The sequence below is a fragment of the Miscanthus floridulus genome, chromosome 6 (genome assembly GCF_019320115.1).
Source record: "Miscanthus floridulus cultivar M001 chromosome 6, ASM1932011v1, whole genome shotgun sequence".
NCBI lineage: Eukaryota > Viridiplantae > Streptophyta > Magnoliopsida > Poales > Poaceae > Miscanthus > Miscanthus floridulus.
This window is the reverse complement of record NC_089585.1, coordinates 90,233,618-90,305,115: the sequence shown is the minus strand read 5'-3', so window position 1 is coordinate 90,305,115 and position 71,498 is coordinate 90,233,618. Positions and strand designations below refer to the sequence as shown.

General features: G+C 47.1%; 4 protein-coding genes across 5 annotated transcripts; 1 reads left to right on the top strand and 3 right to left on the bottom strand.

Annotated features, from left to right (window-relative positions):
* Nucleotides 1–37,457: 37,457 nt before the first annotated feature.
* On the bottom strand, nt 37,458–47,932 carry LOC136458600 (probable sodium/metabolite cotransporter BASS2, chloroplastic). Its single transcript, XM_066458542.1, has 13 exons — nt 47,464–47,932; nt 47,265–47,379; nt 45,930–46,053; nt 45,767–45,808; nt 45,558–45,671; nt 45,374–45,436; nt 44,377–44,504; nt 39,561–39,642; nt 39,430–39,481; nt 39,236–39,333; nt 38,506–38,667; nt 37,883–37,972; nt 37,458–37,755 (listed from the first exon to the last, which is right to left on the bottom strand). Exons 1-13 carry the CDS (start codon nt 47,552–47,554, stop codon nt 37,678–37,680), a joined length of 1,239 nt encoding a protein of 412 aa, XP_066314639.1. The 5' UTR covers nt 47,555–47,932; the 3' UTR covers nt 37,458–37,677.
* Nucleotides 47,933–53,563: 5,631 nt separating this feature from the next.
* LOC136458599 (zinc finger CCCH domain-containing protein 9-like) lies at nt 53,564–55,440 on the top strand. Of its 2 annotated transcripts, none has more exons than XM_066458541.1 (3): nt 53,564–53,658; nt 54,096–54,862; nt 54,965–55,440. In XM_066458541.1, exons 2-3 carry the CDS (start codon nt 54,134–54,136, stop codon nt 55,301–55,303), a joined length of 1,068 nt encoding a protein of 355 aa, XP_066314638.1. In that variant the 5' UTR covers nt 53,564–53,658; nt 54,096–54,133; the 3' UTR covers nt 55,304–55,440. The 2 variants fall into 2 exon arrangements, with proteins under 2 accessions (XP_066314638.1, XP_066314637.1); XM_066458540.1 differs by having other exon boundaries at nt 54,962–55,440.
* Nucleotides 55,441–57,915: 2,475 nt separating this feature from the next.
* On the bottom strand, nt 57,916–58,422 carry LOC136458598 (uncharacterized). The gene has a single exon (XM_066458538.1). It carries the CDS (start codon nt 58,420–58,422, stop codon nt 57,916–57,918), a length of 507 nt encoding a protein of 168 aa, XP_066314635.1.
* A 4,579-nt stretch (nt 58,423–63,001) lies between these two features.
* Nucleotides 63,002–64,089, bottom strand: LOC136458597 (uncharacterized). Its single transcript, XM_066458537.1, has one exon. It carries the CDS (start codon nt 63,688–63,690, stop codon nt 63,304–63,306), a length of 387 nt encoding a protein of 128 aa, XP_066314634.1. The 5' UTR covers nt 63,691–64,089; the 3' UTR covers nt 63,002–63,303.
* Nucleotides 64,090–71,498: the final 7,409 nt, after the last annotated feature.

Below are 71,498 nucleotides of genomic sequence, written 5' to 3'. Positions count from 1 at the left end.
CAACTTAATTTCACTTGAAACTTTATTTAATTCTCTCTCTCTAATGGGAATTGAACTGGCCACAGAACTGGTTGCTTGTACTGGTACAAGCCATCCTAGTTAAGCAGCAAACAGAACAAAATATCCCAAGTACCAGCTCATAAGGTGCTAAAGTGCAGAAGTTCTCTAATGAAAACTTGATTAATCACAGCCACTCAAGAGTAGTACAAAACAAAAAAAAGTCACAAGGCATAGTTAGGCAAGGGGAGAGCAGCGCAGCACGAGACTGGGGTTCCATATCATCTCAACTCCGCAAATGTCACATATCAAAATGATTGATCAGGTTGATATATGCAAGATATTCAAGATACTGTTTTCATAGCATCTCACCTGAAAAGCAACCAGGGTAACAAAACAAACAAGTTAAAATTGTATTTTAACTTTGCAGTAAAATCTTCTTATTACATTGCTCCCTCAAATTCAAATATAATGACATTATTTGAGTGGTCCATCCATGTATATTTCTTACATTACAGTAAATTATGTTAGTATAGTTCTACTTGTGATTTTCAAAGATGTCAAGTTACTGATAAAAGACAATGAAGAGCTCCCATTTGGATCAAACTGACAACTCATTGCTCATATATGTTCAAGAAATATTTGATGCACTACTAATCATAAATTATGTTAGTATAGTTCTACTTGTGATTTTCATGAATCAAAATGGCAGTGCAGTTTCTTCATACAACAAATCAGAGGTGCTACTACTAATAAACCAGCTGGAACAACCCCAACAATACAACCAAGAGGTCATCTTACTGTTATTAAAACAAGAGCAGTGGAGGAAGCAGCTCCAGTAGTGAATACATACCCATGGTGGTAGTAGCTCCAACAGCTCCGGATCCGGGAGAGGGAGGGACGGCGCCGGGGAAGAAGGCCGGCGAGGGGTGGCGCCAGGGAAGAAGAAGGCCAGGGAGGGGTGGCGTCGGGGACCACCACCACCATGCCAGCACCACGAAGCCTACCGCCACGCCGCACGTCGCCTGACACCACCAGAGCCCAGATCTGGCCGCCACCGGCCTCCACCGGCTGGATCCGGGAGAGGGAGGGGCGGCACCGGGGAAGAAGACCGGGGAGGGGTGGAGCCGGGGACCACCACCACCATGCCAGCACCACGAAGCCCGCCGCCACGCCGTACGCTGCCCGCCACCGGTGGAATCCGGGAGAGGGAGGGCCAGATCCGGGAGAGGGAGGGATGGCCCCGGGGAAGAAGAAGGCCGGGGAGGGGCGGCGCCAGGGAAGAAGGGGAGAAGAAGGGGAGGGGCGGCGGTAGGGAGGGGAGGGGCACTGGGGGCCGGGTGCCGAGGAAGAAGAAGGGAGGGGCGCTGGGGTCCGGGTGCGGAGGAAGAAGAAGGGAGGGGGAGGGAGCGCTGGGGTTCGGGTGCGGAGGAAGATGAGTGCGGAGGAAGAAGAAGGGAGGGGGAGGGGGCGCTAGGGTTTGGGTGCAGAGGAAGACGGGACTTTCTTTGTTTTTTATTTATTTTTTCTGTGCGTGCATGTATTTTTTCTATGTTTTTAAAGAACCGACAGAATAAATTGTATTTTTCTGTGAGTGCTTATTTTTCCGTGTATGTATTGTCACACAGAGAAAAATCATACAATTATTTTGTGGGTTTTCGTATTTTTCTATCGGGATATTTTGAAACCGACAGAATAATCGTAATTTTTCTGTGCGTACCGACAAACGCACAGAAAAATTCATCACCCATAGAAACATTCGAGTTTCCAGTAGTGTTTCTTCTCTCTTCTGAAATATGGTGCCACATCATAAAAAATACCTACGTGATAGCTTATTAAATGCGGATGAACCTTGGATGAAACTTCCATTAAAAAAGAGAAAAGTTAGCTCTTAATAAAAAATTAGGCTCTTACACACGTTCTAAGAACATGTGAGAGTGTCATGTGGGCTTAATCATACTACGAGTTATTGGTAAAAGCTAACACTATTGGATACGGTGGCTTAGAGCTAGTATCTGACTCTTATTGTTGCGGATGTCTGACACATGGCAATTAACGTTGTCATACTACGAGCTATTGCTAAAAGTTAACATTATTAGAGAGGTTGCACCGTGCAAACATTATGTTCTTGGCATCCTGACACGTGGCAATTAACGTTGCTTTCGCAAACAACGTCCACCTGAAGTAAACTGGTCTTTGCTCTCGGCAAACTTGCGATGGAATAATCATCTGTTTTGTGCTCTATAGCCCGGCACCTAGGCATCCGTCGGTGGTCCAGGCGGTAGTGACAGGGAATCCCCAAATACGTATGCAATTTGGCCGTCTCCAAGTGATGGACTTTGTCATATGTAGTAGGACTACAACTACAACCAAGTAACGACATGTTATGGGGACAATAGCCACCACGATTGAGCAAAGCAACGCCGGCCGCCGTAGGTGTTGTGATCTATCCATGACAACAACAAAGAGACATGTGGGCGTTGGCCCGAGCCTCCCCTACGGATTCTTTCGGCGAGGCTTTATCTAGACTCTTATCCAGAGAGGATGATGATGCCCTCATTTGTCATCACATTAGAATATTGTTTGGTTTAGTCAAAAGAGTACAGTAATAGGATAATTTGTCGGTACTATCTATTACTCTCTTCGTCCTGAATAAATCAAGTTCTATAGTTCTCTTAACTCTTATGTCAAATATTCTTTTTGTTTGATCAGATTTATAGAAAAAGTGCCAAGATTTACGATACCAAACTATATCATTAGATGCACCATAGTAAATATATTTTCATAATATGCTCATTTGATGTCATAAATATTTATGCTATTTTCTATAAAATCGATCAAATAAAAAATAGTTTGACTTAAAATAACTAGAAAATAATTTATTCAGAGACAGAGAGAGTACGATCTAAAGGAAAAGCCCTATTTATTTGATTGTTGTGTACGACTGGGCTAACTGATACCGTCGAGAGGTGGTCGATACCGACTTTGCATGTGGGCATATCAGTTCCCTCGGCCATCGATTACATCAAAGCCAAACCAAACACGAAGCAATGTGATCTGCTATCGCTGCAAAATGTTACAGTGCAAAAAAGAAAAAAAGTTGAACCAAACTACATCTAAAATTCTAGCTAAGCTTGACAGGTGGAGTTGACTTTTCATGAGATAAACACACTACCGCCGTCTTCGAAAGAGTGTCATTTTAGGTTTGAACTAAGTCAAACTTTCTTAAGTCGGACTAGATATATAGAAAATATCATGGGCATTTATATCTCTAAATAGATTAATTATGAAAATATATTTCATAATTTACCCAATGATATTTATTACACCTTATAAATATTAGTACTTTTTATATATATTTAATCAAATTTGAGATTTATTGACTAGTCCCTCTGTCCGAGAAAGAATGTAATTCTAGCACAGTGTCATGGATTAATATTCTATGTTCGATCAATTATAGATAAAAAAGTATCAATATTTATGATATCAAATAAATATCATTAGATTGATTACGAAATATATTTTCATAATAAATTGTTTTGAAGCCGTAAATATGAATAGTATTTATTAGAAATTTGATCAAACATGAACCACTTTTGCTGGTACGCAACCCGTAGTTGCATTCGTTTCTAGACAGAGGGAGTAACATTCTTTCAATGACGGAGGTAGTATGTAAGCATATAAGGCTTTTGTTTTACTATCATATGGTACTAACGATCATTTGAAATTATGAATCGGTGATACTTTGGTTCTCCTCGGGCATGTATTATTGTGTTTGAAGGTGCTTATACATGAATGCTTGATAAAGTACAAAAGCTTAAACCTTTTTTAGTCAAGAGGCATTGATGTAGTGTCAGGTCCAAATCCGGAAGTAAAACAAGAAAAGAAAAATAACTAAACTGCTAACAAGACGATAAAAATACAATGAACTACAAAACCACGAAGCAGAAATACCTTGACACCGAACAAATGACCAGAGAAGGTGAATCGAAGTCTCAATATTTTCTCGTCGACTAGACGAGTGACTTGTAGGCTAGGGCGATGCGGAAGGTGTCCGTGTACACCTGTATGTGCGCCTAAGCCCTTCCCAAACGTACATCATGGCGTATTTCAAGAAATCAAAGAATTGTAATGGTTAGATTCAAAATATGTGAGTAGTAACGGTATTTGTCAAAATGTTCAGAATTGTAATTGTCGGTGTTTTGGACCGGCGGACCCTCAACCAACTAGTGAAAATGTACTGCGTGCCCCTAATCCCGGATGGTGATGCAAAGAGACACAAGGTTTATACTGGTTCAGGCAATAGGTGCCCTACGTCCAGTCTGAGAGATCGATCTTGTATTCCTTGCACCGAAGTACTTGTAGTAGAGGGTTACAAGCAGGGCGAGAGAGGGAGCGAGTCCCAGGTCTCTGCGTGGAGCGGTGTGAGTTGCTTAAGATGTTGATCTCAAGCAACGGGGAAGCGTGCGTGTTACAGAGTGTCGCTTGCGCGCGAGTGAGTCTGTCTATGTTTGTGCTTGTTCGTCTATCCGTGAGCTCGTCCCTAGAAACAACCCTGGTCTCTCCCTTTTATAGTTGAAGGGGGGACAGGGGTGATACATGAGGTCACTACGTAGCGTCGTGCGAACAGAGGCGACATGTCCGAGCCCTGTAGCCTGTTACTGCGGCGGCATGGTTGACGGAGTGGTCCTATCCTTAATGTGCTGGAGCAACGAGCCGGTCACATCCGATCCTGTGCGACGTGGGGGCTCCAATGTTAGCTTGATGCAGGGCATGGCGGGCGACGTGCCGGTTGCTGTGTGTTGACAGTGTGAAGAGCCGAGGCTCAGCTGGTGCCGAGGCCGATCCATCATGGGGGGCTCGGCGGGTGCGAATCCCGAGGCTGCCGAGACCCTGAAGTGGATTGCCAAGGCCCGGAGGGAGCAGTTGGTCATACACACTGATTCTGAGGCTACAGTGACCTGGACTTGACTCCCCACGCCGTGTTCTTCCTGGAGCAGGGGTTAGGTAGCACAGTGCAGTGTGGGCATTGGTCGTGGGCACAGTACCGAACACAGCGGTCGGTAACCCCTGCCCCGTCCCGTCCCAGACGGCCTGGTGTTGATGCGACTTCCCGTCTCGTCGGCCACTCCGTTGCGTCGAGCCGTCGTTTGACTGACATCGCGGGAGTGATTGGTCGCGTCCGTTGGGCATGACGTTTTGTCAGGGAAATCGGTCGAGGCGGAGGCGGCGGGGCTGTTGCCGAGCCGGCCTCGAGTGAGACGGAGAATTGATACCGCGTCCGAGGCCTTACGCGCGAGGCCTCGAGCGAGACGGAGAATCGGTTCCCTGTCCGAGGCCTTTCGTGCAAGGCCTCGGGCGAGGCGGAGAGTCAGTAGGCCGTCCGAGGCCTTTCGTGCGAGGCCTTGAGCGAGGCGGAGAGTCGGTGGCCTCGGACAAGGCCAGGGGTTAGCCCATAGTTGTCTTGTTGGCTTTGATTTTGACAGGGCCTAAGCGATTTTTTCGGTTTTCGCTTAGGGGACCCCTTTTTATGGTACCCGACAGTAGCCCCCGAGCCTTAGGGAGAGTGGGAGCGCTCTCCCTGAGGTTTTGATGAGACTCGGCTCGCGGCAGCTCCTGGCGGGATGGTGTTTCGTACTCGAGGCCTCGGTGGGTGCGCGCGAGTGCACCCGCCGGGTGTAGCCCCCGAGGCCCTGGAGGAGTGGATTTATTCCTCCAGGGGCTTTTCTTACGTCGTACGAGGGGTTTTATTACGTTTGCTGAGCCCATAAGTGCGAGCTCAGGTCGCTGAGTCTTCGGCTTGGTTGTAGGAAGAGCCCCCGAGCCTCTGCACGGAGCAAGAGGGCGATTAGGAGTTTCCCTGTCTTTTTTGTGCGGCCCTCACGCATCCTTTTCGTTTGGAAGGAGGGGTGGGGGATGCCATGCTACCCTCGATGGGCGCGAGCAATGACACCTCTGGTGAGCTGTTATCGGGTAAGTCCAAGTGGAGGCCCGTGCCCCATTCGATAGGGGTCGGCTAGCGGTCCAGAGACGCACTCCAAAAGTACCAGAGGGCATCTCTAGTGGGTCACAGGGCTGTTTGATGGGCCCCGGGGGCTCGATGCCTCCCTACGGTGGGATCCCATTTGGAGACCTCCCTGTCGATCTCGGACACGACTTAGGGCATCCCTAGCATTTGCTCGCTTGGGCCTTGGCCATGTACGGGCTCGCCCATAGTCATCCCAGACTCTGTTCATCCTGGGGTGGCTGTCGAAACCTTTGGTGGCCCAGCCTTCGAACCCCTAGACCGTAACAGGCTCGGTGTCCTTTATCGCGTTTTTCCCCTGTGAGTTCGGGTTGCTTGTCTTCGATCTGGTTGCAGGAAGAGCCCCCGAGCCTCTGAGAGGGCGGCCAGGGGTTCCCCTAGCTTTTCGTGCGACCCTCGCGCGTCCTTTTCATTCGGACAGAGGGGTTGTTTGCCGAGCCCTCGAGTGCGAGCCTAGGTCGCTGGGTCTCGGCAAGGTTGCAGGAAGAGCCCCCTAGCCTCTTCACGGAGCGAGAGGGCGGTCAGGAGTTCCCCTGGCTTTTTGTGTGACCCTCGTGCGTCCTTTTTGTTCGGATAGAGGGGTTGTTTGCCGAGCCCTCGAGTGCGAGCCTGGGTCACTGGGTCTCGGCAAGGTTGCAGGAAGAGCCCCCTAGCCTCTGCACAGAGCGAGAGGGCGGTTAGGAGTTCCCCTGGCTTTTTGTGCGACCCTCGCACATCCTTTTCGTTCGAAAGGAGGGGTTGTTTGCCGAGCCCTTGAGTGCGAGCCTAGGTCGCTGGGTCTTAGCAAGGTTGCAGGAAGAGCCCTCTAGCCTCTGCACGGAGTGAGAGAGCGGTCAGGAGTTCCCCTGGCTTTTTGTGTGACCCTCGCGCATCCTTTTCGTTCAGAAGGAGGGGTTGTTTGCTGAGCCCTCGAGTGCGAGTATAGGTCACTGGGTCTCAGCAAGGATGCAGGAAGAGCCCCTGAGCCTCTGCACGGAGCGAGAGGGTGATCAGGAGTTCCCCTGGCTTTTTGTGCGACCCTCGCGCATCCTTTTCGTTTGTAAGGAGGGGTGGAATATGCCAGGCTACCCTCGGTGGGCGCGAGTGGTGACTCTTCCGGTGAGTTGTTATTGGGTAAGTCCAAGTGGAGGCCCATGCCCCATTCAATAGGGGTTGGCTAGTGGTCCAGAGACGTACTCCAAAAGTACTAGAGGGCTTCTCTAGTGGGTCCTAGGGCCGTTCGATGGGCCCCGGTGGCTCGATGCCTCCCTACGGTGGGATCCCATTCAGAGACCTCCCTACCGGTCTCGAACACGACTTAGGGCATCTCGAGCGATCGCTTGCTCAGGCCTTGGCCATGTACGGGCTTGCCCATAGTTGTCCCTAACTCTGTTACCCTGGGGCGGCTATCGAAACCCTCGGGGGCCCAGCCTTCGAACCCTGGACCGTAACGGGCTCGGTGCCCAGTTCCTTCGTCTGAAAGGAATCGGGTGGGGGATATCCCCCCCATCGGCTGACAATGGCAGGCGCGCCTTTTGAGGCAGTTTTCTCGGGAAGGCGAAATGGCGCCTGCTGCTGCAGTGGTCGGACGCAACGCTGTGTCAGCGGATGGGACATAACTGTTCATGCGATTAATAAGGAAAAGGTGGGTACGTGGGCGGTAAAATCAGATCTGGATTAACTGTATCAGATTGGAGGGAAACTTCCTCGATTTCATCGCCCGCCTGCTTTGTCCCCTTCCTGCATAAATACGTAACGAGCCTCGCCCCTCCTTCTTACCTTGCCTGCATTCGCCTTCGCTGCCCTCGTGCCGTTGCTAGAAACAGAGAGCACCGGGGAGAAGAAGGGAGAAGGGCGAGGGAGAAAGGAAGAGAGAGAGAGAGAGGGAGATTTACCGCTGTAGCCGCATTCTCCACCGCGCAATGGCCAGCGGCCCTATCATCCTCCCGGCGGATCCTTGGGGTCCGTCCGATGTGTCTGTGGAGACACTGCAGTCGCTCATCGACGACGACCTTCTCCGCTCGGTTACCGACACCAATAGGCCAGAGTGGATTGCTCCGTCGGGCGAGCCGGAGCCGAGGCCACGCGATGGGTACATCGTGAGCTTCGTGTCCTTCCACGAGCGTGGTCTCGACCTCCCGACAGACCGGTTCATGCGGGCGCTCCCGCATTACTACGGCGTGGAGCTTCACAACTTCAACCCCAACTCCATCGCACAGGCGGCCATCTTCATCGCCGTCTACGAAGGATATTTGGGTATTGCCCCCCATTAGGAGCTGTGGCTCCACCTCTTCTGGGCGGGGCATACCACCAAGCCGACGGGCACAACAGGTACAAGGAAGGCGATGAGGGCCGGCGGCTGTACTCTCCAGGTGCACCAAGATCGGCAGCACCTTTACATCCTGGCCCAGCTTGCGTCAACCAATCACCGCTGGTACACCAGCTGGTTCTACCTCTACAACGACGACGGTGGACTTCCCCCCTACACCGGGCAGATCATGGAGAACTATCCGGAGAAGTGGAGGTACGGCATCGCGCTGGCCAACCAGCCCAAGCTACAGCCGCTCCTAGAGGGGCTGGAGAGGCTACGGAACTGCAGCCTTATGGAGGTTGTGGTCGTGGTTGCCTTTCACCGCCAAAGGGTGCTGCCGCTGATGGCTCGGCGACGGCGCCTGTTCGAGATGACACCGGGTGAGCCGATTGAGGGCATCCGGATGTCTGCCTTCACCCTCTCTGACGAGGAGATTCTGCGTTGGGTGAGGGAGACGGTGGAGAGGCAGCTGAAGATTGGTGGTCTGACCCCGTTCGCGATGCGCCTATCACGGGGGTACCTCTCTCTGGTAAGTCACACACCGCTGCGGCCCCTGAGGCCTCCTCGTTCCTCACCATTTCCCATTCCCTTATTTGTGTTCGCCATTCCTACAGGGGATGAGAGATGTGTGAGCCTCCCCGCCGCCCGTCCCTGAGGACGCAGAGCGGTGGGCGGTGAACCGGGCGCACGCTGAGGCGTAGAAGAAGCGAAAGGACGCTGAGGAGGCAAAGCGCAAGAGGAAGATCCTTGAGCACGAGGAACTGGAGAAGCGCCGCCGGTAGCAGAGGCAGGACGGTCTCCCGGTGGAGGCATCCCCATTGCCGTCGCTGTCGATGGATTCTTCGGGCGGACATGACGAGAGCGAGATGGGGCAAGGTCCCCTGGACCACCTCCCTGACATCGGGGGGACAATGCTCGGGGCGTCGGCGAGCAGCCTGGTGCTTCCAGGAGGAGGAGGAGGGGATGCCTCAGGGTCGGCGACCACCCGCCCCGAGGCCGAGGCCGACACACCTGAGGCAAGGGCGTTAGGGAAGCGCGTCGTTAGCCCGGTGGTCTCGACGGCAGAGGTGGAGCAGGCGGCGGTGGGGGCGACGCAATTGCCCCCATAGAGGGTCGAGGGGGCACCGGAGTTCGGCGAGGACCGGCCGGCACCGGCGCATACAGAGGCCGTGCCACCGCCGCCGCCACCGCCATTGCAGAGGAGGGTCGTAGTGCCGAAGCGGTTGCATCCCCACTCGAGGTGAGTGTTTTTTCAATGGAGTTCGTATCGTCTCCCGCTCGCTTTATGGTCATATGCTGACCAAGTGGGTGTTCCACCTTCAGCCAGAAGCGTCAGGCGGAGGTGCCTGCCCTAGCGTCGTGTAAGTCGCTCAAGGTGAGCACGGGCTCCACCACTCAACGGGTGGTGGAGGCGCATGCCACCGTACAGCGTGGCGTGGCGTTGGCGAGGGCCGACCCGAAGGAGTTGGTCACCCAGGGTGTGGCAGAACCTCCTAAGTTATAGGCCCCACATGCACCTGTCACTGTCCGACGACCTTTGACATCTATGCATATGTTTCCATGAACTTAAAAAGACTGTCGGGTGTCCTCGGGGAACCCTGAATCATCCACGATTTCCGAGTAGGATCACGTTACAGAGTCATTGCAGTATTACAACATTTATTCAATTAACGACACCAGAGTAAAAACAGCGGAAGTCTTACGGTAACATAGTTTACAAACCAGTTGTTTTAAACCTTACAAACTAAGTTTGATAATTATTACAAACCATAGTAGTAGTGGAGTGGCATAATTAACATATACATAACACACAAAATAAACATCTTGCCCAAGGATCACATAATTACTTCTCATCGTTAGAACGAACGATAGTCATGCAGCACGATCCAAAACAGATCTGCTCATGAGGCTCACCTGCAACAAGGGTCAACGAACCCTGAGTACAAAAGTACTCAACAAGACTTATCCGAAATATTAACTGATAAACTCAGTAATGCAGGCTCAGGGATTCAAGGTATAGCTTTAACAATGATCAAAGTTCTTTTGCGTAAAAGCTCTTTTAACAACATTCCTTTTTATAGAAAACTTCTTAAGAATTATATACAAAGCTAACACGATCCGCACTGAGATCATGAAACTTCATATCCAACACCTTCACAAGCCTTATTCAAGTTCCAGTTATTAATACTACGATGATGAACAGTGAGTTGAGTCTCCACAACCGAGGAGCAACGACGATTCGAACCGATTATAAACCCAGCTGGGAATTCCAGACCACACGACATATGCAGGTCCCTGACCTACATATACCAACCTACCCTCGGATCCTCTAAAACAAGAATGGATCCGCGCCACCCGAGAATACAGTACTCCACCATTCTAGCCCATGGCCACGTGGGTACACGCTATCCCCGCCATCTCTCCACTCCCAGTGCGCGAGTAGCCATTCTCATAATAGAATAGTCAAGTAAAGGCTTACCGGAGTATGTGGTTAGTACTACAAATTCTCACCTCATGCAATTCAACAACGGACGTGCCTTAATCGACACAGGCGGAAAGATCCCGCTCACAAGACCTCCATGTCTTGTGGCTCACGCTCACCGAGTCCGCCTGGTCTAGATTTATTACTCCACATTCCCATATCACATGCTAACATAGTTAACCAATGTTCCATTTAAAACTTGCAGGTGGCAGGTAGTCACCCGACTTTCATCGTTCTACGCATAGCTAAGCAAAACTAGGCATATACGAGTTTAAAACTGGTAATATGGTAAATATGGAATAACAAGGGTGGTAATGCACCAATTAGGCTCTTACTTAACTCCTAATCACTTAATGCAGTAACGGAAAGCAAAAGCGAAATTAATTTATAAAACACAAGGTAGGGTTGTATGCATCCGGGGCTTGCCTTCGTTGACGGAAAAGTCTAATTCCTACGACGTTACATAAGTATTCGATCCGACCTCAACAGACGGATTAACCTCCTCAACAACTTGATTAACTACCACGTGTTCACCTTCGTTCACTACACGTAATAACAATGCCATGTTTAACATGATGCGGAATACGAAACATGATGCTCGATGATGGATGCAAAAATTAACAATTTGAATACAACTTTCCTTCGCGGTACAGTTGCAAGTCAACAACTAAATCTTTTTCGTAACACATACATCAATTGCCAAGGATCATTATCAACAAATGACCCAAGGTCATCACTCAATCCAAAATTTCAAACAAAACCTAAATCATTAAAGGTTACTATTTACTTTTATGAATTAATTATTTAATTCAAAATTATGAAATAAATCAACTTATTCTAATTGAACTCAAAATTTTAGTACATGTTCATTACATGATAAGTAAATGGCAAAACAAATTTCATAATTTTTGGACAATTAAATAAGCCTAGAAAAATCATGGAAATCCATTGGTTAATAAATTGAGCAATTTTTATCACATTCAAAAATTACTGAAAAACATTATTTCATATTTTTCTTAAATATTATACATCACAGAGAAGTCACACAAAAATTTTCATAATTTTTGGAGCTTTAAATAATTCTACACAAAAATAACAAAAACAGACACTATTCATTCAAATATGAAAATAGAAAAATCCATTTGAACGCTGAGTCACTGACAAACCGACCCCACCTGTCATCCCTAACCTCGTGCGCTGACCACAACGGCGATGGCGCTGACCAGCGATTTCTCGCCGATGGTGAGTCCAACGGTGACGGAAAGAGTACTAACATGATCACTACGTCACAGCGCATCGATCTATGGCACTAACGCGACCAATTACGGACCGAACCGAGCACTACGCCGACCATGGCGGACGCGGTGGCACGACAGCGCTACGCCGGCGGCTACAGGCCGGTAGCGGTTAAACTAAAGGTCGAGGAAGCACTAGCAGCTTACCCTGAACACAACCGAGTAAAGCACAAAGCCGAAGGAGCAACGGAGAGGTGGGTCGACGTTCTGAGCAAGCACAGCGGAGCTGATCGTCGTCGGTGATGGTGTACCGGCGGCTGCAGTGGTCAAAATGAGCAACCAGCTATGGATTAAGTACTACAGCATCGAGACGAAACAGAATCAGCCAAAACCAGGGACGGAGATGCACCGTGGAGCTCTGGCCGCCGCGAATCGTGCTCGGCGGAGGAGTTGCTGGCCGCGAGGAAGAAGAGCGCGCACCGCGAGTTTTCGGTGAAGACAAGCCACAAGGACTGGTTTGCTGGACACACAAGGAACTAGCGGAGCTGGGACACGCTTTGCTGCGATAGCGTGGGTGCTGGTTCGACGGCAAAAGCTCGACAGAGCTACGGCGACGGTGACTGGAAAATAGAGGAAAGGGGCGGGGGCAAACGGCGATGGCTCTGGTTATAAAGGATGGCTAGGAAGCTCAAGGAAGCCACGGTGAAACCATTTCCCTCGCCAGCGCAACGCCCAGACGGCCACGCGCACGACTGGAAGCAAGCCGAAGCTCGCCGGCGGTGTAGCACAAGCGGTGAACACTGTTCATCGAAATTACAGAATTACCATTCGCCAAATTTCACAAATTACTCTCAAATTTTCATAACAACTCAAAAATCTCCAAAAACAAAAGTTGTTCAAAATCAAAAGTTCTACAACTTTGCTAACCAACCCCTAATTCAGTCTAGATTTTGAAATGAACTTTTGAATTTGAATAGGGAATTTTAACGAATTACGCCTTTTTGAATTACTCGAAATTTTTCTAAACAACTTGAAAAACTCCAAAGATAAACTTTGCTTAACTTGCCAAGCTCTACACTTTTTCTTTTGGGCCCAACCCCAAAATATGCTTAGATTTTGAAATGAATTTTTAGGGTAGGGTTTAAATGTTGAAAAGCGGGGTTTTCTCGAAAAATTCAAAACCCAGACAAACTTTGAACTTGAGTCAAACAATACAATTCAACACTCATTACACAAATATAAACTTGTTTTAATAAATGCATATCAAAGTTTTCACCAAATGCCAAATGCTTTGTAATGCATATGATGACATATCAGATTTTAATATTTAAACACCCGAGGTGTTACAATCCTTCCCCCTAAAAGAAATCTCGCCCCGAGATTCAAAGCCATAGAGTAAGTAATGGAAAAGGAAATATGTCAGTCCAAAAATATCCAAAACTTGCCTATAAAACAGCTGAGGTTCCTTTACAAAACACAAATTGTAGCAACCGAGCTTAACTAACATTACTCTATTTATATTGACGCTAGAAACTCTGGAAACTTTTCTAACAAGTAATCTTCTGATTCCCAAGTAGCTTCCTCTTCTGAATGTTGATTCCATTGTATTTTATAGAATTTGATTGTCCGTCTTCGAGTAACACGATCTTTCCGATCTAACACTCGGATAGGATATTCGGAATAAGTTAAATCCGGTTCTAGTTCCACTCCTTCAACTTCAACATTCTGTTCAGGCACTCGGAGACACTTCTTCAATTGAGAAACATGGAACACATCATGCACAGCTGCGAGATGTTCAGGTAAATTCAAGCGATATGCCACTTTTCCATACCTCTCCAAAATTTGATATGGTCCAATATATCGGGGTGCCAATTTTCCTTTAACACCAAAACGGGTAACTCCCTTCATTGGTGATACTTTCAGATATACAAAATCTCCTTTGGTAAATACCAATGGTCTCCGTCTTCTATCCGCATAACTCTTTTGTCGGGATTGAGCTATCTTCAAATTACTTTGTATTTGCTTAACCTTGTCTTCTGTTTCTTTCACAAGGTCAACTCCAAAGAATCTTCTTTCTCCAGGCTCAGACCAACTCAGCGATGTTCTGCATCTACGACCATAGAGTGCTTCAAATGGAGCCATTCTAATGCTTTCCTGATAACTATTGTTGTATGAGAACTCAGGCCAAAGGTAAGCATTCAGTCCCACTTAGTGGAATAGTTAAGGACACAACACCTTAACATATCTTCAAGTACTTGATTAACTCTTTCAGTCTATCCATCAGTCTGTGGATGATAAGCTGTACTATACAGAAGTTTGGTACCCAATGAAGAATGCAATTGTTTCCAAAAATTGGAGACAAACTGTGCACCCCTATCTGACACAATAGTCTTGGGTACTCCATGGAGACTCATGATTCTTGCTAAATACATCTTGGCATATTGGATCGTAGGATATATTGTCTTGACTGGAATAAAATAGTGCTGACTTAGTGAGTCAATCTACAATAACCCATACTGAGTCAAATCCCTTTGATGTCTTGGGTAGACCAACAATAAAGTCCATACTTATGTCCTCCCACTTCCAAGATGGAATAGGTAATGGTTGTAACTCACCAGCAGACCTCAAATGTATAGCTTTCACCTTTTGACAAGTATCACACTTTGCTATGTATCTAGCAATCTCTATTTTCATTTTAGTCCACCAGAATCTTTGCTTCAAGTCATGGTACATCTTGTTACTTCCCGGATGGATTGATAACCTAGTAGCATGTGCCTCATCTAGAATTGACTGCCGCAACTTAGGAACTTTTGGTACCACCAGGCGATCCTTGAACCATAACACATCTTCACCATCTATGCTAAAGCATTCCGCCTTTCTATTCTTGACTCTTTCCTTGATATGGGCTATACCCTTAGTTTTCCTTCTGAGCAGCAATAACTTGATCTCGAATAGTGGCTTCAACAATTATGTTGGTCAAACTTCCTTGTTGAATTACTTCTACATTCAACTTTTCCATTTCTTGACATAAATTCAAACCCATTGTTCTCACTGTCAGACAATTGCAATAACTTTTGCGACTAAGGGCATCTGCAACTACATTTGCTTTACCAGGGTGATAATGTACTTCCAAATCATAATCCTTAATTCAGTTCTAACCATCTTCTTTGTCGCATGTTCAACTCTGACTGAGTGAAGATATACTTTAAGCTCTTGTGGTCTGTATACATATGACACATATTACCAAGCAGGTAATGCCACCAAATCTTCAGAGCATGAACCACAGCTGCTAACTCCAGATCATGAGTCAGATAGTGTTCTTCATGTTGCTTAAGTTGCCGGGATGCATAAGCAATGACTCGGCCTTCTTGCATTAACACACATCCAATACCAATACCTAAAGCATCACAATAAACATCAAACGGCTTTTCGATATCAGGTTGGGCTAATACTGATGTAGTGGTTAACAGTCTCTTCAAAGTCTAGAAAGCCTCCTCACAATCTGATGACCAGACAAACTTAACTTGGTTCTTCAACAATTCAGTTATGGACTTTAATATTTTTGAGAAATCTGGAATAAACCGACGGTAATACCCCGCCAATCCCAGAAAACTCCGAACTTGATGAACTGTGGCTAGCGGTTTCCAATCAAGCACATCCTTCACTTTGCTAGGATCAACTGCAACCCCTTCGGCTGACAAGACATGTCCAAGAAATTGCACTTCCTTAAGCCAAAAATCACACTTGCTAAACTTGGCATATAGTTGATGTTCTCTCAAGCGGGTCAGAACAATTCTGAGATGTTCCGCATGTTCTTCCTTATTCTTGGAATATACTAAAATGTCATCAATAAACACCACTACAAACTTGTCTAGCTCAGGCATGAATACTGAGTTCATTAGATACATGAAATGAGCTGGAGCATTTGTCAAACCAAAAGACATTACCAAGTATTCATATAATCCATATCTTGTGGTAAATGCCGTTTTGGGAATATCTTCAGGCTTTATCTTGATTTGGTGATATCCTGATCTCAAATCTATCTTGGAGAAAACTTTGGCTCCGGCCAATTGATCAAAAAGCAAATCTATCCGAGGTAATGGATACTTATTCTTGATGGTCACTTCATTCAATGGACGATAGTCAACACATAACCTCAGGGTCTCATCTTTCTTTTTCACAAAAATTGCCGGACATCCCCAAGGTGAGGAACTAGGTTGGATAAACCCTTTCTCAATCAATTCTTGTAACTGAGTCTTCAACTCGGCCAATTCCTTAGGTGGCATCCTATAAGCTCTCCGAGAAATCGGAGCTAGTTCTAGGTTGTAACTCTATATTGAACTGTACATCCCTATCGGGTGGTAGACCGGGTAAATCTTCAGGAAACACATCCGGAAATTCACACACTACCGGAATATCTCTAATCTCTTTGACAGCAGTTGCACAAATCTTGCCCACTGATCTTCTTAGGATTGGAAGTTGGATGAGAAGTTGAGAATTACTATCAGGCAAACTCACTCTTAATGTCCTATTCAAAGCATCTATAACAGCCTTATGCTGATACATCCAATTCATTCCCAAGATTACATCTATATCCTGATCCTTAAGGATAATCATGGTAGTGGGAAAAATATGCCCACCCAGGTTTACGGGTACCTGGTATACCACTTCCTTAGTACATAGACGTCCCCCGGGCGATTGTATAAAGAAACTTTCCTTTGTTGCCCCAATTGAAATTTCATACTTCATGACAAATGTTCTATTGATGAATGAATGCGATGCGCCAGAATCAAAAAGTATAACTGCAGGGTGATTGGCAACAGGAAACATACCCATCATCACTGGCTCCCCTTTTGGAATTTCTCCAGCTTGAATATAGAACACCTGTCCTGTCTTCCTCTCATCTTTGCCCTTCTGAGCATTCTGATTGGGGTTCTTGTTTGGTGTCTGACCCTGTTGTTGATTGGCAGGGGCCTTCTGATAATTTTGATTAGCCTGCCTAGGATATGGACATTTCCTAGAGAAATGACCAGTCCTTCCATAATTGTAACACAGATAGTTGTGACCCTGGGATATTGGAGCATTGCCACCAGGAGCATTGGTTGACTGTGAATTCGGATAGGTTATAGCTGGACGGACATTTGACTGTTGCCCAGCTTGGAACTGCGGCGGACGATAAGGAGGACGATTATGATGTACTGGATGATAAATCACCCTCTGCCTCTTCTGATTTCCCTCAAAAGATCCAGACGACACACTCTTTTTCTTTTTGAGCTCCTTATGCTGCCGATACTTGGACTCTGAAGCAATTGTAATATTTACTGCCTCATGATAAGTAACATTGGTGCAAGTGGTCATCATAGTCTGCAACTTGGTATTCAGGCCTCTCATAAACCACCTCTTCTTCTTGGCATCAGTATTGACATGTTCGGATGCATATTGGGACAGATGATTAAATCTTCCCACATACTGCATCACGGTTTGATCTCCTTGTTTCAAAGCAAGGAATTCATCTAGCTTCATAGCCATCACTCCTTCAGGGATATAATGGGCTCTGAAGGCTGTATGGAACTCAGCCCAAGTTATTGGAATGCCAGCTGGTTGCATAGCCACTAAGTTTGCCCACCAAGCACTTGCTGCTCCTCTAAGTTGCTGGGCGGCAAACGCAGGTTTCTGATACTCCATGCATGGAATAAGGTCAAATTTCTGCTCCATGGTTCGAAGCCAGTCATCAGCCTCCAATGGTTCATCTGCCTTGGTGAACACCGGGGGTCTTGTGTCTGTGAAATCAACATATGTAGCCTCCTGTCTGTTATGGTGGCGACCACAGTTTCCATGCATTTGATTCTGATTACTCTGAGTCATCTCATGAAGCAAACGGGAATTTTCAGCCATCACATTGACAAGTGCGGTTATAGCATCAGCTAGATTTGTTAGAACTGGTGGCGGATCTGGAATACCATCCTCATCTTGTGAAGTTCCAGGAACATACGAACCCCGCGTACGACACATCTGCTCATAACAAACCAAACTTTATTCACATGTCTTTATTGAATTGTACCAAAGCTTACTCTAGACACATTACATAGAGTTTACTAATGTACAAACAAACCCACGAGTACGAAAATAGAACTACATAACTTAACTAGAGCTACTATTATACAACTCTACTCTTTTTCTCAATTTCCTCAAACTTCAGGCTCGATATCCATTCCGGAATTATTACCGCCTTCTTCATCACTTTCATTGATCATTACTAATTCTTCAGGATCTTCTTCCTCTTCCTCTCCTAGTTCATCATCATCGGCAAGGATGACACCGGGGTCCATGGCATCAGCTTGAGGCTCATGATTCGGATTTAGTAGATTGCTAAGTCTATAAATTTCCTCATGTAGATAGGTATTATGTTCTTCTAAATCTTCTACATAGAATTCTAGCTCATGAGTTCTAGCTTTAGCTACATTTTCCCTCTGCCAAGCTTCATTTCTTCCCTCCATCGTACGAACCAACATGCTTTCGTAGTTCCTGTGTGCGGTAGTGAGACGCCTCAATTGACCCTATAATTCTCCTATTTGTATAACATCCAACGCCCTATCTCTAGTAGATTGTGCTAACTCCATAGAAACCCTCAGTATCTCTGCCTGGGGATCAGGCCTAGTACTGCTACTGCTAGCACCATCATTTCTAGGGGCAAGTTGGTGACGAGGAACTCCTTTAGGTCCGGTGGACTTACGGGGCGTCATCTTGGCACGAGCCATACTGTAGGAAGCCAATTTAATTCAAGTGAGACCATTTGATCAAAATCCAAAAAGTAGCTAGGATGGATTACATTCCTCAAACCAGACTCACTGCTCAACTCCAGACTAAGAGGTGAAGGAAGTAACGAGTGAATTATTCATGATGCATGAATCGTTCTTACGAACAAAAACATCAAAGTTTATAATGCACATAAACAACATTTATTTTTATATAGGGCATAGTAATATTACTACTCCACCACACAAAACCTTTTTAATCAAATATGGAATGGTGAGAAAGAAATAAGATAAGTCAGAAGCAATTTGGACCAAATTATCAAGTTAAATTTAGTCATCCCAAATCATTTTGAAGTTTTTGTAAAACAATACAACAAAAACCTTGTAACGGAAGCTCTGATACCGTTCTGTGGCAGAACCTCCTAAGTTATAGGCCCCACATGCACCTGTCACTGTCTGACGACCTTTGACATCTATGCATATGTTTCCATGAACTTAAAAAGACTATCGGGTGTCCTCGGGGAACCCCGAATCATCCATGATTTCCAAGCAGGATCACGTTACAGAGTCATTGCAGTATTACAATATTTATTCAATTAACGACACCAGAGTAAAAACAGCGGAAGTCTTACGGTAACATAGTTTACAAACTAGTTGTTTCAAACCTTACAAACTAAGTTCGATAATTATTACAAACCATAGTAGTAGTGGAGTGGCATAATTAACATATACATAACACACAAAATAAACATCCTGCCCAAGGATCACACAATTACTTCTCATCGTCAGAACGAACGATAGTCATGCAGCACGATCCAAAACAGATCTGCTCATGAGGCTCACCTACAACAAGGGTCAACGAACCCTGAGTACAAAAGTACTCAACAAGACTTATCCGAAATATTAACTGATAAACTCAGTAATGCAGGCTCAGGGATTCAAGGTATAGCTTTAACAATGATCAAAGTTCTTTTGCGTAAAAGCTCTTTTAACAACATTCCTTTTTATAGAAAACTTCTTAAGAATTATATACAAAGCTAACACGATCCGCACTGAGATCATGAAACTTTATATCCAACACCTTCACAAGCCTTATTCAAGTTCCAGTTATTAATACTACGATGATGAATAGTGAGTTGAGTCTCCACAACCGAGGAGCAACGACGATTTGAACCGATTATAAACCCAGCTGGGAATTCCAGACCACACGACATATGCAGGTCCCCGACCTACATATACCAACCTACCCTCGGATCCTCTAAAACAAGAACGGGTCCACGCCACCCGAGAATACAGTACTCCACCATTCCAGCCCATGGCCACGTGGGTACACGCTATCCCCGCCATCTCTCCACTCCTAGTGCGCGAGTAGCCATTCTCATAATAGAATAGCCGAGTAAAGGCTTACCGGAGTATGTGGTTAGTACTACAAATTCTCACCTCATGCAATTCAACAACGGACGTGCCTTAATCGACACAGGCGGAAAGATCCCGCTCACAAGACCTCCATGTCTTGTGGCTCACAGCTCACCGAGTCCGCCCGGTCTAGATTTATTACTCCACATTCCCATATCACATGCTAACATAGTTAACCAATGTTCCATTTAAAACTTGCAGGTGGCAGGTAGTCACCCGACTTTCATCGTTCTACGCATAGCTAAGCAAAACTAGACATATACGAGTTTAAAACTGGTAATATGGTAAATATGGAATAACAAGGGTGGTAATGCACCAATTAGGCTCTTACTTAACTCCTAATCACTTAATGCAATAATGGAAAGCAAAAGCGAAATTAATTTATAAAACACAAGTTAGGGTTGTATGCATCCGGGGCTTGCCTTCGTTGACGGAAAAGTCTGATTCCTGCGACGTTACACAAGTATTCGATCCGACCTCAATAGACGGATTAACCTCCTCAACAACTTGATTAACTACCACGTGTTCACCTTCGTTCACTACACGTAATAACAATGCCATGTTTAACACGATGCGGAATACGAAACATGATGCTCGATGATGGATGCAAAAATTAACAATTGGAATACAACTTTTCTTCGCGGTACAGTTGCAAGTCAACAACTAAATCTTTTTCGTAACACATACATCAATTGACAAGGATCATTATCAACAAATGACCCAAGGTCATCACTCAATCCAAAATTTCAAACAAAACCTAAATCATTAAAGGTTACTATTTACTTTTATGAATTAATTATTTAATTCAAAATTATGAAATAAATCAACTTATTCTAATTGAACTCAAAATTTTAGTACATGTTCATTACATGATAAGTAAGTGGCAAAACAAATTTCATAATTTTTGGACAATTAAATAAGCCTAGAAAAATCATGGAAATCCATTTATTAATAAATTGAGCAATTTTTATCACATTCAAAAAGTACTGAAAAACATTATTTCATATTTTTATTAAATACTATACATCACAGAGAAGTCACACAAAAATTTTCATAATTTTTGGAGCTTTAAATAAATCTACACAAAAATAACAAAAATAGACACTATTCATTCAAATATGAAAATAGAAAAATCCATTTGAACGCTGAGTCACTGACAAACCGACCCCACCTGTCATCCCTAACCTCACGTGCTGACCACGACGGCGATGGCGCTGACCAGCGATTTCTCGCCGATGGTGAGTCCAACGATGACGGAAAGAGTACTAACATGATCACTACGTCACAGTACATCGATCTATGGCACTAACACGACCAATTACGGACCGAACCGAGCACTACGCCGACCATGGCGGATGCGGTGGCATGGCAGCGCTACGCCGGCGGCTACAGGCCGGTAGCGGTTAAACTAAAGGTCGAGGAAGCACTAGCAGCTTACCCTGAACACAACCGAGTAAAGCACAAAACCGAAGGAGCAACGGAGAGGTGGGTCGACATTCCGAGCAAGCACGGCGGAGCTGATCGTCGTCGGTGATGGTGTACCGGCGGCTGCAGTGGTCAAAATGAGCAACCAGCTATGGATTAAGTACTACAGCATCGAGACGAAATAGAATCAGCCAAAACCAGGGACGGAGATGCACCGTGGAGCTCTGGCCGTGGCGAATCGTGCTCGGTGGAGGAGTTGTCGGCCGCGAGGAAGAAGAGCGCGCACCGCGAGTTTCCGGTGAAGACAAGCCACAAGGACTGGTTTGCTGGACGCGCAAGGAACTAGCGGAGCTGGGACACACTTTGCTGCGATGGCGTGGGCGCTGGTTCGACGGCAAAAGCTCGACGGAGCTGCGGCGACGGTGACTGGAAAACAGAGGAAAGGGGCGGGGGCAAACGGCGATGGCTCTGGTTATAAAGGATGGCCAGGAAGCTCAAGGAAGCCATGGTGAAACCATTTCCCTTGCCAGCGCGATGCCCAGACGCCCACGCGCATGACTGGAAGCAAGCCGAAGCTCACCGGCGATGTAGCGCAAGCGGTGAACACTGTTCATCGAAATTACAGAATTACCATTCGCCAAATTTCACAAATTACTCTGAAATTTTCATAACAACTCAAAAATCTCCAAAAACAAAAGTTGTTCAAAATCAAAAGTTCTACAACTTTGCTTTTATAACCAACCCCTAATTCAGTCTAGATTTTGAAATGAACTTTTGAATTTGAATAGGGAATTTTAACGAATTACGCCTTTTTGAATTACTCGAAATTTTTCTAAACAACTTGAAAAACTCCAAACATAAACTTTGCTTAACTTGCCAAGCTCTACACTTTTGCTTTTGGGCCCAACCCCAAAATATGCTTAGATTTTGAAATGAATTTTCAGGGTAGGGTTTAAATGTTGAAAAGCGGGGTTTTCTCGAAAAATTCAAAACCCAGACAAACTTTGAACTTGAGTCAAACAATACAATTCAACACTCATTACACAAATATAAACTTGTTTTAATAAATGCATATCAAAGTTTTCACCAAATGCCAAATGCTTTGCAATGCATATGATGACATGTCAGATTTTAATATTTAAACACCCGAGGTGTTACACAAGGAGAGGCTACCGGGGTGGCCATGGAGCGAGCGGGGGAGGAAACGCCTACGCCCCACCAGGCCAAGGCCCGCGAGTTAGATGAGGCCAAGGCACCCTCCATTGCCGAGGCCACCGAGGGTGAGACAGAGGCCCCCAGACTGCCGAGGCCAAGGCGATGGAGGCCGGGGCGCCCAGGACCACTGAGGCCGAAGTGGTGGGGACCGGAGTCCCTGAGACCACCACGGCCGGGGTGGTGGGGGCCAGCGTGAGCGCAGCGAAGCCAGCGGCCCTGGAAGTAGAGGCGGAGGCGGGGCAAGCCTCAATACCGCCGCCGGTCCAAGGCCCGTCGCCATTGCAGGAGAGCGCCCGGGAAGTGGAGGTCCATTTGATCTCCTTCGACAATACTTCCTGGGGGAAGGAGGTGGTGGATGCTGAGGCGGTCGGCACCATGGAGCAGCTGGCTTCGACCTCTAGCGAGGGAAACTCAGCCCTCGTGTGGGTACAACCCGAGCCCCGCGGGTGGGATCACCCGCGGGTCTTGTGGTGAAGCCGGGACGACCCTGAGGGGGAGCCTCTGTTCGTCCTCGAGGACACGGCCGAGGGGGGGGCGTTGGGACACCTTCGAGCAATACCGCGTCTAGCGGAGCGGTCGCTACGGACAGCGCTATTCGTCGTGGCCGATGATCTGCCCAGGGTCGCCCAGGTATACGCCTTCTTTTCTCGTGCGGTGTCGTCTTTTTCTGAGTTTTCTCGTAGTGCATGACCCCTATTCTGCCTATCCAGGAGCTGGAGACCCGGTCCCTCGGGAAGTCATTGTTCCTTCGACAGGAGAGGGACGTCTAGGACCAGCTCCAGCGGCAGAAGGGCTTGCTTGTCGATGCCAACGAGCTTCTGTCAGCGTAGAGCATGGAGGTGGAGGACCTCCGCCTTCGCTGTGCCAATATGAAGGCCGAGGCGGCCACGGCTCAGGAGCAGGTCGCCCCTTTGGCGGCGCAGGTCAAGGAGCTAGAGGAGGAGCTAACCTGGGTGGTCGGTGATCGGGACACCTTTAGGTCTCGGGTTGAAGAAGCGATGGCCTGTACCAAGGCCCTCGCTAGGCAGCTAGGGGCAGAGCAGGGTGCACACCTGCTGATGAAAGGCACCTTAGCAGAGGCCCTCAAGGTGGCCGAGGCCTCTCAGACCGAGGCTGTGGTCTAGAAGGGAAAGGTCGAGGGTGAGTCTTGTTCCCCTTGTTTTATTTGTTTTTCTTGTGTTCGACCCTTAACTCCCTGGTGTGATGCAGGGTTGGAGAAAGAGGCTTCTAGGGCGGCCGAGGCTTCTCGGGTCGAGGTCCAGGGCTAGAAGGAGAAAGCCGAGGCCTCTCGGGTCGAGGCCCAGCGTTGGAAAGAGAAAGCCAAGGGTGAGTCATGTAGTCCTTTGCCCCTGTTTGGCTTATTTTCTTTTGTGCCTAACCCCATCCTGCTTGTCTCGGCGCAGGGTAGGAGAAGGAGGCTTCCCGGGCAGCTGAGGCTTCCGTCGCGGTGCAGGTGGTGCTTGAGGCTGAGATCGAGGGGCACAACATGCTGTGGAGCGCTGCATGTACCGCCTACGAGGCCCTAGAGGTTGAGGGGGTCCAGTCGGGCAGCTCCCTTGGGAGCCGCTTGATTGCGTTGAGCAGCCAAGTGCACGAGTGACTCCGAGGGGCGCTGCACATGGGCGTCAAGCGCGCCCTAGCCATCGTCGCCTCACACTACGTCGGCATCGACCTTGAGGCCATCAGCGATGGCTATGTTTTGGCCGAGGATGATGAGGAGGCCGATGAGGAGGTCACGAAGCTGATGGAGGCGGCTGAGGGCCCCGGCACAGCGCTGGCCAAGCTGTTCAAAGAGGAGGTGGTCCCTCCCATGCCATCCGCCGATGCTGGAGACCCTGAGCCTTGACCTGGGCCCAAGAGGCCATGTAAATAAATTAGGGATTACGTTACCGTATCATAACGCTGATGGTCGTCGAGGCCTTTTTAAAGTATTTGTGCGTCTACGCTTCTTAATCGTTTTTATTGTATTTTCGAGCCTCTACCCTCTGTCTTGTTTCTAAACATATCAGTTGGAAAAAACTTCCTTGGAGCCTGAGCTGTCCCTAGGGCAAAAAGGTGGTGAGGGAGTGCCGTAGCCCGAAGGCGTAGGCTGTCTCACGACTCGACCGACCTTTTGGCCCTGAGATAGACTTTCGGTCCTTAGGTCTTTTACAATTGATTTGTCAAAGCGTGCTAGAGAGTTTGGCGTAGAATTTTTTTCAAAAAACAACTAAAAAAATAGTGCGTGGGACTTAGGGGGGAGTCCCCCCTTCTAGCCCCCGAGGGAGGCTCAGTTCTACAGAGGTAGAGCCGTGTCTTTTTGAGCCTCGTAGTGGGCACCTCTGCAGAGGCGGAGCCGAGTCTCCCTAATGGAGTTATCGTATCGCTGAGGCCCTTGATGGGCCCGGGGGGTTTCTCGAAAGATTAGAATAACTAAAGAACGCTTCTTAATTGTATTTCGAGAAACAATGTATACAATGCTTGGAAATTTAAGGGTAAAAGCGACGTAGTTGTTCTATGTTCCAAGCATTGGTGAGGATTTCGCCCTTCTCGTTGGCTAGCTTGTAGGTCCCGGGCTTCAGCACTTGGGTGATGATGTATGGTCCTTCCCATGGCGGGGTCAGCTTGTGGTGGCCCTTGTTGATCTGCCTTAGCCTCAGCACCAGGTTGCCCACTTTCAGGTCTCGGCTTCGAATGCGCCAGGCTTGATAGCATGGTAGGGCTTGCTGGTACTTGGCCGAATGTAGCAGCGCAACGTCTCGGGCTTCCTCCAGTTGGTCGAGGGCGTCTTCACGGGCGGTGCGATTACTTCGCTCGTTGTAGGCCTGTAGCCTCGGGGAACCGTATTCCAAGTCAGTGGGGGGGACAGCCTCGGCTCCATAGACCAGGAAGAATGGTGTGAATCTCGTGGCTCGGCTCGAGGTGTTCCTCAGGCTCCAGATGACCGATGGGAGTTTGGCAAGCCATTTCTTGCCAAATTTCTTCAACCAGTTGTATATTCTTGGCTTAAGGCCTTGTAGGATCATGCCATTGGCACGCTCTACTTGGCCGTCTGTCCTAGGATGTCCTACGGCTGACCAGGCCACACGGATGTGATGGTTGTCGTAGAACGTCAGGAACTTGTGGCTGGTGAATTGTGTCCCGTTGTCGGTGATGATGGTGTTTGGAACCCCGAACCTGTGGATGATATCAGTGAAGAACAGCACCGCTTGCTCAGACTTGATTTGATTGATCGGACGAGCCTCGATCCACTTGGAGAACTTATCAATTGCTACCAGCAGATGGGTGAAGCCCCCGGGGGCCTTCTACAGAGGCCCAACCATGTCAAGCCCCCATACGGCAAACGACCATGTGATGGGGATGGTTTGGAGGGCTTGGGCCGGGAGATGCGTCTGCCGTGCGCAGTATTAGCATCCCTCCCAGGAGCGTACGAGCTTGGTGGCGCCAGCAACAGCCGTTGGCCAGTAGAACCCTTGGCGAAAAGCGTTTCCAACGAGCGTTCGAGGCGCTGCATGGTGCCCGTAGGCTCCCACGTGCAAGTCCCAAAGTAGGGCTCGGCCTGCCTCGGTGGTGATGCATAGTTGGAGGACGCCAGATGGGCTTTGCCTGTACAACTCACCGTTGCTGAGGACGTAAGTCTTGGCTCGGCGAGCAAGCCATCGGGCTTCGGTCCTGTCTGCGGGAGGCTCTCCTTGGACAAGGCAATCAAGGAACAGGACTCGCCAGTCTATGCCCTAGTTGGCCTCAGGAGGCTCCGCATTGACTTCCATGACCTCTGGCTCGGCCGAAGGAGTCTCAGCGACAGAGGGGGCCTTGAGCCCTATGATGGGCTCGACCGGTGGGCCTTCTTCTGCTGCCGAAGCGTAGTCGATGGAAGGCTTGTGGAGGTCTCTGGCGAAGATGTCCGGAGGGACCGGGGCCCGTGCCGATGCCATCTTTGATAGTTCATCCACGGCCTCGTTGAATTTACGCGCGACATGGTTGAGCTCGAGTCCATCGAACTTGTCCTCAAGGCGACGTACTAGTTTGCAGTACGCCTCCATTTTGGGGTTATGGCAGTTTGACTCCTTCATTACTTGATGGACAACGAGCTGCGAATCATCCCATACGTCGAGACACCGTACTCCAAGTTCGATGGCAATTTGCAAGCCGTTGACGAGGGCTTCGTACTCGGCTGCGTTGATGGAGGCGGCGAAGTGGAGCTGAATCATGTAGCACATGTGCACTCTGAGGGGTGAGATGAAGAGCAGACCTGCGCCCGCCCTGGTCTTCATCAGGGACCCGTCGAAGTGCATGGTCCAATATTCTGCCTGGACTTGAGCAGGTGGCAGTTGTGTGTCAGTCCACTCTGCCACGAAATCGGCCAAGACTTGAGATTTAATTGCTTTTCGAGGCGCAAAAGACAGGGCTTCCCCCATGAGTTCGACAGCCCACTTGGCTATCCTACCCGAGGCCTCCCGGTTATGGATTATCTCTCCTAGGGGGAAAGATGACACCACGGTGACCGGGTGGGACTCGAAGTAGTGACGTAGCTTGGGTCGAGCCAAGACTATGGCGTAGATCAGCTTCTGGATGTGGGGGGTAGCGTGTCTTGGTCTCGAAGAGCACTTCGCTGATAAAGTAAACATGTCGTTGGACAGGTAGGGCATGCCCCTCTTCCTGCCTCTCGACCACCACGGCCATGCTGGCCACTTGGGTCGTTGCGGCGACGTAGAGTAAGAGGGCCCTGCCCTTGGCCAGTGGTACCAGGACGGGAGGATTGGTGAGTAATGCCTTGAGCTTGGTGAGGGCTTCTTCGGCCTCGGGGGTCCAAGAAAAGCGTTCTGACTTCCTCAAGAGGCGGTATAGAGGCAAGCCTTTTTCGCTAAGGCGTGAGATGAAGCGGCTCAGGGCCGCAAGGCATCCCATAACCCTTTGTACTTCCTTGGGGTCTTGGATTGGTCCCATGTTGGTCACGGCCGAGACCTTCTCTGGGTTGGCCTCGATGCCGCATTCCGAGACTATGAACCCCAAGAGCATGCCTTAGGGGACCCCAAAGACACACTTCTCAGAGTTGAGCTTGATGCCCTTCTCTCTGAGGCATCTGAAGGCTATTTCTACGTCATCTATGAGATTGCTGGCCTTCCTGGACTTGACCACGATGTCGTCCACGTAGGCCTCGATGGTCCGCCCGATGTGTTTGCCAAAGACTTGGGTCATGCACCGCTGGTATGTGGCCCCTGTGTTTCTGAGGCCGAACGGCATAGTCACATAGCAGTACATGTCGAATGGTGTGATGAAAGAAGTCGCGAGCTGGTCGGACTCTTTCATCTTGATTTGATGATAACTGAAATACGCATCAAGGAAGGAAAGGGTTTTGCATCCCGCAGTGGAGTCAACAATTTGGTCGATTCAAGGTAATGGGAAAGGCACTTTTGGACATGCTTTATTCAGACCAGTGTAGTCCACACACATTCTCCACTTCCCATTTTTCTTCTTAACTAATATAGGATTAGCTAACCACTCTGGATGGGACACTTCCTTGATGAACCTGGCCGCCAAAAGCTTCTGCACCTCCTCGCCGATGGCCCTGCGCTTTTCCTCATCAAATTGGCACAGACGCTGCTTCACCGGTCTAGAGCCAGCCAGGATGTCCAAGGCGTGCTCGGTGACCTCCCTCGGTATGCCTGGCATGTCCGAGGGACTCCACGTGAACATATCGGCATTTGCGCGGAGAAAGTCGACGAGCACAACTTCCTATTTGCTGTCGAGGGTGGCGCTGATCCTCACCGCTCAGTCGTTGGAGCCAGTGGGGTTGACCGGGACGAGCTTGACGGCTTTTGTGGGCTCGAAAGTTCTGGCACGATGCTTGGAGTCAGGTGCCTCGTCACCAAGCCGATCGAGGTTGACGATGAGGGTCTCGGCTTCCATGAGAGCCTCGGCGTACTTGATGCATTCGACGTCGTAGTCGTATGCATGCTCGTACATGGACTCGACCGTGATGACGCCGTTGGGACCCGGCATCTTGAGCTTGAGGTAGGTGTATTTGGGCACCGCCAAGAACTTGGCGTAGCACTGCCACCCTAGGATGGCGTGGTAGGTCCCTTTGAACCCAACCACTTCGAAGGTGAGGACATCCTTGCGGTAGTTGGAGGGAGTACCAAAGCAAACAGGCAAGTCGATACGCTCGAGGGGTCGCGTGCGTTTCCCCGGCACGATGCCATGGAAAGGCGCGGCATCACCCTGGAGTTGCGACTGGTCGAGCTCCAGGAGCTCTAGGGTGTTGGCGTAGAGGATGTTGAGGCCGCTGCCTCCGTCCATCAACACCTTAGTGAGCCAGGTGTTGCCGATGATGGGGTCGACGACAAGTGGGTACTGCCCGGGGTTCGGGACATAATCGGGGTGGTCATCCCGATCAAAAGTGATCGCCTCCCAAGACCAGTTGAGGTACCGGGGAGCGGCCACCTTCACCGAGAAGACCTCCCGGTGCTCCCTCTTCCGCTGGCGCACTGTGAGGCACGCTGAAGGCCCGCCGAAGATCATGAAGGCGTTGTGCACCTCGGGGAACCCATCGTCCTTGTCTTCGTCCCTGTCGCCGGCGCCCCTCTTCTTGGCGTCGTCGTCGGGGAGCCCGAGCTTTGCGTGAGCATGGTGCACTCCTCGAGGGTGTGCTTCACCGGGCCTTGGTGGTAAGGGCAGGGTTTCCTAAACATATCATCGAAGAGCCTAGGGCCTATGGGGCCTCGAGGATTCTTGCGCTCTACGGCCACGACTAGGCCAGCCTCGAGGACTTCTTGCTTGCCCTGGTGACCCTTCTTCTTTTTCTTGGGAAGGGGGGAGCCGAGGCCTCGAGGGCCTCGTCCCTCCGCTTCCCCTTGGCTTCGTTGTCGGGGAATATGGCTCCGACAGCCTCTTCGCCCGAGGCGAAGTTGGTGGCGACATCGAGGAGCGTGGCAGCCAAGGTCAGAACATTCCGGCCTAAGTCCCAGACTAGGTCTCGGCAGGTGGTGTCGGAGAGGAAAGCCTGGACGATTTCTGAGTCGCCAACACTCGGCAACTCGGTGCATTGCTTGGAAAAGCGTCGGATGAAGTCTCGGATAGACTCGCCCAGACTCGCCCGGCTTCTGGCGACAACTTTTAAGGTCCCAGGAGTTCCCGGGGCGCACGTATGTGCCCTGGAAATTCCCGACGAAGACCCTGACCAAGTCACGCCAGTCGTGGATCTGCGATGGAGGGAGGTGTTCGAGCCAGGCTCGCGCTGAGTCTAACAGGAACAGCGGGAGGTTGCAGATGATGAGCAGGTCATCGTCCACGCCGCCTAGCTGACAGGCCAGGCGGTAATCAGCCAGCCAAAGTTCGGGGTTGGTCTCGCCGCTGTACTTTGTGAGGTTGACCGGTTGCCAAAACTAGGCTGGGAAATGAGCAGTGTGGATACCTTTGCTAAAGACTCGAGGGCCAGGCGGCTCAGGAGAAGGACTGTGGTCCTCTCCACTATCGTAGTGGCCACCTCGATGCGGATGGTAGCCTCAGGCGGGCCCCTCGTTGTCGTGGCACCGTCGCCTGCTGACCACATCGTGGTCGCCTTGCGCCTCACGTCGGGCGCTGAGGCGGTCGTGCACCGAGGGGGGCCTGTTGGCTGTTGGCGCTCGAGCAGGCTCGGGACGAACTTAGGCCTCTCTATCCCACCAAAGCGATGTCGCGGGTAGTTCCGAAGCACCCCCGTGCCATCGCGAGGCGGAGCTCTCGGCCTGCTGCACCGTGGTGGTCTCGAGGAGGTCCCGGAGCTCGCCGTGGACCCGTCGCCCCGTCGTGGTAGAGGGCTCAGGCATCGTTCGAAGAAGCATCGCCGCGGCCACGATGTTCTAGCTAGCGCGACGGAAGATAGGGGGTTGCTCGTCCCCCCCCCATCGTTGTTGATGCGGCGGTGGACGTCGTGAGCCCTCCGCTGGGCTACTCCGCCCTCGCCGCGACCCCACTGTTCTTGCTCGAGAGTGTCTCGGAGCTGCTGCAGAAGGAGCCGGTCTTGTTCGACCTTGGCCTGAAGCTCACGGAGCTGCTCTAGGTTCGGACGTCAAAGTTGCTCGGGGGCAAGGTTCTCGTTCCGCGCTGCTCGGGGCTCGATGCGTGGGGGTGCGACGCCGCCCGCCCTCTCAGGGGGCGGGGAGCGAGAACCCGCCCCTTCGTCCTCATCGCCTGTGCTTGGCATCCCGAGTCCGACGTGGAAGCACTCATGAGTGGGGTCGTAAGTGCCTTCATCGTCAAAGTCGGAGTAGCCGAAGCAGTAGTCGCTCGTGGCCAGGAAGCGGCGCATGGTTTCAGGGTCGCAAAGTCCGGAGAAGTCCGCTTCGGCCCATGCCTCGTCCTCCTCTGGGGAGTCAGCGTGGGTGTGGGTCAAAGTCGTGGCGTCGAAGTCGAGGGCGAAGCGTTGGTGGCATCCTGAGGGCTCCGCATGAGCAGAAGCGTAGGCGGAAGCATAGGTGGCGGCGGCATTTCTCAACCCGAAGGGGTATGGGGATGGTGCCATCGCCAGGCTTTGCTCCACCGAAGTCGACTCCTCAGGAGGTGACGGGGCAGAGCTTGATGACGGGGCATCGCCGTACGCCACCGGCATCTTTCCCTTGTCTAGCCTCAGGCTAGACAGGTCCCCAACCAGGGACCTTGTTCCAACAGCTGGGCGTAGGATACCGGTGGAGCGCGACGCGTCACCCTGAGCTTGCGTGGTGTCGGGGTGGTCCCGCCCGTGCCATGCCTGGCGAGCATGATAAGAGCGGCGGCCTGGGCGCTGCCTGCGCCTAGGCTGCTGGGGCGTGACGTCGTCGACGGTCAGTGGGACTCTGGGTGAGAGGAGTACCATATCGTACTCATGTCCTAGAGACATGAACTCTAGGCTCCCAAACCAGATTATCGTGCCGAGACGCATTGGTCGCACGGGGTTTGCCATCCGGAACTTGTTGGGATGATGAAGATGACACGCAGTAGCGCCCCTACCTGGCGCGCCAACTATCGGTGTTTTGGACCGGCGAGCCCTCAACCAACTAGTGAAAATGTACTACGTGTCCCTAATCCCAGATGGTGATGCAAAAAGACACAAGGTTTATACTGGTTCAGGCAATAGGTGCCCTACGTCCAGTCTGAGAGATCGATCTTGTATTCCTTGCCCCGAAGTGCTTGTAGTAGGGGGTTACAAGCAGGGCGAGAGAGGGAGCGAGTCCCAAGTCTCTGCGTGGAGCGGTGTGAGTTGCTTGAGATGTTGATCTCAAGCAACGGGGAAGCGTGCGTGTTACAGAGTGTCGCTTGCGCGCGAGTGAGTCTGTCTGTGTTCATGTTTGTGCTTGTTCGTCTATCCATGAGCTCGTCCCTAGAAACGGCCCCGGTCTCTCCCTTTTATAGTTGAAGGGGGGACAGGGGTGATACATGAGGTCGCTACGTAGCGTCGTGCGAACAGAGGCGACATGTCCGAGCCCTGTAGCATGTTACTGTGGCGGCATGGTTGACGGAGTGGTCCTGTCCTTAATGTGCGGGAGCAACGCGCCGGTCACATTCGATCCTGTGCGATGTGGGGGCTCCAGTGTTAGCTTGACGCAGGGCATGGCGGGCGACGTGTCTGTTGCTGTGTGTTCACAGTGTGAAGAGCCGAGGCTCAGCTGGTGCCGAGGCCAATCCATCGTGGGGGGCTCGGCGGGTGCGAATCCCGAGGCTGCCGAGACCCTGAAGTGGATTGCCGAGGCCCGGAGGGAGCAGTTGGTCCTACACACTGATTCCGAGGCTACAGCGACCCGGACTTGACTCCCCACGCCGCGTTGTTCCTGGAGCAGGGGTTAGGTAGCACAGTGCAATGTGGGCATTGGTCATGGGCACAGTACCGAACACAGCGGTTGGTAACCCCTGCCCCGTCCCGTCCCAGACGGCCTGGTGTTGATGCGACTTCCCGTCTCGTCGGCCACTCCGTTGCGTCGAGCCGTCGTCCGGCTGACATCGCGGGAGTGACTGGTCGCATCCGTTGGGCATGACATTTTGTCAGGGAAATCGGTCGAGGCGGAGGCGGCAGGGCTGTTGCCGAGCCGGCCTCGAGCGAGACGGAGAATTGATACCGCGTCCGAGGCCTTACGCGCGAGGCCTCGAGCGAGACGAAGAATCGGTTCCCTGTCCGAGGCCTTTCGTGCGAGGCCTCGGGCGAGGCGGAGAGTCGGTAGGCCGTCCGAGGCCTTTCGTGCGAGGCCTCGAGCGAGGCGGAGAGTCGGTGGCCTCGGACAAGGCTGTGGGTTAGCCCATAGTTGTCTTGTTGGCTTTGATTTTGACAGGGCCTAAGCGATTTTTTCGGTTTTCGCTTAGGGGACCCCTTTTTATGGTACCCGACAGTAATGATACCAATCCGAAAACCCCAATATACTAAGCAAGCATTCTAATTATATGAGAGTTTTACGTACTTCCTCTGTTCCAAATTATAATACATTTTAACTTATTAATTTTACTATAGATCTAGACACAATGTATATTTAAGTGCATAGCAAAATTATGTATCTGAAAATTCAAAACGCCCTATAATTTAGAATCGAGGGAGCATGTCATTTGCTTTATCCTGGAACCCGTCCTAATTTTTTTTAAGGACATCTTATATTCAGAACAGAGGGAATATGGGAGTGTGAGTCCATGGGAAGAGTGGAAGGGAGCGGAAGGTACCATGATCTCGAAAACCTCCCGGTCATTACTTTGCTTGCCCAGAAAGAAAATGAACGAAGGAAGGAGGGTTGCGATTTGATCACTCAAGAAAGTGTATTCGCAGGACTTGCCAACTAAAGTAGGGCATTCTGCTTCTGCATCGCCGCTGCGCTGGCAAAGGAAAGGACGACGAGTAAATAAAAGAGGCAGAAAAAGAGAAAGTACCTCGTCGTCATCATCTCAATCATTCACCGTCCGCTGGGACGGGACGGACGGCCAGTGGAGTGGAGCCACCCATGCATACGGCGGGGCCGCACGCAAAGCTCGCCAGTCGCCAGCGCGACGGCCGGATCGGAGCCGCAGGGGGTGGAGAAGGCGTGGCGTCAGCCTCAGGTCATCTCCACCGCCCCACCGGCCAGGCCTCTGTGCCCGCTGGGCGCAGGCGCAGCAGCAGCAGCATGCAAGGAGCAGCACTGGGGCCACGCGGCTAGCGGCGTGGGCGTGTCATGTGTGAGGTGAGGCCACGCGCGCGGCAGGCCCGGCCGGTTCCGGTGCGTCGGGCGCGATCCAGCGGACGTCTGCGTGCGCGCGGGGGCACTGTAGGATAGGATCCATGCCATGCCCCGCGGGCCGGGATATTCGCTCCCCCTCCTTCAATTCCCAGCCGTCGTCCCCACACTGCGCCCACGAGCTTTTCCCGCCTGGCACCATTCAATTGCACGCCGCCCCGCGCATCAGATACGGGCAAAACGGAAGGAGCAACGCGGCGCGTGAAGAAGGGAAGGCCCATGTCTCGTTCTGGATGCCTTTCTGCGTCTGTACAAGTGGGGTTTTAGGGTGCCCTTGGGGACCGCTAGCTACGGGATTGCAGTCTCCCCTCCCCCGCTTACCATTGGTAGATCAGCGAGCTTCAGTCATGCAACAAAAGTCGACGAAGCTTTAAGCTTGAGGGAGGCATGCAGTGCAGTACGGGCAGCGAGAGCGAGGGCATGGCGACTGCGTCGGAGCAGAGCGTATGATGGCACCATGATAAGCTGGATCCGCCGATGGATCCTCAGTGCTACCCACGACCCACCCATCAGAATCATCGGAGTGACGGAAAGATGCCGTAGCCATGCTGCTGCACCTGCACGCACGGAAGCCATCGAGCATGCGTTTCGGCATGTTGCTTCAACATAATTACAATATTTTTCTTTCACAATAAAACAGCTTCAGCCGACACGTCTTCGGCCGCCCGGACTACTACCGATGGTCATTCCCTCCTGCCGATCCAGCGGATTGACGGACGCCGATAGTATATGCCTGCCTACTCCTAGGTACCGCGTACTACCGGCGGGCAGCGGCCTGCGTACGTGCTACTACCAGTACTACGTGATCGTGTCAGCGCTGCAACTGAAATGAAATACTAGTATATATTTTGCACAGTACCCGCCGGTGACCCTCAGGCATGCACGTTGTGCACAGTACAGTGCAGTTGCCCGGTGACCTCATGGACTGGTGGTATGTGCGTCACCACGCTGTCGCTCTATTCAATGCATGCGTGTGCTTACTGTAGGAGTATGAGCTGAGGACTGGGGGTCCGTCTCAGGAGGGCAGACGCAATGCAACGCGGCACGCAGGACCCGTGCTGACGCTGCAGAGGAAACGTACCAGTTCTGAGTTTTACCTACCCACGGTATTGACGTTAACCAGTACTACCTGTGTCGCCTTAAGGACGCAACTATGAGTTGCTCGTGCCAGTCCAAGTGATTCGCGTTTAATCAAGTTTCTAGTAAATAATATTCATAATTATGGCTCCAAATCAATTCATTATTAAAATACATTTCGTAATTAATCTAATGATATTTATTTTATATTATAATTAATTATATATTTTTTTATTTTTAATTGGTCAAACTTGATATACTAAAACATGACACTGTTCCAGAATTACGTTATTTGGAGGAGTGAGTAATGTACTGTACTAGTGATCATGCCCGCGCGGCCGCGCCAGCCAATACAAGTAATAATCACGTCCATGCGTTGCCAGTGTTTAATTTGGCCTGCTTACTAGAACGCAAGGCGACCTTAATAGATGGACTTCGCACGATAGTTTGGATTATTACGAACTTGAATTTTTTTTTTCTAAATCCCCTCTTCATTCCAAAATAACTTATAAAGTTGTCCTAAAGTCAAAGTATATTAAGTTGGACCTAATTTATAGAGAAAGAGCATAAGTATTCAAGATATCCAATTAGTATTATTAGATATATCATAAAAGTTATTTTTATAGTGTATTTATAATTTATTTGTGAACATTGCCTAGACCGGTTGGTCAAGATGCACTAGAGTACTAGTAGCACCCTCGTGTGCAGGGTTCGATCCCCCGCCGGGATGAATGCCGGCCAGAGGTTTACAAAAATCCACTCGCTTGTCATGCGTTCCAAAGCATAGGTCTTAAGACCAGCCCACTCACACCGGGACGGTGTCGATATGTAATGGCGGGATACGGGGTGCGTGAGGGGTCTTTTACCTTAGGCAATACCAACATTGCCACATCAGCTTTTGTATTGGTAAGTGTGACAACGAGTTTATCTTTTTCTTCATAAATAAGCTACTAAGTGGGCAAATTTATTGATGTGTCATTGTATTAAACGAGAATGAAACTCCTTTGAAACCCCCTTAAGATTGACCTTAAAGTGCAATCCTATAGGCCATATTTTTCCTCGCAGACCGAGTTTTTTTTGTAGCATATTTATTTAGTGTTATAGTTGTTACTCTTCTTTATAAAATTAGTTAAACTACCATAGGTTGATCTAGAAAAAAGTAACATCGTCTATAAACCAAATAAATCTAATAAGAAAATATATTGTATTTAAATGATACTAATTTGGTGTCATAGATATTGGTGTTTTTAGTAAATATAGTCAAATTTTAAAATAATTTGACTTAGAACAACTTTAGTAGTTTTAACTAATTTCCTCTAAGAGCAACTCCTAGAGCTTCTTTATATATAATTGCATATTTATAGGAATAGAGATTTTGGTGAAAGAAAAGTTCTCAAACAACTTCTTTAGTTAGATCTCCAGATAATGCCATCCTCGGTTCTGGATTTCTCACTAGTCAAAAATAAAGAGCGAAAAGGAGTCTCCAAAATACACATAATATATAGAGAAACTGTTGGAGGTGAAAAGATATAAATAATGATCTTTATTTAAGTGAGTCTTTAACTGAGGTTTTAGACAATAAATTTAAGAAAAAACTTTTGAAGATGTTCTAAGAGCAGCCGCAGCACGGGCACAAGGCACTGAGTTAGAAAAGAAACAAACCCCACAGGTCACCAGTCACGTTGGATTTTAAGCCATGCAGGCTGCAACTTAGGCAATCCAGGGCATCGATCGACAAAGTGCGCCATATAAGAATTAAAAAAATAATAATGATAAGAAATCCTTCAAGGCGTAGTACGTGAGTGCTACAGCGGAGACACACAAAAAACAAATTTTACCTCGTGGTATCGATGCAATCAGAGACCTCGATGCTCATATTTGTTCCGGTCATGGTATGTTGCAACGTGCAAAATCGAGGCTCCTCTCTTAAAAAAAGTTTTCTTTTTACAACGCTGAGCGCTCTAAAAAGTTATTTATTTAGAACAGGGGCAGTAGCGATAAAATCCATACAAACAATAATAAATATAATCAAAATTTTACAAATAGTTTAACTTAGGATAACTCTAAAAATTGACTCACAACAACTCTAAACAAACAGATCAGTTTCTTTGAAATATTAATTACTCACGCCTGCATCGTAAATAGACGACCACCAGAGGGTCACAAAACTTCTTTTGACTGCTCTGCTCGGAAGCAGCTTATTTCTAAACTTTTTTAAGTTTAATTGAATTTATAGAAAAAGAGCGCCAAGACTTGTGACACCAAATTAGTATCATTGGATACATCATACTATATTTTCATAATATGTTTATTTGGTATCACAAATATTTATACTTTTTTTAATAAATTTGGTTAAATATAAAAAAGTTTGACTCAGGACAACTCTAGAAATTGATTTATTTATGAACGGAGATAGTATAAAATACTATAGTACACACCAAACATAGGCAAAGCGGAACCCCTAATGATAATCAACAATAGAATATGCCTTCCTATCTATGCCTAAAGTATTGGAACATGAATCCTTCTGATGTAACTGCACTCTAATAGCTAGGACTCATGTGTCGAGTTTCTTTACTCCTTGAAATCATCTTTGTCATTCGCTGGAAGCCCTTTGTTTCTCCAGTAAACTGCAAGAGCACTCCCTCCAAGCTGTCATGGAAAAAATAAAATAGAAGACCTTTGATAAATATATTTCATTTACGCCGCCCAAACAAAAATTAGTGTTGAATGCAAATGAATGAGTGCAGGGATTAGAGAGGGGAACTAGAAAACTTACAGCCATGCACACAACGCTGACAGCTGAAGGAACAGCAACGAGTGGATTTGTGAAATGCTTTTGAGCAAGTAAAAATCCAAGTGCAGAACTCTGCCAGAAAAAAGGTGAGATTGGTAAGCACTAAACGTATGAAAATGCACATTGCTCTAGGCAAGGGTAACTGAAGGGTAGTCATCCAGCTAAACACGTTTTGATGCTTTGTGAACCAAACTGCTAGTAAAATCAGCGAGGCTCAGTGTCTAACAACTTCATTCAATAGAACAGAGTATGAATTGCAAAAGTCAATCTCATTTTATTTTATATCAATAGCGGAAAACTAAACAGATTCATCAAGAGGCCGTCTACACATCATCAACCAATTGACAGATAACATGTTTGAGCGATTAGGCAGCAAAATAATGGTATAAATATTGGTGTTTAAGCAACCTACATAATACATAACAAACCATACCAGCAGAATAATTTATACAAATAATTGATCAAATTGATTCTTTACTTGTCCATATAACTATCTAATAACAATCCCAAACAACGAATAAGAATCATCTAGCTTTTAACGGTGCTACAAATTTCTATGCCTAGATGAGAACAGATTGAACCTGAGCATATCAACATATATTTACCTGCATCCCACATTCAATTGAGATGGTCCTAGAGGTTGATTCCCCAAAGGTAGATAATCTCGATAACCAGTACCCAAGAGCAAATGCAGCAACATGAAGCAGAGCAACAGGGATAAAAAGTTGACCACCTTGAGTTTTCAACACTTCTGCGACTTGTCCAATCTTGCAAAAGTTCAGTTTTGAATCAAAACTAGAGAAAAAAAATAGTATCCCATGCATACTATTCAAAATATCATTATGAGGAGCAACTATTTACTAATATACTCCATTCGCTTCAAACTGTAAGTCATTCTAGCTTTGTCCTAAGTAAAACTTCTTTAGCTTTGACCAAGTTTATAGAAAAATGCACAAACATCTGCAACATCAAACAAGATTCATTATATACATGACATATATTTTGATAGTACATTTATTGATATTGTAGATGTTAATATATTTTTCTATCAACTTGGTCAAAGCTAGACAAGTTTGACTTAGGACAAAACTAAAACGACTTACAATTTGAACGAAGGGAGTATAAGGGAATAGGATATACCTATTCGCATTACTATTTAAGAAAAAATAAGGACACCTGACCATGTTTAGGTTAGAATGGGTTATTGCATTTTCTTTAACTCAACAAAAGTGGATTTTGGTTTTCATGAAATATATAAAAAATGATTTTGAATTACTAACAAACAGTTATACAAAGGTTTGAATCTTACTCAGGAAAGTTCTTTATAAGACTTACAGGGCTCGCGCAAAGCAAAGTGGTGAGGAGGACACCAAACAGGGGTGTTACAGTGATAATGCGCTCAGTAAATTTAGGAAAATATTCATGGGCCAATACTGCATAGTGAAAGAAATAGTCACACCAGCTGTCATAAAATATTTCTAAGACACTGAAAGTCAATAAATTAATCTCCCATTAAGCTTTTTAAGCACCTCCAACAACAGTCGGCACCAAAACAACCTGGAAAGTACTGATAGCCAATCCCTGCGTACACAAAATATCCTTTTAACTCAGGCAGACATAATTAAGGAAACAAATTGGAACAGGATTGTAGTGTCCTTACTGCTGCATCAACAGGAACTAGTTGACCAGCAAGGAGTTTAGTCAGGAGGGGTGTCATCACTATAGCACCAATAGTTGAACAACTATAACATGCACAGGGAGAATGTTAGAATGCAATAGAGAAGTAGGCTGAAGGAAGCATAAATAGCATCGAAAGAATATCGCTAAATCAAAACCTAAGTAGCATAACAGAACAATAAGGTGAGATCAGAAATACTACATGCAACAGTCAATGGCCTGCTAATCAAATTCTACAGAAAAAGATTACACAAACATCTTCTGCTATGATACCCAGGATGAATATGCGAAATTATTTGGGCACAAGCTGTCCGATTCACATCTGCAGGCCTTGACAGCCCTGTTCAACTGGTCCTTGCCTGATGATTTTGGACAGGGGGCTGATGAGGAATTGTTAAGTTAGCCTATTAGTGCTCAGGTTGTTGTGTTTCTTTCTTTGTTGGTCGATTTTACATCTTCAGTCAATGGAACCTGGCAAAATTTTAATTTGGAACGTGAGGGGTTTAAATTCCACCGCGAGACAAGACTCGGTGCGCACTTTTGTGGATACTTCTCGGGCTGACATCGTTTGTATCCAGGAGACAAAAATCTCAGATATGTCTCAAAGGGTCCTCCTATCTGCTCTAGGTTCAGATTTCTCAGATTTCGTGGCGGCCCCATCAGTTGGAGCAACTGGGGGAATCCTGGTATCCTGGAGACGACACATCAGAGTATCAGGAGTTTGGCGAGGAGACAACCACAGTGTCTCAGTTCAGTTTTCTCAGGAGAGTGGACAAACATGGTGGTTGACTTGTGTCTATGGACCTCAAGGGAATGATGAAAATATTCTATTTTTACAAGAGCTACGTGATATTCGTGCAGCATGCCCAGGGCCTTGGATGGTGGCAGGAGATTTTAATTTAATCTACAAGGATAAGGATAAGAACAATTCTAATTTGAATAGGGCAATGATGGGACGTTTTAGGAGACTAATTAACGATCTGGCCCTCAAAGAGCTACCCTTGCATGGTCGCAAATACACATGGTCAAACCAACAGGACTCTCCAACCCTGGTGAAATTAGACAGAGTGCTGTGTACAGTGATTGGGAGGATAGATTCCCCAATTGTCTACTTCAGAGCATGGCTTTTGATGATTCTGATCACTGCCCTTTGCTGCTTGGTCTTCAAGACAATAAACCAGGAAAACGCAGGTTTCACTTTGAGTCTTTTTGGCCCAAACTTGATGGTTTCCCTTTGCTTGCTTTGGTAAGAGAAATTCTCCATCAATTTGAAATTGCTCAAGACAGCCGCCAACTTTCACAAGAAGAATTATGGCTTAAAAACAATCTGAAGAAACACAGCTTAGCCCTTGCATCCCTCAAGCGTACAATGGCTCGATCTCGGTCAAGGATCAGCTGGCTCAAGGATGGGGATGCTAATACACATTTATTCCACCTTCACGCCACACACTGGAAGAGGAAGAAATTTATTGGGAAACTATTGTCAGGAGATAAAATCTGTACAACCCAGGATGAAAAAGCTGCAGTCATTGATGAATACTTTGAAGCTGTGCTGGGAAACTGCACTGCAAGGGAGTACACTATCAATTTGGCAGAATTGGGAATTAATGCACATGATCTGTCTGATCTGGAACTTCCCTTCACTGAAGAGGAGGTGTGGAGGACAATTAAGCAATTACCTTCGGATAAGGCTCCTGGGCCGGACGGGTACACAGGTCGCTTTTATAAAGCTTGTTGGGCCATAATAAAAGAAGACATCATGGCAACCATCTCTGCAGTTTGGAGTAGGAAGCTTGCAAACTTTGGTGTTCTCAATTCTGCTTACATCACACTCCTCCCCAAGAGGGAAGGGGCTGAGCAGCCCAAAGATTTCAGACCTATAAGCTTGGTGCATAGCTTTGCCAAATTAATCACAAAGATGCTATCTAATCGTCTTGCTTCACGGCTTCAACAAATGGTGTCTCCCATTCAGAGCGCCTTCATTAAAGGACGCTTTATACAGGATAATTTCATGCTGGTGCAGCAGACAGCGAGATTTCTTAATCAACAGAAACAGGCTCGTATTCTTCTCAAGTTGGATATTTCAAAAAGCATTTGATTCTGTAGCTTGGCCTTTCCTCCTTGAAAATTTACAGCAGCTAGGCTTTGGACAAATTTGGCGGGATATAATCAGTGGGCTGCTTTGTTCTTCATCCACCCAAGTGCTATTGAATAGAATCCCTGGAGATCATATCATCCATCGGCGTGGATTACGACAGGGCGACCCTCTCTCCCCGATGTTGTTCATTTTGGTCATGGATGTATTAGGACATACGATTTCAAAGGCCGAAACTGAGGGCTTGCTGATGCCACTGTCAAGGAGGGCCTAGCAGCACCGCATTTCTATTTATGCAGATGATGTGGTGTTATTTCTTAGACCAGAGGCTGGGGATATCAATTTAACAATGGGCATTCTTGATCTGTTTGGAGAGGCAACAGGGCTCAAGACAAACTTACAGAAAAGCAATGTTTTACCCATTAGATGTGGTGAAACTGAGCTAGCAACTGTACAGAACCTGCTGCCATGTGAACTTGCAAGTTTTCCATGCAAATATCTAGGTTTGCCCCTCTCTTTGAAGAAACTCCCTAAGGAGCAAGTGCAGCCCATTATTGACCGCATTGCTGATCAGCTTCCGGGCTGGAAAGCAAATCTGATGACCAAAATTGGGAGAAAGGTTCAGGTACAGTTTGTGCTCACTGGCATGCTTATTTATGTCTTCATGGCTATTGATTTTCCACCATGGGCCATCAAAGCAGTGGATAAAATTCGGCGTGGATTTCTTAGGAAAGGTCGCAGGGATGTACAAGGAGGTCACTGTCTGGTTGCTTGGGTCAAGGTGTGTCGGCCTATTGAATTGGGTGGGTTAGGAATCGCTGATCTCAAGTCCCTCGGCTGGGCCCTGCGAATGCGATGGCTCTGGTTACAAAAAACAGAACCTGATCGCCCATGGGCAGACCTCCCAATACATGTGCCTGAGCAAGTTAGGGTCTTCTTTGCAGCGGCTATTTATTCAGAGGTTGGGGACGGAGCAACAACCCTTTTCTGGACTGACAGATGGCTCCATGGACAATGCATCGCAGATGTGGCACCTCGTCTCTTCGCTGTCATTGCTGTAAGGAGACGCAAGAAGAGAACGGTGAAAGAAGCCCTCACCAACCGTGCATGGATCTCTGACATACGGGGAGCTCACACTGTTGGGGTCATCACTGAATATCTCCTCCTATGGGACCTCTTATCTGACTTTGAGCTGCAGCCTGAAATGGAAGATAGACATGTATGGCGACTTGCTTCAAATGGTCAATATTCTGCTAAACCAGCTTATGAGGGCCTATTTTTGGGATCTATTCTTTTCGGGCCATGGGAAAAAATTTGGAAGACTTGGGCACCGCCCAAATGTCGTTTCTTTATGTGGTTGGTTGCTCATAATAGATGTTGGACAGCGGATCGTTTAGCTCGCCGGGGTCTCCCTCATCCTGAACGTTGTCCTTTGTGTGACCAAACAGCCGAAACCATTGATCATCTCCTCATTGGTTGTGTCTTCACAAGAGAGTTCTGGTTCCGTTTCCTGTCACAAGTTGGTCTGCAATCCCTCTCCCCTCAGCCCACTGAACTCTCATTTCTAGATTGGTGGGAAAGAGTAGTGCTACTAGTGACTTACTAATGCAAGGAATCAATTCTCTCATAATTCTTGGAGCATGGACTGTATGGACTCATCGCAACAGGTGTGTTTTTGATGGAGCAGCCCCTGATATTGCAAGAACTCTGATAGTTGCTGGAGAGGAGCGAAAACTATGGTCGTTGGCTGGGGCTCGAGGAATTTCTCTCCTGACTGCCCCCCCCCCCCCCCCCAATTCAGAAAGTTAAGATCCTAGTGCTGCTGTTGGTCACCCTTTGAAACAGACACGGGCGCGCTTATATGCTAAGGATTAGAGAGTTTGGGGGAGTTTTGTGTGAGTTGGTGTGAGTGTGTGGGCATGCCTTTTGGCTGGCCTGGGGTGTGTTGTATGGGTTCTTTCCCTTTCTTTCACTTCTTAATATAATGATGCGCAGCTCTCCAGCATTTTTCGAGAAGATACTACAGAGGGTATAAACCTCGTAAGTGATTCATGACTAGAAGCTAGTTAAACTTGACATTGCCTATGTTAATTCCAAAAGTTTTTTTCACTCCAAAATTTCACCATGGAATCCTCAACTAAATCCAAATTTTGATTCAGACAACAGCAGAGCATTGTTGGCATTACTTCGCGGGACTGATGTTACAGAGAGATCTGGCATAAGATCAACTTGACAACATAAAGCTAGCGACAGCAACTGGCAACAGGAATGCACTGTCCAAATCAATATTGTGATTGTGATAGTATAAACCTTTTGCAATTAAACGCTCCATCTGGAAACAGATAGCACAATAATAAAATGATAAGTGCAACAGAAAGTGAAACAGTGTCAGGATAGATGTGTATAATTCCATAGCATGAGCAAATGTGTACAAGTAACTGTGTGCGTGATGTCAATATTTCAAACGTGTGCGAGTAACCCTGGTGGCTCAACTGTGAACTCTAAAAATTATTATTATTCTTAAGGCAAAGATATGCAGTGTATATTCTTAAAAAAAAAGGATACATGTATACGGATGCTAAGTATCTACAGCTTTAGTAATGGATAGAGAAGCTCAGGAAAGATGCAGGTGTATGGATGTCAAAGAGATTAACATAAGTACCAAACAAATTCCTTTCTTTTGCAAGCAAAACATCAAGCTTACGTGGTCATAAGAACTGAAAGCGCAACATTTCCCTTGGATATATAAGTTGCAACATTTGATGCTTGTCCACCAGGGCAACATGAGACCAAGATAAGACCAGTTGCAAGAGGAGCTGATAGCTTCAAGGCCTGCAAAATAAAGAACCCAAATTATGTGCTTATAAATGCAGGCATTAAAATGAAATGTCTGGTAGAGATACTTTAGTGAAATGTACACGATGAAGAGCTAAACAGATGTTACTGCAAGTGGTGGAAGACATGGGCTAACTTTGTTACATTAAAATATGCCCCGATCAAATGAGACAGTATGACCACCTTACAAAGAAGAAAATATAGAAGATTAAAGGCAAAAAACGAAGAAGTAAAGAAACTGGGCTCTTCTTAATGCAATGATACACAGCTCTCCTGCATATTCGAGAGAGAAAAAAACGGGTGGCATTCATATTTGGCAAATCTGCTGGCAGGTAAGTTTCTTGCCAGGTCTCTTCAGTTTTTTTCATTTAATCTTTGCTAACTATATGTAAAATTCTCAAATAAGCTTGTATAGCAGAGAAAGAAAGTCCCTCATAGCAGCATCTCAAAACAAAGGTACAAAAAATTGTGATTGATTAAAATAGAAAAATAAGTATTGCCAGATACCTTTCTCCTAGATGTAAACATGATCATAGCATTGTACACTTATTGTTGACAGATGTAAACCTCAATCCAGCAACAAATGTGCTCATCTAAGTATAAAGTGAAGGGAAATAAAACACATTATAAGGAGTGATCAACTTCAGTTGGCCAACTGTACACTCAGTGATAAAACTTTATACCATAACCAACATTTAACTAACAATACAACACAATCATAATTCAAAAAACAATGCACAGAATATATTATTTACCATCAAAAAATTTCAATAACCTACAATCATTGAAGTCTCATACAGTTTACAACAAAGCATTCAAAATATAAACAACCATTATACATATTTTTGTGTCTATAGGAGAGTTACCAATGCAACAGAAAATCCAAGCATAGGTTTGATCAAATACTGCGCAAGAAACCCCACACCAACCTGCGAAGAAGCAATTCAGCAGAACATACATAATAACTTATAAATTAACAGGATGTTGGATACAGAAAAGACAATATCACTATTTTCTTATTAATACAGGTGTCTAGGTGCAGAAACATACTGTCCATGGGTTCCTCATGCATCTCCTAAAATCTTCAAATGTCAACGTTAGTCCCATCAACAGCATTAGGAATCCTAAGCCCATAGTAAAAAGGTCGGTCTCCAACCAGGTAACCTGCGGGTTGTCCAATGAAACCCCAACAAAATGGTAAGGTGTTAACTGTTGGTTCCACAGATAGTAATAGCAATTGAAAGTGGTAGAACTGTTACCATATATGGTTTGTAGATGCCAATGATAGTACCTAGTATAACCTGCCATATGTGATCTCGGGTATTAGTAGATTTACAAAAACTTGTGTCATATCCACCATGCATAAATGTACACTAGTAGGCAAAAGAAAAGAAAACCTTCAGATGCTCTTGTACTACATACCCAGACAGGGAAAAGAGTGGTGAGCAACTCAACAATTTTTTCATACTGGCTTACTCCAGTAGGCAAGCTATCCGGAAGATTACTAGATACGTTAGCTTCAGCCTTGCACAAAATTTGTCGGCTCCTGAGACAAGAAATTGTACAAATTCAACTTTAGGAATGCATAACAACAGTCATCAATAACCTAGTTGAGGGTGCAAAATAACAAGACTATCAAAAGAGCAGTTTAGCTAGTTCGCATGATGAAGAATTATTTCAGCAAGTTTACAGTCTTTGAGGTGTGAGGTGTCATCACCCACAAGCCTAACTAAAGCAAGAGACTGACAGAATTAAGAATTGCAAAAGGATATTTTTTCAGCCAAAAGAAATAAGGATGTGTTTGGTGTTATCATGATATCAAAAACAAAAAAACAAAATTATAGTGGCTGATGAATGAAAAACTCAATAATGGAAATGTTACAGCACATAACAGATGGAAGGAAATCAAAGAATAACAAGAATATTATGGTATTGAAGAGGAAAATATGACTTTGACAAGCCAAAAGGGTAGAACATGATAGCTGTAACAGGTTCGCTACAAACTTGCTTATCATCTTCCACCTTGAGGTGCATAAATTTAGTTAAGGAGTCCCAAAAGTTAATAAGCAACAAATATGTTGATCTGCCTTTCGCTAAGTGTTTGAGTTTTACAAATAGTAGAGCACAGGAGTGAAAGGCACAACTATGTTCAGAAGCATACACGATCAGATGACTAGAGCAGACGAAAGGTACTCCATTGATGAGTTCTGTCATTTGGACTAACTTATAGTGGCAGAGCAGTAACTTTTGACCAGCAGGGCAATTTACAAGAAAGATAATGTTCAGAGAAAATTCGAGAAAGTTTCAGCAAACCAGTATATATAATGTACTTTATATCCAAAAATGCAGCAGAACCAGTTCAAACTAGTAAGCCAAAAATTCATCGAAGGAACCAAATAAATACCTTTCGCTTACTGTCAGTTTTCTAAAGCAAATAGGTTTCACCGGAAAAAATGCAGTGTGGTCCTGAGAACATAGTGAGGCAGTGAAACCAAAGCTACATTCATCAGCAGCACCTACTGCTACTGGTGCAGCTTCAGAACTTCTGAAGCTCACAGAATTCTCTCTAAACTAAGACATGTGTCTAGGACACTGCTTGAGATTAGCACAAAACTGATTATACAACACTCTAAAACCAAAAGCCAAACTCTGCTGGTCCTCACATTTGGCCAATCCATGCCCTGAACGGCTAAACAGAGATCTCGTTACACAAGAGCAATTCCAGAATCCAGAGGGCTGGTTAAAACACGAGCATACCTGAGAACCGGGGTGATAGTAGCTGCTGGTGCAGACGCAACGGCCAATCCCAGCTCGTGTTTGTCGTTCCCCATTCCGTGACTTGGCATAGACCAGGCAATCCCCAATCCGCACCCTGCATCCATAGCCGCATCCAAATCAACGGAACCACCTCAAACGAACGAAAATTAGGAATAATAACAGCGAGGGAGGCGCGTACCGAGACGAGCAGCCGAGCAGGCGGAGGCGCGCGGCTGCGGCCGGAGGGCCCGGGAGACGGAGGCCATGGAGCAGGCGGCGGACGGCGCCATGCGGAGGAACCTAGGAGTAGGAGGCAAGCACGAGATGCTGATAGGTGTGGTGCTCCGTAGCTCGTGGAACTGACGGGAAGGGGGACGGGGACGGGGAGGGTTTAAGAGTCGACGAGTGAAGGGAGACGTCGACCCAGCGGAGAAGATTGTGTCGTCGTCGAGGGAACAGGAAGGGGAGTGGGGACGACGGAAATCGATGGGGCGCCGGGAGAGCCGCACGTCGGGGTCCCGGCGGCTTGTCCCCGGCGCGGTTGTGGATCAGGTTGCTCTTGCTCCCTCCCTCGTCCCAGCTGCGTCGCTGCCGCGCAACCTTGCTGGCCTGCAAGGGATTTGAGCGGATCACCACATGACTATGCTCGGACACCTCCGCGGCTCTGCCACGGCGCCACCCCAACATCGTGCTACTCAGGTCTCATGGTCTACTGCTATGCCCGTGACGACTGACGAGAAGCTGTTGGTGTACCGGTATGCCCAAACGACCTTTTCTTCTTTCTCCATGAAAATCGGCTTCTCACTCAATCCACGGGGCCTACTGCTGCAGCCAGGGAGCTAAACACGACGTCAAAGGGCCTGTTCACTTGAAATTATCAGCGAGAATCTACAGTATTTTTCTCTCACAGCAAAACAGCTTCAGCCGACTTTAATACCAGCTGAACAGGATCTATGAGATAATAATTTAACAATTTGTCATCTTTACGATGACCATTCTCTGTTTTCCTAATCTCATGTTATTTTTGCTTATGTTGCGTGTCAACTCACATTGCCAGCGTGGACTAGGTAGGTCACTAGGACGTGAATTGACACTCACAGCCCCTGGCCTTCTTCTGCACCACGACATCTCCCTCCTCTCTCTGCTCTTTCTCACAAGTCACAACAAACACAAAACACGCCGCCGCCACATCAAAGGCCAAATAATCTCCAGTTCTCCAGCCCAAAATTCACCAGACTCTCCAGTAGGCTGCGGCCGTCGCCAAAACCCGGATGACCGGATGTGGCATCAAACTGGACAAGGGCCCATGCGTGATAGAAGGCCGATAGTGCTGGTTAGGCCGGATGATTGGTATACGGGCTCCGCAGCAAAGCAATCCATGGGCCTGAGAGGCCACGGATTGTTGACCTTGACTTGATAATTCGGCGCGGATGTTTATGCTTCCGTTCGATTTGATCGGATGGCTTGTGTACCAAATAATAGAATTCGGTACGATCTTATAGAAGATATGTAACTCAAATTGATGAAGAACATATATAACATTAGTCATCATAAAGGTTCCAATTAAAAAGTTTAAACCCTTGCAATAAATACATCACTGATGTGTTAGTTATCAATCGCGCGTGATACAATCTGACTTATTTTCTGCAAGTGAGTTTAAGGCCACGTTTGGTTTTCATAAGTCAGGTGACTTATTAAGTCAGGTGACTGAAAACTAGTGACTTATAAGTCATGTCTGTTTGGTTGTAAATGACTTATAAGCTCATGCCTGTTAAGTGAAAGGGTGGGCCCCACGTGGAAAAGGGTGGCTTATAAGTTTTAAGCAGGGGTGAACCAGCTTATTTCTTATAAGCATGTGTGACTTATAAGTTGGTGGTGTTTGGCAAAATCAGTCACTTATTTCACTTTTTAACGTATAAGTAGGTGACTTATTTAGAACCAAACATGCCCTAAGCACAATGAAGATACAATTTAGAACCGTTTAATAACAAAATAATCTAAGCAAAACAAAAAAAAAAGCACGTGGCAACCGTTGCTTAGTATGTGAGAGGGGTGTCCTATGGTTTATGACTTATGGGCAACCTCGGAGCTGTCCACAACTTTGATAACAACGCCAATAAGGCTAACATGAAGTATTATTGACATAGCATATTGTTTTTATGTATACCTAATATTAAAAAACCAAAATTTCTGTCATAAATAACTTTTCGTCCAGTCTAATCATCAAGGGTCTCACCCACGGCCATCAGCTTCGAAAAAGTTCCCGCATCTTTCTCGCGTCAGATGGAACCGTCAGTTTTTTCCGGAGAATAAAAAGGTTATCGAAGCCAATTGGCATGAGACAACCCCACTTGGCAATAAAAGCACTTGACACCACTTGACAAAAGGTTACCGAAGCCAATTGAGGAAAATCCTCTCTCCAAAAAATTTCGGTTCTCAAAGACATGGGCAACAGCTAGACAAAACGGGGACAAATAATCCTCGGCTCCTCAAGAGGAGGTAAAGGGCCAACATGGCGATGAACGAAGCACAAATCACACAGAGCACCGGTTCCTCAAGAAGAGGTAAAAGTTCAACACAATCAGATGCAAAAAGATGCATGCTCCACCTCAAATTGTGGACTCTTATGGAACATGAATGCAATACCCCCCCCCCCCCCCTACTTGTGCAGCCCCTTTTGTTATCCCTTGTTGACAGTGCAATCATCAAGAAAGAGGTAAAAAAATATTTCAATTGAAGAACATACTAAAAAGTACCAACGGAAGGGAATACACAAAAGCACTTGATACCAAGTTAAGGACAAACTTAAAGGCACTTGGTACCAATTCAAAACATGAACTCCAAAGCATGAATGCCATGATACAGGGGTGCAATCCTAGAAAGCTTCTCAAGTAGAGCACAAAACACTTGCAAGTTCTAGGGATGGCAAAGCGCTGCGAGGAGAGCTATGTTGCTTACTCCACCAGGTCACAACCATGGTCGCCAAGTAGCGGACAAGCAAAGCAGGTGTGGCGGTGCAAGGCCTAGCAGTGGCTAGAGTTGGCTAGGGCTTCGTACATTCAACGGGCGGCGATGATAGAGGTCGGGAAGGAGCGGTAGTGTTTGGGAACTCTACGAACTCGTGCCAAAATTGAGAAAACCGTGGTCGGAGTAAAAAAAATGTTAGGGGGAGACGTGCGCTTCCTATCCGGCATTGAAAGTCACGAGTTGGAGGTGCCAATTTCTTGTTTTCGAAGAATTGTTTTACCAAGTTGCTAGAGGGGTGCCTTTTTTCGTTTTTGCCGAAAATGGACTCAAATAGGCAGTTCATCTACGAAGCTCCTGTAATTGCGTTCTATCTCTCATCGTGGGTTAATATGAACGAATGTCTTCCCATGGTGTTGTGTGATCGATGCGTATGTCAACAGTTTCTGTTCCTATTGAGATGTTCAACAGTTTCTCATCCTTCATCCCATGTCCGCGCGCTGGCCCGACATACAATACAATAGGATAGCCACGGCAACCATCCAAAGTTAACATATAAACATCCATTTCTGGTCCAAGTGGCACATCAGTCCGTCTCCGTCCCCAGCAGCAGCTCGGTGGATCGATCAGTTGTGCATGCCTTCATTCGCACGACCCGTCGGCATCACGTACCAGACACGCACAGTGCATAACAAACCAGATGGCAACCGGCTTTATCAAAAAAAAAAAAAACGGATGGCAACCGGCGACCACAGCAGATCCAGACCAGGGTACCTTAAAAAAAAGTCATCCATTCGTTTGGCCGTCACTCCGGGCAGGGGAAGGCTCTCGCGCACACCATGCAACACAGGAGAGCTTTCCCTTGTTTTTTTGGTCTGTCTTTCGCTCGCGGAGTCGCGGCTGCCTCCGTCTCCGGCCCAGACGAGGAAAGGAAACGATGGAGTGGGACGTGCCGCCGCGCGCTCCGGCTCCGCGGTAGGCGAAACTCGTAGTAGTTAGTTAAAGCTGTAAGCAGGAAGCAACATGATTGCAGCAGGGGAGGAGAGGAGAGGAGATGCGCGGTCTGGTGTGACCGCTGGCTGCGAATTTGTTACTCTGATTTTCCTAGGGCGGCTGCGGCTGCGGCTGCCGAGATCGAGGTGGTTAGCGAGCGCCGAGAGGGACTCACCCGTGAAAGCAAAGCAAGCTGGATCCATCGGAGCAAGCCCGCTGCCTTGCGTTGTTGCGAACGGAGAGATGAGCCTTCACTGTCGCGAGGATGCATGCCATGTAGGAGCAATTTGTGTGTACCCGATAGAGATACTCCTATGTCGTGCGTGTACCCGATCGATTGAGATAGGATACTCCTATGCTTGTCGTGCGTGTAGGATATATGGACCGGACCCGACCCGCCACGATTCGTTAGCCGTGCTCCCTCCGGAACCCAGATTAATTTATTGTTAAGCAACGACTAATGGATGCTTGATGTGGAGCTTAATTAAATCGCCTATTGTTTGTTTCTGGTGACGTGAACGTGACTGCGCCGGGCCTAGGGCATGTTTGGTACAGTGCTCTGCTCGGATACGTGAAGCCAAAACAGTTCCATAGCTAAGCCCACCTACAAGCTTTTTCTCTCTTGTCTTTTATATATAAAAAAAACATACCTCGAATTAGGTTGGCCAGAATGGCCACGAGCCTATCACCAAATGTTTTTCTTCTCCTCCTCCTAAAAGACAGTTAGCACATATAGATATAGTATATGCAAATCTACACAGAAAAAGGAGAAAAAAAATAAGTTGGGCGATTTAGGGCCTGTTTGGATGATGCAGTTTTAAAAAACTATAGTATCACAAAACTGTGATTTCGTAAGCCAAAGAGATACAAAACTGTGGTTTAGAAGAAAAAAAAAGTCACGAGTGAAGTTTCTAAAACTCGAAAAAGACTACAGTTTTGACAAAACTATGGTTTTAAAGACTACAAGATTGGTTGCATCCAAACACCCAGCAGCTTTTAAAAACCAAAGTATTTTATAAAACCATAGTATTTCTTCAATACTTCAAAAATACTTTGCATCTAAACATGCCTTTAGCTGGGCCACAACACTAGGTACGTTGTGTTTCGTTCGTTCTAAATACTTCGCACAGATATTAGATTCCGGGGTGGCCAAAATAGTAGAGTATGCAAACATGAAACAAGTTTTCAATTAAGTGCCCTCTGGGGAAAAAAATTTAAGGTCTTATTTGGATACGTATGTATCCACTTTAATCCATATATATTGGAGTGGATTAGAATGGAACTTAGTTTAATTTTAATTTCATTCTAATCCACTCTAACACATATGGATTGAGATGAATACATGCGTATTCAACCATGCCTGAAGCTGTAGCTTTTGAACATTTTTCCTCAGTCGAAGGTTGGCAATGAGAGCCGGCGTAGCTACCTACTCGAAAGCAGGCGGTACAAGAACAGAGGACAACGGTGGTACTACTGGCTACGCACTAGTGCAGTACAATATTCCTACTACGTTCTGGACTGTGGATTGATTATGCACGGGTTTCTTGGATGCATACAGAAAATGGTCGCTTCCTAGATTGTGCTGAGGGGAGAGAGATCGTTTCGGGACTGTAGGAGGAGTAGGAGCGGGAAATGCAACCTCCCCGACGTGACCTCACCTGACATAAAGCCCAAGGCACGGGCCCGACATGTCCGCATCGGCTCGCTCGATGAAGTGTGGTCGAAGAAATTAACGTTAGCACCCTCCCGTGCTGGCACGACTGCCATTTCCCCAACCGGATCGATCGATACGGTGAACGGGGGTGGTCATCTGTGAAAAGAACACATGATCCCTTTAGAGTCCTCAGCCATCGGGCCTTGGGAAGTTGGAATGGTAAATATCTCATTAGCATGTTGTTTGTACAGTCTCAGCCATCGATTCCCACAAGACGAGACAAGACAATACCACAATCCTGATGATTAGCACAATCGCAGCACTGGCAGCCTGCCACAGACATGCTCCAGTCCAGTCTGTACATTGTGCGGAACACTCGAACCGTGATTTGCAAGCATCATTACACAGCTTGGGCAGTCGTCGTGCGGCAGCGGCACCAAACTGGTACCGCTAACCGCTCCATTGACGGGGTAAAACAAGCAAAGGTCACAGAGGTCCAAAAGTTTCAGACCCAACCAGAAGCAGAGCCATCTTGCCAACCACCGACTGGGAGGAGGGAGAACGAACCCGACGTTCCGACCCCCGACCGTGCGGCTCATTGCCCCCCTGCCGTCTCGGTCTCGCCGACGCGCGGGCCCCACGGTCTCCCCGGCTCCTGGCATGCTCCCCAGCTATATAGGCACGACGCCACGCGTTCCTTCCCAGCACCCGCCTCCCTCCACAGTCCTCGGTCGTCCTCTCCAACATACCCTCTTCTGCTTCCATCGCTTCTTCGTCCACGAGGTACGATTGATTGCTCGTGGTCCAGCAGCTCAATTTTAATGGCTTCTTCGTTGCATTTTGGTACTAATGGAATACCGATTGCAACTCTTTCTGTCGCCCCGATTGCAATTTTAGTCGGGTCTTCGATTTGGCTGGCTTTACTTGTGATTGCATCGGATCGGATGCGACCAAGTACTGTTTCTTGACACTTTTTTGTTTTGGGGGTCATTTTTGGTACCGTCGTCTGGTTGTTTCGAGTTCATCCAAGGTCACTGGTGGTTAGACGTTAGTACGGGGGAGCCAGTCAAAACTCGGATCGTGCATTTGGCAGCTTGTTGAATATTTTCGCCTCTGGTCTTTTCTAATGTGTTCTAGTCGTTTTCTGTCGTAAATTCAGTGAACCGAATGCCTTTGTGCAAGAACACCATTTCAATTCAATCTGTTTCTTCAATATGCAGAGGCTACTTGTCTGCCTTGGAAGAAGCCTCGATCGACCATGCAGGAAGCTCTCATCTCTCCGGGCAATGCCGGCCGCCTTCACTCGGCCTTGGAGCTCAAGCCGTTCGCCTTCGGGGACCAGCGCCTCGCCTCGCCGCGCTACCTCAATAACCTCGCCTCCGTCGGCGGCGGCGACGACGCGCTGTTCCGCTGCTCGTCGCCGTTCAGCCCCAGCTTCGGCTTCTCCTCGCCGTCGCCGCTCGCCACCTCCTCCGTCTCCGTCTCGCTCTCGCCGTCCTCCTCCGCCTCGCTCGTCGACGACTGCGACACCGCCGCGGCCGCGGACGCCGCCGCCGCCGCCACGGGCCACCGGCTCCAGCTCGCCCGCCTCGCGCTGCAGTACCAGGAGGTGGCCGACCGCTACGAGCTCTGCCTCGCCCGCCTCGCCGACGCCGCGGACGAGGCCGCGGCCCTCCACCGCGAGAACGCCGAGCTCCGCGTCGCCAACGCCGACCTCACGTGCCGCCTCGCGCTCCTCAGTGGCATTGGCAAGCAGGCCGCCGCCGCCGCCATCGCCGATGAGGTCCGCCGGCTCGGCTTCGGGGACCACAAGCATGCCGCCAAGGAATGCGCTCCCGAGAAGCCCGCCGTGCTGCCCAAGAGCATTTCCGTCTGCTCCACCGACTACCTCAAGATGAACAAGCCCAAAAAGGTGCAGGCCCCCGCCACGCCGGCTGCAAACAACCGCAAGCATCGCGCGTCGAACCCGACCACCAACCCAAGCTCGGTGAGCCCCAGTTCACGCCGCGCCAACCTCATCACGTCCCCGCTTGTTAATTGGCATCTGACGTTGTTGCATGCACCCTTGATGCGATGCACGGATCAGCAGCGCGTGTACAAGGGCAATGGCGGCGACAAGAAAGGCGAGGAACCCAAGGAGCCGCCACACACGACGGCGGCGGGCGGCATGGAGCTGGCGGGGTACAACCAGGGCACGTTCAAGACGGAGCTGTGCAACAAGTGGGAGGAGACGGGGGCGTGCCCCTACGGCGACCAGTGCCAGTTCGCTCACGGCGTCGCCGAGCTCCGCCCCGTCATCCGCCACCCGCGCTACAAGACCCAGGTCTGCCGCATGGTGCTCGCCGGCGAGGTCTGCTCCTACGGCCACCGCTGCCACTTCCGCCACACGCTCACCGCCGCCGAACGCCTCCACCTGCCCCGCCCTTAGCAAAGGCCGACACGCGCGCGGCCAAGGCCAGCCTTCCGCCGCGCTGGAACCGTTGGTTTTTGTTTCATCTGAAGGCAGCAACTCAAGTATGTAATTCACACGAAAAATGTATAAAAATACGAACAACAACGTAAATACTATAAGATACATGTATACGAGTAACATACATAAGAGCATAAAGTAAACCTGATGGTAGAATTAGTTTTCAGGCAATGTGAATATCCATACACAAGATAGCTCCATCGTCCGTCAGCTGTGGGTTGTCAGGTGCTTAAATTGTGTCTTCTGTTCATGTATAATCTCTTTTTAAACGAGATGTAATATATTTTTTAGGGTGTATTTGTTTAGCGGGCTGCACTATTTATTTGATGCATGCGATGCAACAGGCATGAAACATAATACAATATGGGCCTGATTGGTAGCCTGTACAAGCCCAGACAGACTACGAGCGAGATACACAGGCAGCACACGTGGATGCATGCTATGGCCATGGGCCTAGTGGTGTATTAGTGGGCTTGGACCGTGTGTGTCTAGGTGAGAGAATGGAAGCCCATGTCATAACCGTTGTGTAGTTATAAGCAACGGGGGAGCGGAGGGGAACGACACACAAGAACGAAAACCTATAACCGCCTGAACTCCGAATTCCCATGGAATACAGACGCGCCTTCCCTGTCCTAACTCTAGTTGACGTTTTAGGATTGCGCACGAGTATCAATGTTGTAGCTAAAAGGCCAAAATATCTTTATGAAAAGAAGAGAGAGTTAAAGATAGAGATGTATTGTGTAAAAGAGAAAGGTGCGTTAGGAAGCGAGAAGGTCTGAAACAATGTTTGAATGGTACTATGAGTTCAACTATTTTTGTTGGGAAAATGGGTCCCAGCAGAGAGAGTAAGATGGGGGCTCCGCCTGGGGATGCAAAGGCAAGAACACATGTAGGCCAGGTATAAATAGCATTCAACCACACACTTTTACATAGGGGTTCACTTCCCCTTTTATAGGTCATTATATATGCATGAGGATGTCACTTTACTATTATGACCCAGGACAGCTAGGGAATATCCTAAGAAATAGGGATGTATTGTGCAAAACGTTTTGGGAGGAAGCCTTTCATTCTTAATGTCCGTTGCAAGAATTTTCCATTTCACTTTATCATAATTTAAAAATGTATCATAAAAGTTACTTCAGTTTGCTTTTAGTACGTGGCACATGGATTGTTTCATGTAAAATAACTATTCCTTCATAATTTTCCCTAGCAAAAAAGCTCTGTGATGATCTAATATTTTTTTTGGCAAATTAGATGGTCCCAACATCTGCCGCCGCTCAGCTAGGGCTCCTAGTCACCGCTGCTGTCTAGGGCCCTCTTTCTCAAAAGAAAATTTAAGGATATATTATGCCAAGTTTTAGTATAATTCTCCCTTATATTTTAAACATTTTAAAGAATCACAGTTTACAAACAGAAACGCTCTTTATAGGACGTCCGTCCATCCGAACGGACCCGCACTCGCCCATGCCGTCCCGCCTACGTCGCCCTCGCTCTGCTCGTGGTTGGGACCCAGTCCTCGCCCGCACCGTCCCCGACGCGCTAGGCGCTCGCTAGCTCGCTCTTGGACTCGCGCCTCCTGTCGTGGTCGTGCTCCATCTGCCTGCCCTTGCCCCTGCCGAGGTCCGTGCCGCCGCCGAGCTCCACACCTGCGACCTCCGCGCCACTCCGTGGCTTCGAGCTCCGTGCCGGTGTTGAGCTCCGCGTCGATGAGCCTCCATTCGTCCAAGCAGCAACCAGATGCTACGCTGAAAGCGCATATTGCAATAGTATGTTTCAAGTGTTTCGGATGTTACCGATGTATGTGTTCAAGTGTTGTATATCAATGTTGCGAAAGTAGATTGTGATGTAACACATGTTATAATAGTTATACACGTATGTTTCAAGTGTATGTTCCAAATATTTAATCTGTTCTAGACAAACGTTGCAAGTGTTTTGTCTGGATGTTATAAAAGTAAATCTAAATGTTGCATATACGTGCATGTTGCAAGCATATGTTTTAAGTATTTTTATTCGTATGTTTACAAGTGTTTCATCTGAATGTTGCATATGTTTGCAATGGTTTTTAAATGTTTTTCAGGCGTTTTCACAAGTGTTTTCAGACGCTTGTTTCAAGCGTTTCATCTGTCTTCTTTTGTATGTTGCAACTATTGTATCTTGATGTTTCAAAAGTAGATCGGGTGTTGCACATGGGATGCGCGTGCGAAGCGGCCGGTGGCGCGGCCGACGTCCGGGGCGCTCCCTCGCGAGCCCAACATGCTAGGCGCTCGTTCAGTCCCTGTGCGGGCAGCGTCCGGACGCTGCGTCTGGATCGGACGTCCGGGCGCTAACAAGTCCGTTTTTTTTAAACAGCAGTTGAAGCGGTTATCATCATTACATTGGTCACTACAAATTACTGGGATTGGAGAAGTTTATCAGAACCACCCCATGCTTTTATATATGGTTGTGCACGTACGTAAAGCAAGCGTATAATGTACCGAGGGTTAACCAGAAGCAAAGAAATGTGAAATACTGAAAGACATGTGTGTTGCTGGTCGTTCGTGACATGCCACGCAGCAGCACATCTGGTTGCGCTATCGCGCCACCGACGCGCGGAGCATGCCCGAGAGGTTCCTGGACGCGATCACGGACTTGTACATCTCCATGACGAGCCTCTGGCCGAGCTCCTCGGGCTGCTGCCGCTGCCGGGCCTGGCTGCTGGACCGGCGCACGGGCACCCGCTTCTGCCACAGCGCCTCGAGCGCGCTGGGCAGCGCCCGCGCCACGGCCGGCCGCGTCTTGGCCGCGCCCAGCATCACGTCGACGTAGGCGTCCCGTATCCGCCCGAGCACGCGCATGGGCACCTTGGCCACGGTCGCCGCCGCCCGGGACAACGGGGCCGGCGCCGGCGCCCTGACGCGGCGCGCCCGGAACATGCCGCCGATCCTCACGGCCCACGGCCTGGGCCCGCCGCTGACGTGCCGCAGCCTGCCGCGGCCCGCGGCGGCCGCGCCGCTGCCGTCCACGTGCTGGTAGTCGCGGCGGCGCCAGTACGACCTGATACCCTTCGTGAACCGAATCGGGAACGCCTCGTCTTCCATTGTTCTCCCGCTTGCTGACCTGCAGGTCGTCGCCTTCGTCCGGCGGAGAAGAGAGAATTGAACTGCTGTTGTGAATGAATGATCGCGATGGATCATGCCGGCTCCCTTCATATCGTCGAGAGCTGCTGCCGTCACGTGGCACGTGCGCCCAGTGACGAAGCCAGAAAAAAATTTAGGAGGGGCTGAACAAAATAATAAAGGTTTTTTTATCTTCTCTTAATCTTAGCCTCTCCTACCTAATACATGTATGCATAAAATTTGAAGAGATGACTTAGGAAAACTCACGTGCTCAGGATGGGTAGGGGGGCTGAAGCCCCTAGCCCCACCGCTGGCTACTGTGCGCCCCCGAATAACAGTAATTCGAAACGAAGACATGTTCAGAAGCTGCGTGATCGCGTGCGTGGCGTTGGTCAGTAGGTGCAGAGGCTGGCAGGTGCAGTGCTGGCTTGTGTCAAGTTACAGAGAACTCAGAACCGAGATGCAACGTCAGTTTGAAAGGACGATCGTTCAGCTGCGAGTTACGGCCGCGAACGATCGAGTCTTGCAAGTTTTAGGTCTGTGTAGTATAATGGTAGAGATGCCGGCTACATGACGAGGTGAGATGCATGGTGATGAACCGTGGAGTAATTAACTCGTTCAAATTAAAGTGATGAGTCATGATAATGTGGTTTGCGAGGACTTTCTTTGTATGACTAGGCTTCCTAGGTGTTGGAAATTCAGTCAGAACAATCCATTCCTGTGGCCCTTATCAACATGCGGTTAATCGGTCGTTATCACTTTCAGGTTTATTGTGAGAATAGCTCACTTGTTCCTTGTTCGTTATCTAGCAGGCACATCGTTGACATTAGCAGTAATAATAGTAATATAAGCAACATGGCACGGCAGGAAGAATTAAGCACGAGAGAAATGAACAGGTTTCATCATAAACAAAAAAAAGGGTCGGGGTCGCTTCGTCTTGGAAAATCAGGTACTAGCTAGTAAGATAATTGATCCATCGTTAATAAGGCTTTGACAGTGTGGTGGTGGCGCAGGTTGTGGTGGGCGGGCGTTGAGTTGTAGACCTAGTGTGATATACTGATGTTACAGATTTCTTATGACAGTGGCAAATCAGTCTCTAGTACCCCATAGTTGTGACTGCTTAGTTTGAAAAATGACCACTGAGGAGGTGCTGTTGCAGATGCAAGCAGTTCTGATCACTGCTAATAATATTGACCAAACTTTCTGTTACAAAACATTTATAAAACCATAGGTAATTATATGTCTTTTATACAACTACAAGTAAATTTACTAATACAAACATAAAACTATACTTCAAGATAAATCCACTAATATATTATTTTTAATTATCCAAACTTATTATGTAGGTATACCTCCTCCATTCGCAACAAGAAATGTGTCATTCTATTACGTTATGGCATGACATCAGGTCAAAATGTCATTAAATAAACTAGAAAAATAAAAAATGTCTTATAATTCAGAATGGAGATAGAGTATAATTGTTCCAGCCATGTAGTCACATTGTTCACAGTGGTGGCTGCAGGTGGTCGTGGGTGAGCTGATTAGTATTGAAATTGACAAACTGTAGAACTAACTAGTAACACCACACTCTGCTGACGAGTGATGCATTTAGATAATGAAAAGCTCCAAATATTTCCAATTCGACCAACTTTTCTCTAACAAGGAGCTCCGGCAAATAACGTGTTGTTGTACTCAACTATTATCTAATATAATTCTTCTTTCGTTAAAAAAAAGAGCTCCGGCAAAGATGCTTCGTTACTAGGAAGGCACAAGGTCTCGTCCCCTTCACTTGCACATCAAAGCTGCAATTTCTAACTTGTTTTGGGTATGAAAAAAAAAACGTAACCTGACTTAGGCTTGATACTCCCTCCGTCTCTTTTTAACTATCGATTTCACTATCTGAAAAGTCAAATGTACTCAATTTTGGCTAAATGTATAATAATATTATTTGGAGACACGAATATTGCTAATAATTTTATAAACCTTAAACTTAAAAAAGTTTTATCATAGTGATATTTATAAACCTTAAACTTAAAAAAAGTTTTATCATAGTGATATTTAAAAAAGGACAGAGAGTAAGTATGACCGGATTTTTAACATTGGTCATGCCACCGGAGGTGGGTACGCATCACTTGCTCGGAGGCTTGCGACATCACAGCTCGGTTACGTTTTCAGGACCCGTGGCCATGGCCCGACGTGGCCCACACGTTGCCATGATATGTACCTCAAAAGATTGTCGGACCTTTCAATTTCATCTGCTGCTTACAGGAGCCTCGGCCTAAGATCCTGAGTTTGATTCGACTCTCGTAGGAGCGAATTTATTAGGATTTAACAGCTCTGTGCTTTAAATACTAGGTGATGTTTCGGTCGAAAACAAGGCGTCTGTGATGACTTCGTTAATCTCATGTTGAGGATTTGTCGGGCTAGTCTTCGAAGGTGCTCATAGAGGTAAGGTTTTGCGTGTGTGTTCAAAGGGATAAGTGTAGGCCCGGTCCTGTCAGTTCAGAGACCTGGAGCGAAGCTAGGAAGGTGGGCCCTTTAATACAACTCTAAAAAATTATTCGCTGCCCTAGTTAACATCATATCTTGACTCCGTAAGGATTCATAAATCCCTGTATTCTAATGAAAAAGACTGGGGTGAAGAGCAAATTAAATCTTGATTAAATATATATACTTGGCATACATCAATCAAAAGGGAGTAATTATTGGGTACCTCCGTACAAAACTTTGGATGTCTTGTCTACAACTGCCCTAGTGCCTGAACGGAGAGTGGGCTGGGCGCCGCCGGCCAGCAGCCGCGCGCTGGTTGCTCCACGACATAGGGGCGCATGACCGATCGACGATGGCACAAGCACAACGCGCAGTCGTTGGTCGCAGCGGAGCGGCCGCACGGCAGAAGGGCGAAACTCGATGCGCTGACGCGGAAGCCAAAACGATGGACGCGTTTTACTTTCACGTACGTGCCTCTCCGTGTCCTGGGCTCCTGGCTTTCCTATGGGCTATTGGGCTCCTATACCTACAGCTTACATATATGGGGTTGGGGCCCCTTGAACTCGAAGGCCCTGTGCCACCGCACTGCTCGACCCCCCCCCCCCCCCGGGCTGGGGCTGGATAAGTGTGCGTGCGTTGTGAGCGTCTGCGTTCTACTGTGTAATCTAAAAAACTTTCAAAGTCTATTTTTTATTTCCGTATAAAACCTGATATATTTTTCCATCAGAGCTTTGCAGTGAAGGTCAACAATGATGTGGGTTGGTATTTTCAAACAACAAAAGGCCGCAGGGCAAAGGTGATCTCTTTTCACCGATTCTCTTTAATTTGGCGGTGGATATATTGGCCATATTCATTGCTAGAGCCAAGGAGAGGACCAAATCCAAGGGCTCATACCACATCTGATAGATGATGGCGGTCTCTCTGGATGGAGGCTCGATTTGATTCAAGGAGGGTGGAGGCCACGCTGAGGAGTCCAAGTGCGGGTGTTCATGATTGCCGAAGGCTGTCAGGTAAAAAGTGTTGGCGCAGCGATTGGATGGCAAGACTTCTACATAGCAGTTGGGGGCAACGGTTTGGTGGAACCTTCGTTAGTGGTGTCTGCAAAGCTGGTATAGGGGCCGGCGCAGGAGGAGATGACCAGCAATGCTGTGTTGCCCAAGTGACCTACGTAATGTGACGTCGAGCGGGGCTAATAATAAAATATTATTTACTTAAAAAAATCCTTAGGGAATGGCTACCAGAAAAAATTTCAACCAAGAATGATAGTTAATTTATACAAGCTTTTATTACCTTGAATGATTCCTAGCCACATTCACCTCAAACCGAACGGGCCTTAACGAGAACAAGAAGTACTGCTGGTTCGTATCGTTACTGGTTCGTTTATATGAAAAAAAAATACTACTAGCTGGTTCATATAAATAGTGCCCATGTGAAGGGATTGGCCAGCCAGCCCAGCCAGCCAGCCCGCCCCAGCCGAACGGGGCGAAGAACCTTAGGTGCTTTTTAAGTACGAGAGATTACGCATGAAGAAACATCACTATTCCACTGGCAGACGATGTGACGATCGGCACGGAGATACCCTGTTGTGTGGTGACTTGTCTATCTTAACTCATAGGAACAGGATATATGAGTTTGTATGTTTATTAGATGCATCTTCCATGTACGTGAGATGTCCTTATTTTTTTTTTTTGAAAAAAAACATATTTGGAGGGAAAAAACGAAGAGGATGCAACTAACCGGATCATGGCACGGCATACGCATTTGCATTCACAGAATGAAAGCTACTGCTAGCTGTAGCAGCTCACTAGCTCAGATGGCCATATATGATTGTTGTGAATTGGTCGCAATCCTTGGGATGACTGATCTGTTTACTATGCACAATCCTGACCATGCAGACGAATCCTGATGAATTAAAAACATTTGAAAACTGACCATGACACGCATGGTCACCGGCTCGATCGCCCTGATCCCGGCCCCATGAACAGCGGCAACTCCGGCAAGTTGGTCGCTAAATAAGAGAACGAATAGATCACACCGATTGAAGATACCATAAGTTGAGTCTGAGAAAACGTACGAAATCTGGAATGACCTGCTGGTTACACATTCTTCTTAAATCTGCGTTGCATGTCTTACAAGTGATTGTTCTAAAATCAACAGATTAAAAACGGAAAACTAAAGCAAAGAAAACCTTCATACATTCCAAGAACTACTGCAGTCTGCAGCCCATATGATGGCCAAAGAAAATTATTATCACAAGGAGCATGCATAAATACACTGGGGAAGTGGGGAACCCGTGGAACGTCGGCACGATGTGGACCCCCTCCGTCGCGCTACTTACCGAAGAATCTCGCCGTCCAGTTGTGACGACGCAGATCACAAGAAGGCCCACCATGCGCACGCGAACGCCGCGAGCACAGCAGCGACCGTGAGCGGCGGCGCGGCGCGGCCCGGCGCGCTGTTGGGCATGAACCTCGGGTCCTGCGGGTACAGCGGGCCCTTGCCCGGCGGCGTGCTCCCGATCTGGATGTACGCGCCCGGCGGCGGCGGGCACCCCCCGCCGGGGTAGGTCGCGGGCGGCGGAGGGCTGTAGTAGTAGTACGGCGGCGGGGGAGGCAGCGCGGGCGGCGGCGGCGACGGGTACAGCACCGGGCAGTCGGCGCCGCCGCACGGCGAGCACCCACCGCACTTCTTCATCTCCCCCTCGACCCCCGCAGCGATGGCGGCGATGATCGCCAGCGCGAGCACTGATCTTCCTCCCATCACCGGCCGGCCGGCGAGCTGGCTACCTAGCTAGCACAGCTAGGCTAACACACACTACGCTACGAGCCTACGAGGCTCCGATCGAGAAAGGTGTGTGGTGCGGCTGGCCCTCGCAACCGCCCTCTCTTATGATGCGAGTGCGACCTCGAGGCTCCAGTGTACCTATCTACTACTCCCTTTGTTTGCAGGAATATTAGTTGGGATTCGTTGGATCGGGAGAAGAAGGTAGACTGGCACTGGCAGTGGCAGTAGAACTGGAAAGGATCGGAAGGAATAAGCAGCAGAATTGTAGTGGTTTGAGAAGGTGTGCACTTCATCGTGGTCGTTGCGGGATGGCCTGGGCCCTGGGGCAGCGAGCGAGACCGTGGCATGAAGGCCGGTGGTTGCTGCTCGCCCCTGCAGTATGCTCGAAAGGGATGGGCGACCGGAGCATGTGGCGGCCCGTAAATCGGTGGGGCGGGTCAAATTGGCCGGCCACATGCATGACTACGCGGTCGCCGGTCGCTGGTCGCTGCCCGGCGCCCGCAAGGCATTATGGAGGTGGAGGGCGAGTTCGGTGTGGCCAAGGGCAGGCACAAATAATGCGCCGCGCGATCGCGAGCCCCTCCAAGGCAAGAAGGCGAGGGGATGCGCGCCCCGTTCCACGCGGGAGCACCGACGCCGTTTGGCGCGGCCGGCGCATGTGCGCCTGCCTGCATGCATCATCGCGCCGCGCCCATCCATTCTGAGCACAAGTAGTGCGTGCGTGATCGCGCGCGCAACGACCGACGACGCGGCGAGCTTGGCTAAGCTAGCGTTGCGTAGTGTCGAGAGTTGAGGCTCATCATTGAAGTTGAAGTAGGAGCGGGGTCGCGTAAAGCTGGCTTCACCTACGTACCAAGTATAATAAGGCGCCAAGGGGAGAAGCTTCTATCTGGTCCGGGCTGTCCTGCGGTGTGCCATGTGAGTGTGGTGACCACTGACCTGATGCCGTTCATCGACCCCCACTATTCCCGTTGCTCGCTTGCCGCCACAATACGTACTTCCCACTGCATTTTGCATCTTGACGTGCAGATTCAACGAATCCAGGTAAGGAAGTACACACTTTGTTTGTTCCGAAATAAACGCTGCTATTATCTCCTATCTCCTACAACTAAAGAGAACAAAGCGTGGACATCGTTTTGGTACGACAATTGCCTTGGTTCGTCCGTCTACCACTTCATGTGATCGATCCCACCTCCCACGCTGTCCAACGGGCGAGCGAGAAAAGGAAAGGCGCGATAGAAAAAGAAACTGTCATCCCTGCGATCCCCGCCTGTTTTGAAGGAAACAAATCGACCACCTGAGGCCACATGCATAGAAGGAAACAATAATCATGCATGGAAGGAAACAATAATCATACATGGAAGGAAACAATAATCATGCACGGAAGGAAATATCAGTGGTGCCAAATAAAAGATGTGCAGATTATACATGGTGAGACTGGTGAACCTTCTATAATTTTCTAAACGAATATTCCCACCATTAATATATAAGTCAATTCCCCTACGTTTCTTCGTGCTCCCATTAGCATATAATATGAAAGTATTGTTGTGTTCATCACCACTTCCAGTTGACTACTCCCATTAGCATATACTTCATCTACCCCAAAATATAAGTTATTATAGGATACGTGCAGGTCAAACTTTCTCAACTTTGACTAGGTTTGTAAAAAATACGTGCAACATTTATATTTTCAAATAAGTTTATTATAAAAATATATTCAATATTCTATGTAATGATACTAATTATGTATTATAAATATTAATATTCTTTTATATATAATTGATCGAAGTTAAAAAAAAGTTAACTTCTCGGGAAGCGAGAATGAATTCTATTTTGGGACAGATGGAGTATACGAAAGCAGTATTGAAAATATTTTAACAATCAAGTTCGTCTCTATCTGATTGGTAAGCTTAGACATCATAATGGCATAATTTTTTTTTGACTCTCATGAACACCCTCATGGATCAGTGCAAAGCATCCCAATCCTACAACATACACAAATGGCAACCTTAAAGTTATGATATTTTCAAAGGGTGGATAATAAAGACCATCTTAGATGTTCTGGCATTAGAGTATATACGTGCAAACACATATGATGGTGGTGCAAGTGAACAGCCAGCAGGAGTCGAGAGTCAGGGGTGTTTGGATCCTAGGACTAAACTTTAGTCCCTGTCATATTGAATTTTTAGATATCAATTAGGAGGAGTAAACATGAGCTAATTATAAAACTAATTACATAAGTTGTGGCTAATTCGCTTGCCAGCGCTGTGTACAGGATGGTATGGAGATGTGGTGGAACTTATTCGTAGATTTGTTGACGCACGAAAGAAATGGATATCAGAAATCTCTTCCTGCCGGTATAAAAAATGATCTTAGCCGCATCACGGAAAGATCTACACAGTAGAGTTTGTGAGCCGCGACGCCACGCTCTCTGTGACTGTGTAAATTTCACGAACTTAGCTTTTTGGATTAAATGTCACTTTAACGTCGGTCATATACTTTTACAGTATTGTTATCTTATCGTGCGATTCGTATGTTTTTAGTATAAAAGTTTAGCTGTCCCGTAGCAACGCACGGGCACGAACCTATTTGTATATATACTCGAACCTGTGTGTATATGATTATATAGAGATGCAGCAAAACTTATTTATGAATTTATTGGCGCATGAAAGAAAAGGATATCGTAGAATTTTTTTGCCGATATAAAATATTATCTTAGCCGTATCATAAAAAAGTCTATACAATAGAGTTTGTTAGCCTGCGACATCGCGCTCTCCGTGACTGTGTTAATTTCATGAACTTTGTTTTTTGAATTAAATGTCACTTTGATGTCGGTATTTAATTTAACAGTATTGTTATCTTATCGTGCGATCCGTATGTTTTTAGTACAAAAGATTTAGTTGTCCCGTAGCAACGCACGGGCACGCTACCTAGTAGATGCAAAAATCTGAAATATTTTCAAACAATAGAAAAGTAACGTCATGTGCAGGGCATCCGTCTGACCTTCCTGAACCTACAACTGCACCCTTTATTATCGTGCCCACGTCCATCTCTTCCATTGCGCCGGCCGGATAAAGATAAGAAAAGGAGACCTTCCGTGCTCTGCTTCGTTCATCGTCCATGACGTTCCCTTCCTCTCCTTTTGCGAAACCCTACCGCTGCCACCTCCACCGCTCAAGCCCCCACGCACATGCAGACCTCCCTTGCCACTGCTCTGGCTCCCACTCGACGACGCTGACAAGCGCTGCCGGTGCAAGTAGAAGCGCCCGCTACAGACGGTAGAGGAGGGCGTATCGGGATACATCACAAGTTGCAAGCGTATCTTTTCAGATGTTTTAGAGGTACGTTTGCAAGTGTTTCATGTGGATGTTGCAAAAGTAGATTGAGATGTTGCACATGTTGCAATGACTATACATGTATGTTTCATCTATTTTAGATGTATGTTGCAAGTGTTTCATCTGGATGTTGTAAACGTAGATCTGGATGTTGCATATATATGCAAGTGTTCAGATGGTTTTCATATGTATGTTGCAAGTGTTTTCATCTAGATGTTGCAATGTTTTGCAATGGCTACACACTTCCTTTCAAGTTTTTTCTAGTGTTTTGCAAGTGTTTCAGACGTATGCTCTAAGTTTTTTCAGCTGTTTTCGGACGTATGTTGCAAGTGTTTCATCTGAATGTTACAAAAGTAGATCGGATGTTGCACATGTTGAATGGGGACCCACCTGCCGCAGCCGCGTGTGGTCAGGCGACGCAGGCCCCGCCTAGTCGTTCAAAACAAGCAGGCGCGTGAAACGGGGTGTAGGGAAACAGACCAGCAAGCGTGGGCGTCCTGACGTGGGCGCTATCATCTTCGATAAAAAAACATGTTTCTCACCCGTCCTATTGCCACCACAAATATAAGATGAATACGCCATGGTCTTTTTGATTCGATATGGATGAGTTGAGAAAAGGCTGTAAATATCCTTACAGCCCCCTGCCGGCTGTATTATTAGCCTTGCTCTTATAGTCTGCTTCTGCTCTCTCTTCTCTCCCATCTTCTTCACCTCAACATTTAGTCAGCTTACTATTATACTTGCTCTTAGGTCACGGCCAATTGGTCAAGTGTACGCGTGACGGGGCTGGCAACGATCAATATAATGGAGCGTTGCATCCGGTGGACAATTAATCCACCATGATAACGTTTTGGTATCTGAGTTAAACTTCTTCATGGCTAATAAAAGAATATGGCGATAGTAATTTGCAAGAATTTAATCTTATTATACCTGCTAGCTACAACAAAAGTCAAAGCTCTCGATCAAACTTGACCATAACTTAGGGCAGTAAACGGTGGCAAGTTATTATGGCCTGAAATCCAATGATCCCTGAAGCTGGATCCGTTAGAACACCACATGATAAATTACACGCGCATGCATCATTTTGGCACATTATTAACGACAAAAAAGCAGGCGAATAACAGTGCGGACGAGAGTGAGTTGGCGCAACTGGATCTTGTTAATAATCCAATGATTAATGCTTTTAGGGCAAAAGGGTTCCAATGATTAGCCATGTGTGGTAGGCAAAGCCAGCTAATCAATCCGTATGCGAACAAACGACTGAAAGTTCGATGCTTCACGGATTAATTCGCAAAACCACCTTACCTTAAACTAGTACTGGCAAAAGCATTTTAAGGTAAAATCGACCGTGAAACACTTTGAAAAGTATATATTGTTGACATGATCTACTTACTTTTTTTTTTGAAAAAAAAATCGACCGTAGGACTATGTTTTTTGGGTACTATTTGTCAATTTCAGGATAGAAAGTGATAGTAATTAAATTTTCTTTTGCCACTATTACTAATTCACATATATAGGGGAAAGACCACGACATTCTTTCCACTCTCAAATTCCTTTGCTCCGTGCAGAGATCTTTTCTCTAAATCTTCCTCCTTTTTCTAATTAAAGATGGCTCATGTGCCAAATTGAGCACAGCCGCTACGCGCCTTCGTAATCAATCAATTATGCTCATCGAAGCCAAGCACGGCTGCTGCCTACTGCCGTCACTGTCGAGGTTGAGCATCTTTGCTACAATAATCAACTTAGCTAAGGCTCCGCGAACAATTGCTTAAACAGAACGGTTGCTCAGCCTCAGCTATCCCAGAAAAAATATTTGTCGGTATATATTAGCTCACCTTCTTAATTCTTTCCTCTTTGCCCTCGAGGGTACAAATGATCTAAAGTTCAAAATTTGTACTGGATCCTCATCCTCCTCTCTCTTCTTTCTTTTTTGGCAAGAAATATTGAGATTTCTTTTAAACTCAGCATCATCGATATGAAACAGGCAGCAAGTTATTAAGGAAAATAACAACTGAACTACTCCCTCTATCCTAATTAGTGAAGGGCAAGGTGATATTTTGCCAAGCTCCATATTTTGTCTATAAATTGCTTGGATACCTTATATTTCATAACGAAAGGAGTATATATATTTGCCAAATGGCCCAATGATTTTCAAGGAAAAGACCCCAAAGTTCTTGGTTTAGCTATGAAAAATATTTTCTTTTGATTGTTTTTGTCACCTTCTTAATTGTTTCCTCTTTGCCCTCAAAGCCCCTATATATATTACCAAACAGTGGGCCCAATGTTTTTCCAATGAAAGACCACAAAGTTCTTAATTTGGCTATGAAAAGTGGCAGAGCCAAGGGAGGGCCCACAGGGGCTGTGGCCCCCAAAACATATGACAACAAATCTTTTTATTAATATAATTTTATAATTTTGTTTACATTTAGTGGAAGAATATAACACAATTATTGTCATATATACCTATTAATATCTTCTACTCCCTTCGTCCAATAAAAAGTGTCATTTTCATATTCCGAGAAGTCAAACTTTTTTAACTTCGACCAAATATTCATAAGAAAATATTAATATTTATAATAATGCTTGTTGTACATTTGAATGGATAGCAAATAAGGCTATCAGTATCACAATACTTGGAGCACACCTCTCCTTATCCTAATAGGATTACATGATATCAATCACCTTTTTCAACACATGTATTGTGTTTTATATGTAAAATCTTATAATTTTAATTTCAAATTATGGACTTCTTTTTTTCCTGACTACATCCGAAATTTTAAGTCATGATGGTTCATGTCGATGGCATGAGGGCACAACAAAATGACACCATCAATATCAGCAGTTGTTTGAACCAGCTGGCGCTATAAAGTTTCCGTTACAAGTTGAAGATGCCGGGCTAGAAAAGGTTATAAGGAATAGTTACAACTTGCAACTCCATGAACATGTATGCACTTTTCTTGATGGACAAGTGGCATACTTCTAAATGCTTGTCTACTACTCTACTCCAGATAAAAAAGATGGAACTGCCTCTTACTGAGAAAGAATCTGCATCGGATGTTCCTTCAAACCTTGAAGCCAGATGGCGTCTTACCTTTTCACAAATTCATTATTTATGAACATGCCTGATGCACCGAAAGTCCAAGACACGCTCACATTTTCGTAAGTCCCTGTGAATCAATGGCGGGACCAGGGGTGCACGTGCCCCCACTAAAAAATAGTAATTTTTTTAATATCCTTATAAATATTTCAATGCACAACATATTTTGCCCATTTTTACCCATCTTTTACCATAATATTGTGATTTTTTTGTTATAAATACTAACTACATATGTAAAAGCATTGAAAAAAAATTATTGAGACATACACTTATGTATATACTCCCTCTGTCCCAAAATAGAGGTCGTTATGGGAAGTGTGCAGGTTAAACTTTTTTAACTTTAATTAGGTTTGTAGAAAATACGTGCAACATTTATAACTCCAAATAAGTTTATTATGAAAGTATATTCAATGATCTATCTATGATACTAATTATGTATTACAAATATTAATATTTATATATATATTTGGTCAAAGTTAAAAGTGTTCGACTTCTCGATAAGTGAGAAGGACATCTATTTTGGGATGGAGGGGGTATTTATCACATTTATGCGATATCATCGTGTTTGTCTGCCCCCTTAGCCAAAATTGTTGATTCCGCCACTGGCTATGAAAGCCTAACATTTTCTTTTGATTGTTTTTTTACTAGCATATTAATCTCGCTTAACACATATGAAGCGCTACTACTATACAGGTTTTCACAGGCGGACAGCCTCTGTTAATCATCTTAACAAAGGCGGTCACATCCCTTAATATGTTAACGGAGACGGCGGTACCAAGATGCCCATAGCAGTTGCAGCCAGCCAGCCATAGCTGCAGCCTGCAGCCAGCCGTCCAGCAGCTCATAGGAGTTCTGGCAACTCAATTGGCGGGAAAAAATTGTTGAGCAACAAATGGGAGATTCCCAACAAATGGTGGGAACTATTTGCTAATGCAACAAAAATTGTTGAAGGAATTTAAGAATTTTCGTCCGCTGCCCAATTTGGATTGTCAGTAGCATTATAGACTTTGAATTTGCAGATCGCACATCACATCAATTTTGCCTGCGTCAAAATCTTGAATCATATGGTTACGAAGGGAACCAAACCACTGCAAAACCAAGCAACCAAGTGAAATGATTACTAAACTTTGATGGATCTCGATAGTATAAGGATTTGTAGAAAAGATACAGCTACAAACATCCACGGCCTTTGAAATATACTTTGTAATTTGGCTGACTATGAACTAAAGAAATGTCTGAACTGATGTTACTTATCTACAACATGTTTGAGGTTACTCCTAACTGAACAAAGCTAACATTTCCAAAAGCATAAGATGGCGACATCCCCATTCTGAAATTAGTGGCATACAAGA

Bases quoted from the DNA above. Each gene is read 5' to 3' on its own strand.
- LOC136458600 (XM_066458542.1), bottom strand. From the start codon at position 47,554: ATGGCGCCGTCCGCCGCCTGCTCCATGGCCTCCGTCTCCCGGGCCCTC. The intron at 47,380-47,463 runs GTACGCGCCTCC...CTATGGATGCAG, and splicing joins CTGCTCGGCTGCTCGTCTCG to GGTGCGGATTGGGGATTGCC. The intron at 37,973-38,505 runs GTAAATATATGT...TTTTTCTGGCAG, and splicing joins CAATTGAATGTGGGATGCAG to AGTTCTGCACTTGGATTTTT.
- LOC136458599 (XM_066458540.1), top strand. From the start codon at position 54,134: ATGCAGGAAGCTCTCATCTCTCCGGGCAATGCCGGCCGCCTTCACTCG. The intron at 54,863-54,961 runs GTGAGCCCCAGT...TGCACGGATCAG, and splicing joins CGACCACCAACCCAAGCTCG to CAGCGCGTGTACAAGGGCAA.
- LOC136458598 (XM_066458538.1), bottom strand. From the start codon at position 58,422: ATGGAAGACGAGGCGTTCCCGATTCGGTTCACGAAGGGTATCAGGTCG.
- LOC136458597 (XM_066458537.1), bottom strand. From the start codon at position 63,690: ATGGGAGGAAGATCAGTGCTCGCGCTGGCGATCATCGCCGCCATCGCT.